Source organism: Onychomys torridus, chromosome X, assembly GCF_903995425.1.
Source record: "Onychomys torridus chromosome X, mOncTor1.1, whole genome shotgun sequence".
Lineage (NCBI taxonomy): Eukaryota > Metazoa > Chordata > Mammalia > Rodentia > Cricetidae > Onychomys > Onychomys torridus.
This window is the reverse complement of record NC_050466.1, coordinates 55534114-55606202: the sequence shown is the minus strand read 5'-3', so window position 1 is coordinate 55606202 and position 72089 is coordinate 55534114. Positions and strand designations below refer to the sequence as shown.

The 72089-nt window shown below is 41.0% G+C and overlaps 1 protein-coding gene across 2 annotated transcripts; it reads right to left on the bottom strand.

The window, feature by feature from the left end:
• Nucleotides 1-35609: 35609 nt before the first annotated feature.
• Msl3 (MSL complex subunit 3) lies at nt 35610-54459 on the bottom strand. Of its 2 annotated transcripts, XM_036174348.1 has the most exons (13): nt 53916-54459; nt 52396-52478; nt 51920-52015; nt 51510-51610; nt 50570-50661; nt 49927-50052; nt 47267-47427; nt 45563-45721; nt 43473-43735; nt 41851-41960; nt 39241-39340; nt 38488-38572; nt 35610-36461 (listed from the first exon to the last, which is right to left on the bottom strand). In XM_036174348.1, exons 1-13 carry the CDS (start codon nt 54015-54017, stop codon nt 36362-36364), a joined length of 1578 nt encoding a protein of 525 aa, XP_036030241.1. In that variant the 5' UTR covers nt 54018-54459; the 3' UTR covers nt 35610-36361. The 2 variants fall into 2 exon arrangements, with proteins under 2 accessions (XP_036030241.1, XP_036030242.1); XM_036174349.1 differs by lacking the exons at nt 51510-51610; nt 51920-52015; nt 52396-52478; nt 53916-54459 and adding an exon at nt 50885-51496.
• Between the last annotated feature and the right edge of the window lie 17630 nt (nt 54460-72089).

Here is a 72089-nt window from a genome sequence, read left to right as displayed (position 1 = left end):
AGACAAATGGATACCACTTTCCCATCCTCCACTCCCCACCAGGCTCTGGAGACCTAATTCATTCCTTCATTCCTGCAAGGCAAGAACTTAACAACTGTGCTATTTCCACAGCCACGACTATGACTACTTACTTTCTATTGAAGAGGTAGAATATAACAATAGGAAACTGAGATTTCAAACTACGTTGCTGTGGGCTGACATAGCATGGAGCATACCCAGAGGTAAGGTGCCATGAGTGAAGTGAACAGCATCCTTGACAGTCCACCTATGTATTTCAGGAATTCACACTCATGGGAATTTCACAGGCTCCACACTTCAGGCTTTTCCTCCTGTGTTGTTTCCTGAAAGCTGACTTACAGTAGGTTACTGTGGGACTTTATACATGGTTCACCTCTAAAAGTATTGCTACCTCTGTGGCTCCCTTGCAGCCAACCCTAGCAAGCCTTCCTTGGGGGCATGCAGAGGTTCTTTATTCTCAAATCTTCAGTCCCTTCTCTAGAATGAGGGCATAAGATCATGAACTGGGAAAGGAGGACAATGTGAGAACATTCAAATAGGTGTTTGTTTGACAGGATCTCACTATGTCACCCTGGCTGGCCTTAAACTCACAGTCATCAGCCTGCCTCAGCCTCTCCCAAGTGCTAAGCTTACAGGTATATGCTACAACTTTCAGCTTCCAGAAACCATTGTTAAAATGGTTCCTCCAGTTTGCCTTGACTCAGATTTCCAGTCTTACATATATTTGAACCTTGTTTTACCTACCTCTAAGAAAAAGTCCTAAGTGTTTGAACTTACCTTTGGCCTGGACCACACGATTACCAGCATCCTTTTTCCACATTACTGCTTCCATCCCTCAGTGCAAGTACTGAGCTGGCACCCAACAAGGCCAGCCCATCTTTCTCCTCTCACTCTCGGTAGTACCGAGAATAAAATTCAGGGCCTCACACATGCCAGGCAAGCATGCCTTCGCTGAGGTACATTCCAGCTGACCTAGGCTTCTAACACCACCATTCACTGACTAAGGGTATGAGTGCTCCTGGTAGAGACTGAGAAATGATACTAAGTAGTATCACAGTGATAAGAAAGGTAAATATTTAAAGAACTCAGAGGTTAACATGTCCACATTACCTCAAGTTCATAAAGCGATTGTTTGGACTTTATAAACATAGATGACAATTTCTTACCTTACAACAAATTTGGGCAGACAGGTCATAATGGAATTTTGATGCATTAAAATTGTATTTGTTCATCTTGGTATTTTGAAGTATAAGCATGAATGAAGATTTCTGTGAAATGCTATAACTGCACATAAACACACATGCTGAGACTTATGGGATACTAACAGATTTTTGTAAATGAAAGCATAAATCAGGAAAATGGCAAGCTTTTCAATTACCTGAGGAAAAATGTTTTCTTTCAGATACATATATTTTTTACTCTGAACTAACATATTTTCTAAAAATAAAGAAGCCTTGAGGGCTAGGAATGTGGCTTAGAGTTCTTGCCTAGTATGTACAAAGTGCTAGGTTCCATCCCAGTACTGCATAAAATCTGGTCATAGTAGTGCACATTTATAATCTTAGAACTCAGAAGTGCAGTAGGAGGATTAGGAGTCTAAAGTAACCTTCAGCTATATGGGAAATTCAAGGCCAGCTTTCAATCCATGAGACCCTGCTTCAAAATGGAAATAAAGTAAAATAAAATAAAGAGGTCGTAGTCCAGTCTCCTACTTATCTGAGTATAAGAACCATTTTTTCTTTTTCTTTTTATTCATTTTACATACCAACCACAGATTCCCCCTCTCATCCTTCTTCTCGCTCCCTCCACCCCCACCTTCCCCCCCACCCCGACCCAGTCCTCATCTCCTCTTCCAACAGCTAAGCCTTGTACATTAAGTTGCAGTAGGACCAAGCTCTTCCCCACTTCATCGGGGGTGAACAAGTTTTCCAACCATAGGTAATGGGTTTCAGAAACACTGCTCATTCACCAGGGATAGATCCTGATCACACTGCCAGGGGTCCCTCAAACCTAAGGGGAGTCAAGATCATGATGTGGAAATCTACAGAGACAACTGAACCAAGCTCAAAGGAATTCAAGAACTGTAAACCGACAGCTGTAGAACCTGCATGGGACCAGACTAGACCCTCTGCATAAGAACTGATTTTAGTGTGTAGCCAAACACAAGTAGCACAGCTTTTGTAGACTAAAACACTTCTCTCTCTCTCTCTCTCTCTCTCTCTCTCTCTCTCTCTCTCTCTCTCTCTCTCTCTCTATCTCGCAGAATGCATCACACTTGCAAATTCTGTGTCAAAGAGAAACTGAGGCACTCAATTCTTTTGTCCCAAACTGAAACTCAACAGACTAAAGTTCAGTTTAGAAGACTGCAACTCTAATCTATTATATTTCACCCTATCCCTGAGCTGTTCGAATGGACGATGTGGCTAATCAATTATTGCAGCTGAGGTGAAATAGCGCGCAGCTTGTAGTCTGTGAAGCTTAAAAGAAAATCCGTTTACAAAAATTCAGAGATACATCAAAATGACAAGGGGAATAATAGTTCCTTCATTTTCAATTAACACCAGGCAGAATATTAGAAAGCTGTAACATCCTTATTCCCTTTTTCCTGGCTTCTTCTGGTGTCTTCCAACTTGACAATAAACATATCTTGGAAGCAAAATTGATGGGATGTTTACAAAACAGATGTTTTCAAGTGATGCTAATAATATATTTTGAGCCAGGATCTACCTTTCCCAAGGGTTATAAATTACAAGTGACAGAATACAAGATACACATTAAAATCCAGGCCACAGAGCACACAAAAATCATGGGAGACAGTATCTAGTCAGTACTTTGATACCTAGTATATGATATAAAGTTTTCAAATTTCTTATGGAGAATTAGAATTCTCCCTTACTTTGTCAAATTATGTATTATCTGTTTAAAAGATGATAAGAAAAATGTAATATTTCACTCTACCCAGAATCAACTGGGGAAGAAGCAAGCTTGTTTAGGATGTTATCTTCTTATGAATGAATAAATGCTAGAAAAATATATTATAAACTTGCATATATATATATATATATATATATATATGTATGTATTCATTCATACTCCCACATATACGCCCATGTGCTTTTTCCATGTTAAAGCTAGTGCTGGCATTACAGGTAAGTGCCACCATACCCAGTTATTACATCCTCTGTGTGTGTATTTGCTTGTATATACACTTGTTCAATTGTGGGTACAAACACATGCTTGCCAGTGTGCACATTTGGAGTTCAGAGGACAATATTTGGGTCAGTTCTTACCATTTCACCTGGTATGAGACAGGATCTCTTTGTTCCTGCTTGTGCCAGGCAAGCTGGCCCTCTAGCTTCTGGAGATTCTCCTGTCTCAGCTTCCCATTCCTGTAGGGAAGCATGGGAAGACAGATGTTTGTGCTACTATTTCAGACTTTTGTATGGCTTCTGGGGATTTGGACTCAGGTTGTTAAACTTGTACAGCAAGCTCTTTTCCCAATGAGCCAACTCCCCAGCCCTTACCATTATAAATACTTCTTTGTTGTTTTGTTTTGCACTGATAAGCTTTTATTTTTTTTATTATTTTTAAAGATTGATTGATTGATTGATTATGCATACAAAGTTCTGCCTTCATGTATCCCTGCAGGCCAGAAGAGGGAGCCAGATCTCATTACAGAAGGTTGTGAGCCACCATGTGGTTGCTGGGAATTGAATTCAGGACCTCTGGATGAACAGCCAGTGTTCTTAATTTCTGAGCCATCTCTCCAGCCTTTTTTTTTTTTTCCTACTTTTGATTTTTTGTTGTTGTTGTTTTTTTGTTTGTTTTGGTTTTTCGAGACAGAGTTTCTCTGTGCAGCTTTGTGCCTTTCCTGGAACTCACTTGGTAGCCCAGGCTAGTGGAAACACATTGTCCTAGCTGTTTTGATTACATTTTTATGTTGGTATCTACACATCTGGGTTTGAGAAAATTGTAATTCTAGATGCTGATATCTGGTCATATCTCTGTTTGGTTTATGTTCTCTTCCTTGATTTCTGTTTCCCCTCTCATTCTTAGAAGAGTGTGGTGGCTGTGATGCCTGATAGAAAATTCTTATGGGATCCTGATAGGTGTGGGCACTGGGCGTTTCAGGTAAAATGTGTTTCTGAGAATTGGGAGCTGACACTTATGAATGGAGACAGGTTAGGAGTGGTTTCTCTGAGGGAATCCACAGGAAGAAGGAAAGCGTGGTGTTTCACCAGGATCAGTCAGCTAAGTGCCCTGAAAATGGGAGCTGAGAGTGAGGAGGAGCCACAGCAGGTGTTCTTCTACAGAGCTGGGGATGGAACTAGGGGATTGGATTTGGAGATATGGAGGGAGAGGTGAAGATCTGCAGTTAGCCTTTCTGCTTGCTGGCTGGAGTAGCCTTCGGAAGTTGGGGGTTGGAATAAAGCAATGAATGGGAGGAAGGAAAATTAGGAGGTAAAGATCTGTATGATTCACTGGAGATGGTGCAAGAAAAGAAGGGGAGGCCAGAGCAGGTGATCTGCTACAGAGATGGGGATGATACTGAGGGATGGATTTGGAGGAATGGAGAGATGAAGATCTGCCTGGCCGGAGTGGCCTGTGGCTTCCCAGGGAGTGCCTGCTAGTCCCTGGAATTGGAGCCTGGGATATAGCAACGAGTGGGGGAATTAGGAGGGTAAAATCTGTGTGATCAACTAGACTAGTGATAGGCACAAAGGGTGGGATAGCCGGCAGCATATGGCTTAGTGGCTTACTGAACAGCTGGAGATGAGACTCAGGCATTGGATTTGGAGGAGGAGAGGGAGAGGTGCAGATCTGTAATCAGTCTACCTGCTTCCATGGCTGGGGTGGCTTGCAATTTTCCACAGAATTATAAATACTTCTTAATTTCTAAAAGATATTTTAGGTTTGACAAGATTGCTCAGTGAATAAAGGCATTTTCTCCCAAGCCTGACAACCTGAGTTTAATCCCTGGAACCTATATAAAGGTAGAAAGAAAGAACCACCTCCTTTACACATGAGCAGTGGCATGAACATATACCTCCATTCTCTTCATAATATAAGTAAACAATTGTAAAAAGAAACTTTGAAAAAAGTGATTTTTAAAATTTTGAAATTTCTTCCATGAAGAAATAAATATGTAAAGTGATGAATGTGTGTGTTTTTAACATTGTGTGTGTGTGTGTACCATATCATGTATGTGGAGGTCAGAAGACAATTTGTGGGTGTTGGTTCTCTCCTTTTCAGTGAGGGAACCTAATCTGAAGCTGCCCATAGGTACATTGCCTCCTTTTTTGAGACAGAGTGGCATGTAGAGTCTGACATCCTTGGATTATTGGTTGGTTGCTGTAGTGGTTTGAAAAGGAATAGCCCCCATAAACTCATGATTGATACTTGACCCATAGGGAGTGGAGCTGTTAGGACATGTGGCTTTGTAGGAGTAGATGGGGCTTTGTTGGAGGAAGTGTGTCAATGGAGGTGGGTCTCAGAAGCTCAAGCCAGTTCACTTCCTGCTGATCTGGATGTAGAACTCTCAGCTCCTTCTCCAGCACATCTGCCTACACTCTGTTATGCTTCTTGCCATGATGATAATGGACTAAACCTCTGAACTGTAAGCCAGCCTCAATTAAATGTTCTCCTTTATAAGTGCTGCCATAGTTGTGGTGTCTCTTCACTTCAATAAAATCTTAACTAAGACAGTTGTATTTCTGGGCAGCTCTTCAAACATCCAGAACCCAATTCCAAACTATGTGTGGCAGTTTGAATAGGAATGACCCCTATAGGCTCATAAATTTGAATGTTTGCTCATTAAGAAGTGGACTACTTGAGAAGAATTAGGAGGTGTGGCCTTGTTGGGGTAGGTGTGGCCTTAGTGAGGAAGTGTGTCACTGGGGATGTGCTTTGGGGTTTCAGATGCTCCATCCAGGCCCAGCCTCTCTCTTCCCGTTGCCTGCTGATCTAGATATAGAACTCTCACTTACCTCTCCAGCACCATGTCTGCCTGTGTGCTGCTATGTCACCACCACTCTGGAGTAAATTCCAGGTACAATGGCTCTTCTATATTTTCTGCTACACCAAGCATTTGAAAACATGAGCCTATGCAGGCCATTTTCATTCAAACTACTACACAGTCAATCATGGTGGGGAGGTCAAGGCAGCAGGAGCTTGAAGCAGCTGGTCGTATCTCTTCCACAATTAGGAAATGGACATGAATGCATGTTGCTGCTTGGCTAGCTTCTCTGCAGTCCAAAATTCTGTGCCCATAATTAAGTGGGGTCTTCACACATCAATTAATGTAACCAAGATAATCCCTCTAGACATACCCAGAGACTCATCTCCTAGATGATTCCAAAGCTCATCAAGTTGACACCTGAGATTAACTATCACAGGTATTATGTAAAATGAACATGAGACTACCCAAAGTGTAGCCCCTCAAGAAAAATACATGTCCTTGCCAATTTGGGACAGAACCAATCACTGTTTCCTTTAGCAATAGAATTTATGAGACACTGATTTTAAAAAAAATCTAATCTCTAGCACCAATTTATCATCCTAAAAGTTGTTATCATCTCCATTTAGAAGACAACAGACTCCATACAAAAGATTATTTCTTAGAAACTGTCTTGTTATATCCTTACAAGGTTCCTTTCCCTTCAGGATTTCCAGGGAAAGCTCTTCTTGGGAGAAATGATAAATCAAGTTAAATAAAATATGGCCTGAAAAGGGATTTACACTTCCACTTACGAGAATGGATAGCAGCAGTAGATGAATCAAAGTCATGTTATTTAATTCATGTGCCTAACAAGCATGGTTATCTGGCTTCTCAATCTGTGGGGAATAAAAGACATGAAATTGGGGAGGGATGGGGAGAGAAGGTTCAGAATAGACTGCAAGGCTGGTATCAGTGAGTGGACAAAAATGAATGTTTGCCTGCCTGAGAGGAGGAAAAACGGAGTCCTAAGAGCATCCTAAGTAGATATTTAAAAATGGTCAAAGGACTGTGAATTCTTACTAGACCAGACAAAGACTACAGAGTTTTGTTTGTTTTATAAACAGTACCAGGTGGACAGTTAGCACCTTACAAATGTCTGTTGAATAGTTGTTGAATGGACCAAAAACACAGAGTCATGGCAGGGAGTAACGTTAAATGGTCACAAAGACATCACTGGTGGCAGCAGAAAAGTATTATTCATTTTTATAATGCAATTTAGCAAAGTGTTTCAGGCCTTAAAAATGGGCCAGTGAGGTGACTCAGTGGGTAAAGGCACCTGCCACAAAGCTTGAGGATCTGAACTGGATCCATGGACCTACATGGTAGAAGGAGAGGACTGACTGCTGCATGTTGTTCTCTGACTTCCAAACATGTTCAGTGGCATTGAAGCACACACACACACACACACACACACACACACACACACACACACACACACACACAAAGGAAAACAAATTTAAAGCCCATAACTTACTGCACATAGTGAATCATGCTTGTAATCTCAGCCTTCCAGAGGATGAGACAAGAGGATTGCTACAAATTCAAGGCCAGCCTGACCTACAGCCTATAATTTGAACTTAGAGGTTTCTAAGAATTTGGTTTTAAAAAAATAATTTGTAATTTTAAGATATTAAAATTTGCTAAATATATTTTTTAATCAATTGAATGTTAACAGTAAAACTGAAAACACATCAAATTTCTAACAAAGCACAATGGCTTATTAGGCTCAGGGGTATACTATACAACCAGGAATATTCATTGTGTGTACATGTTTATACATACATAAAACATGTACACAGTATGAACATAAATCAACCTAAAATAAGTACTATTTCCCATATGAAATTATTCTATGCTATATGTTATAACTGTAGTATGTAGATGATAATATATATCTATATATACTATATTATAATCACATAGTTGCTGAGACTAGGGACATGGCTTAGTTGGTAGAGTACTTGTGTTCAGCACACACAAAGCTTTGAGTTTGGTCAGCACCACTAAACCAACTTGGAGGTGCAGCCCTATACTCTCAACACTTGGAGGGCATTGAGGCCTTAGGATCAGAGGTTCAAAGTCATCCTCTGCTACATATTGAGTTGGAGGATAGTTTGGAAATGAAAATTTGTAAATTTATCTTTATAGAGATATTCCAGAAAAAGGATGCTCAAAGGCACATGTTAGAATAATAGTGGATCAGTACCTTCAGTAGGTAATAAATCACCCTAAAACACAGAAAGGTCCAATGACACCGTTTGTGTGAGTAAGAAATTTGGCAGAGGTTGGGCTCAAGATCTTTCTAGAAACACATTGAATACAGCAGCTGGAGCTGCAGCCACATGAAAACTTGATATACACCTTATGATATGAATGCTGGCTAGACTCAGAGGGACCAAAGAGAGAGGAGGGAAGTGGCCACACTGTCTTTTATGATCTGACCTCACATACATGTGACATAGTTCTTTCATGATATTTTGTTTGTTTTTATGCTTTGTTTTGCTTTTTTTTTCGAGACAAGGTTTCTTTTGTGTGTGTGCTGAAATGTGATATTTTATTTGTATGTTAATAAATAAAGTTGCCTGGAGATCAGAGGTCAAATCCAGCCATAAACAGAAGTCAAGCAGTGGTAGCACATGCTCTTAATCCGATCACATGGCAGGCAGAGTCTCTGTGTGGTCAAGGACAAAGCCAAGTGTGGTGACTCGAACCTTTAATCCCAGTACCAACCATAGACACCTGGAGGACAGGCAGTGATGAGGAAGTGAAGTGGCTGGACTAAGAGCCAATGAGAAGGCAGAACAGCAAGGCAATAAAGACGCAGGTTAGACAGGAAGAGGCTCTCTTGGGAAGTTATGGAGTTGTGGTAGGCTAAGGTTAGGTGGCAGGTATTGCTCTGATCTCTATGGCTTGCACCCCTGTATTTGGCTCTGTGTTTCTTTTTTTGTTTTGTTTTGTTTTGTTTTGGTTTGGTTTGGTTTGGTTTGGTTTTTTTTCTGTGTCTTATTATTATTATTATGTGTTTTAATTTTATACATCAGCCACGGTTTCTCCTGTCCTCCCCCCTCCCCACTCCCACCCCCATCTTCCCCCTAGCCCCTCCCCTCCAATCCCATGTCCTCCAGGACCAAGACACCCCTGGGGACTCATTTAAACCTGGTGGATTCAGTACAGGCAGGTCCCATCCCCTCCTTCCAGGCTGAGCATGTGTCCCTGTGTAAGCCCAAGGTTCCAAACAGCCAGCTCATGCACTAAGGACAGGTCCCAGTCCCACAGCCTGGATGCCTCCCAAACAGTTCAAGCTATTCAATTGTCTCACTTATCCAGAGGGCCTGATCCAGCTGGGGCTCCACAGCCGTTGGTTCATAATTCATGTGCTTCCATTCGATTGGCTATTTGTCCCTGTGCTTTTCTCAATCTTGGATTCAACAATTCACGCTCTTGCAGTCCCTCCTCCTCCTGGACAGTTGATAAATGAAGACCACACGAGAACAGGAATAGGCAGTGGACAGGGTTTCTTTAGGTAGCCTGGAGATGTCCTGGACCTCGCTCTATAGACCAGGCTAACCTCAAACTCAGAAATCTTCCTGACTCTGCCTCCTGAGTGTTTAGAATTAAGGGTGTGTCTCTAGAAAATGTAAACATTGCCTCCAATATCTGACAGAGTATCTATGCATACAGATCAGTAAGGTCCCTCAGTCAATCACCAGGGGTATATTCTATTTAGAAGAAGTTTGAAGTTCAGATAACTTGATTCTTAGGGCCACCAGTTTGCCAACAACACAACTGCATTGCTGGAATCTGGGGAACCTCTATATTGAGCAGCTAGTCACAAGGGGTAAGAAAGAAGACTCATAGGTGTTTAGACGAAAGAGAACACAGCATTACCGCCCACATCCCTGGCTCTTTGGAGTTTTGCAGCAGAACACAGTTACTGCCAGGGCCTGTTCCTCATGGGTGTGTAAGTGGATGAGAACGAGATCTCTGCACTAAGGGAGGGGAGAGTAAACTGGTCAAGGATTAAGCAAATAGAGAGGGACTTGGTTATTGGAAATATGTCAGGTTTTCTTTAAAAAAGAAAATGTAAAATCTGTCTGAGAGACAGGAGGGTAAAACCTATTGTTCAAAAGAGACTAAATGATAAATTGACATTATCTTAATCCCAATCTGCAAAAGTCAATCGTGAAAGTGGTTACTAAGCAGATGGTTATACACATGGAGTCAATGTTCCCTTTATGGTCAAATGCTATCCTGTTGCTCAAAGAGACCATTAGTTAATACATTTCTTGAGTAACAGTCATTCACATTGTTTCCATAATTTGGCTATTGTCACGAATGTTTCCGTGAGCACTTATAAACAGATTTGGGGATGGATATGTTTTTCACTCTCTTGGATATATACTTGCCCTGGAATGAAATTTCTGATAGATGGTGACTCTAGGCAGAAAGTTTTCAGGAACCATGCTTAGGTCATTACATTCATCTATTTACAAATTGAATACAGATGTTCCTCCATACTGCAGGGTTATGTGCTGAAAGAGTTAATGTAAGCAGAAAATAAACTTAAGAATTGCGTTCACAGCCATCTGTTCTTTTATTCTAATGCTGCCTCTCTCTCTAACCAAGGGAGAGAAGTGGGTGGAGAGAGTAAAAAATGTAGCTATGCCATGGTTATGCAAAGCTGACTATCTGAAAATTTACAGGTGGTAAAGCACTCAGGAAACAATTGGCTGAACTTCTGATCAGCAAACTCTTCTTTCAGCATCTGGTGATTGGTGTGAGAATTTGCTCAGGATTTCAAAACAGATCTGCACTTCCAGAGAGCCACTATTGGTGCTTTGCAGGAGGCAAGTGAGGTCTATTGGATGGGTCTATTTGAAGATACCAATTCTGTGTACTGTCCATGGCAAAGGGGTAATGATGATGCTTAACGATATCCAGCCAGTGGGCTGCTTACATAGAGAAACAGGCTTAAGAATCTACTATGAGGGGAAGCATTTAATTTTCCAAAAATTTCTCCTTTTTCTCCTATTATCAATAGTTGTGAATGTTTTGGCCCCTTCCCACAGGGTCAAAAGGTACATAAGTATATGATTGGTATAGGAAAAAAATGGGACAGAAACCATGTATTGGCACTTTTAAAATTTTCTCTCTTTTGGTTTTTTGTTTTGCTTGTTTGTTTCTCATTATGTAGCTCTGGTTGTCTTGGAACTTGCTATGCAGACCAGACTGCTCTCAAACTTACAGAGATCTACTTGCCTCTGTCTCCCAAAGGCTTGGATTAAAGGCATGTGTCATCATGCCTTACAGCAGTGGTTCTCAACCTTCCTAATGCTGCAACTCTTTAATACAGTTTCTCACATTGTGGTGACCCCCAACCATAAAATTATTTTCATTGCTACTTCTTAACTGTAATTTTTGCTAGTGTTAGGAATCATAATGTAAATATCTGTGTTTTCTTAGGTGACCCCTGTGAATCACAACCCAAAGGCGGAAAACCACTGCCCTATAGGTCTTCCATTTTTCACTTTTTTGTGAATCTTTAATATAAATTCAGGATATAAAGTATTAAATGTAAGTCAAAATGTTTTTAGTAGATAGATTTCAACAGTTCAATTTTACTGCAATTGCAAATAAACATGTCAAATTTTTCTGGACAATGCCAGCATTTGGACTTTTTAAAAAATAAGTAAATTTCTTATTGACCACAACTGAATGATGTTTGCAGCATTTTTACCATACTATACTGGATTCTATCCATTCACTATATTTTCCTGTTGTCGTACATGCAAATACATGTTTTCAATGTTGTCTGTCTTCTCCTGTAATTTGCTATTAAAATACATTAAACTATAAAAAAAGAAAAAGAAACACATTTAGTACATATCTTAGTTTAGCAGCCCAACCTACCATAGAGTCAGCAATTTGCCCCAGGGTCATGTGGTCTAGTGGGTACTGTGTTGTCTGGCATCATGAGGGAGGACTGCATAGCACAGGGCTGTGGTGATATTGTGCTCTAACAAATAAAGCTTGCCTGGGGATCAGAGGAAAAAGCCAGCCACTATATTAAATATAGAGCTCAGGCAGTGGTAGCACACTCCTTGCATTTGGGAGTCAAAGATTCATCCAGATCTCTGAGGGTTCAAGACCATACTAGGAACAGAGCTAGGTGTGGTGGCACATGCCTTTAATCCCTGTACTAGTTAACCACAGACAGACAGACAGGTAGTGATAGAGCTGAGTGTAAAGAGGAAGTGATATGACTGGGTGGAGAGAGTAAGTAAGATGGCAGGGCACAGAAAGTTATATAGGCATGAGAATACAGGAAGTAGCTCTTGCTTGGGCTGGGAATTTCCTAGTGGTGAGAACTTGTAGCTTGGCTTGTTCTGTTCCTCTGATCTCTTGGCTTTCACCCCAATATCTGGCACCAGGTTATTTATCAATACGACCATGTAGCAATTCTTGTTACACAGGCCCAGAAAGAAATCCAAATTTAATCCCTAAGGATAGCTTCCAGTGAATAGGTATCACTTTGGCACCATGGTGAAGTAAAAAATCCAAAGTTAAACCATTGTAGCATCAAGACACTCTGTATTTACCAAACACTGACAATATTTTGCTTTAAGTAACTCTCCATTTATATTTACTTTCTATTTTTGCCAATGTTTAACTTTATGCCACAAAGTCAACATTTGATCTCATGCCCTTTGCTTATGTCAGGTTAACATCATAGGTGCCATTACCTAATACTTTAGCTATGCATCTTTTCTGTTCAAGCGTTTGAGAAGGCTTCTGTTTATAAAGGGAGTTTTACATAAGATGCCATTTGGAATTTACTTCAAAATGTGAGTGGGATGAGCAGTGAATAAAAGTATAGATAAAGATGAAATAAAATTGGCTGAGTCAATAACACAAATTAATCATTAAATATAAGTTATCAATATCCTACTGGGCTAACCTGTACATACATTTAGCAGTTCTCATGAAAAAAGGTTTTGCATCTAAAATTTTTATTTATATATTTATTTCTTTAATTTTTAGACAGTTTCATGTAACCCACAATCACTGACTTTGAACACAAGATGTAGGCAAGGATGTCCTTGAACTGCTGATGTTCCTGCCTCCATCTCCCAAATCCTGGGTTTATGGGCACACCTGGGATAAGAGGTGCTAAGGAAAGAACCCAGGGCTTCTATATCCAAAGCTTAAAAAGTTTCAAAATAAATGCTTTTATATTACTTGTATAGAATCAAGTCAAATTTCAAAGAGAAAAACCACTGATCTTTTTATTTTTCATTTAAGAAAAAAATCATCATGACATTTTTTTCTGTTACAAAACATGAAATCCCTTTTATTGGGTTGATGTGTTCTCTCTTCTTTCTTTCTCCTGGAGATACTTGAATACATACTCCTTTGGCTATTTCACATTGTGGCTTTAGAGTCCATTTAGCGAGGATTACCATTTCCCATCGATGTGGGTTATCAGGTTTTATGAAAAGGGGAAAGGGTAGAGAAGTGGAGAGGGGAAGGGGTACTGAGACATATGTCTGTCAGGCAAAATGTTATGGACACAAACAGCCTGGAGGTGTAGCCCTGGGATTGGGGTGGCTGAAGTAAAGTTTCAGGCTCTCCTGGGGAAAGTCATCAGAGCTGTTCTCTTTAAGACTTTTTGGAGAAGTGGCCTAGTTAATGTAGGCCTGGTAAAGGTAGGAGAGCAGGACATAAGTAACTTATACATTGGGACAGAAGTCACCCTGTCTCTGGGTGACAAAAAGATGGGACAGCAGTCAGGCTACCTCCCACTCCTGGACTGCAGCAGAGCTAGGTGTGTTCTTACCCTACTTGCAAACCTCTCTGTGTAACGTCTGATTACCCAGAGGGCCTGGGTGCTCTTGTGCTTATTACAGACTCATATAACACTGCTGGAGTTAAATCACTTAATAATGCAATTTGGAACAGACTACAACTTGACAAATTGACTACAGAGCAGGCACCTATGAAAAATGATGCTGCAGTCACAGGGACTTGGCATGGATTATTTGTCAACCTGGCCATCATAAAGTCTATCAGGAGCAACAAAAGGGCTTTGAAAGCATGTCCCCAAGTTGACTGGGAGCCAAATCATGATGCTAGCAAGCCCCCAGCAAAGTATTGCAACTACCACTAATTACTACAAATCATCTGTGGATCACTGTCTTAAATCATGCCATAGCCCAAGGTGACAAAAAATATATGCTCAGAGGCTCTTTGATTAATCTAAGTGAAATACACAACACAGTCTTCAAAACTGAAAATGCAGTTTGAATACATCATTCTTGGTGCATGGCCTGTGAGCAAAGTCAATTTTGCAGTACATCACATGAAAGATGTTAAAGTTAGCCCTCTGTCTAATACAGAAAATCTGAGAAACAGAAAGCTATCCTCAGGGGGAAAAGTGTCCTTCTTAACACTATCATTTCCAATGAGATATTTATGATAAAAAAAAAAAGCAATCTAGAAGGTCTACTGGAAGGATGCATTTTCAAAAATTTTACTGTGAAGTGATCAAGGTTAGGATATACATGATTTGATGAAGGCAAGTAGGTTGAAAAGTGAATGGCATGTTTTAGGCTATTCACTTTCTAACTGACAAGACCTGGATCTTTCAGAGCAGGCAATTTACCCAGTAATCTAGCAAATCGAAATGAAATAACTGTCATTTTAAATCTTCAACAAACTCATTATTGGCACTTTGAAGTCACTCTGTGTGCTTTAGAAACCATAAGTAAAAGGGGTTTCAGTCTCACAGCCCATCCATGGCTGCCTTCTCTAGCTTGGCTTGCCAATATCAACCAGCATAATTAATGTCATGATTTGACTTTCAGCAAAACACAAACTTTTAAAAGATGGCAGAGGGGCTAGGACTGTAGCTCAGGTGGTAGAGTGCTGGCCTAACACACAAAGCCTTCAGTTCAGTCTTCAGTACCACATAAACTGGGTATGGTAGTGAATGCCTGGAATCCCAGCATTAGGAAGTAGAGGCATGTAGATCTGGAGTTCAAGGTCATGCTCTACTACACAGTGAATTTAATTCTATCATGAACTACAAGAGTTCCTATCTCCACTCCCCCAAAAAAGGAAAGAAAAAGAAAAAACCTGTGGTGGACCAGCCAACTACATTTCTTTACCCCTGGGACTCTTGAGGAATGAGGGATAAGAGACCTAGTTAAAAATAAAGAGGGGAGAGAAACAGACAGAAACACAGGATAGCCTCCAGTGGGCCTGGATCCTTATCCACTGGCCCAGAACTTTATTCCAAAAGTCTAGTTACAGTCAAGTGTAGACCATTACAGACATCTGGTACTCAGGCCCGTGGTCCAATCAACCTTTTATGCAGTCCTGCTGGGCACAGCCACTAGGAAACCTAGTCAGATGTGGTAGTGCCCACCTGTAATACAAGCACTCAACAGGTAGTGACAGGAGGATCAGAAACCAAAGTTAATCTTTGGCTATATAGCAAAGTTTGATCCAGCCTGGGATATGTAAGACACTGTCTCAATGAACAACCAAAACCAAAATAACTTTTTAAAAAATACAATGAGATGATGAAACCTAGACCAGAATGAGAATCCAAGGAGATAGTTCTGGAAGGAAGCTTAAACATGAAACCAAGGGCCTGGGGAGATATATCAGCAGTTTAAGTAAGGGCTGTACGAGCAAAATGACTGCACTTTCATTTTTTTTTTCAGAACCCAGGTAAATGGCAGTAAATGATGGGTAGCTATGGTATTTCCTTGTCTGAGAAGGCAGAGAGCCAGAGCAAGGTGGCTTAGGAAGATGTCTTAGTTACATTTTTATTGCTGTGAAGAGACACCGTGACCATAAGGCAACTTATAAAAGAAAGCATTCCATTTGGATACTTTTTTTTACAGTTTCAGAGGATGAGTCCTTGACCATCATGGCAGGTAGCATGGCAGCAGGCAGGCATGGGTCTAGAGCAGTAGCTGAGTACTTACATCCTGATCCATAAGTTGGAGGCAGAAGGGGTGGGGAGAGGCTAGACCTCAGTGACACATCTCTTCCAACAAGGCCACATGTTCTAATCCTTCCCAAAAAGTTCTACCAACTAGGGTCCAGACATTCAAATATATGAGCCTATGGGGGCCATTCTTATTCAAACTACCACAGAAAAGTAGCAATATTGGCAGGCTCTGGGCTTGCTTAAGAAACCCTGCCTCAAAAGTATAAGGTGGAGAAATGATCAAGGAAGATTCTGGACACTCACTCCCACACATATATATGAACACCCTCCCACACATGTATGCCAACATAGATGCTAGCGCGCACACACACACACACACACACACACACACACACACACACACACATATATACACACATAGCACACACAAACACATGAAAGAAGGAAAACACTTAGAACAACCTAGCACATGGTAACTTCATACTATAAAACTGTTGTTGAAACATAAAAGTCTGCAAGTACTTGTGAAATGTTTCTGCAAGGAAGCATAAAAAAGAAAATGGTGACTTCTGGGCAACCAACCTCTGTGATGAGTTCTGGAAGGCCGATCCCAGACAGCTGAAGAGGCGGAGCCAACCTTCAAGTGGCATGTTCCATTTTCACAAAATGAAAATACTGAAGATTTGCCTACTTCAAAGGATCTAAGGAGAGGGCAAAATTCACTTTCAACAGTTGTTAGAATTAGATTCTATTTATTTTTCTTTTCATTTCAAGCCAGTTCCTGGAGAGTTTCACATCAGGCCCAGGAGTTGAGAGAACTTTGTGAGACAGCAGAACGAGGAGCCTAGACAACCATTGCTATTGAACAAAGCAGAAATTTCCTATCTTCAGTTCACAGTTGTTTACTTGAGGCCATGAACACTCAGTGCTATTTAATTCTAGCATGAGCTTTGTGGACCCGGATCCACAAGGGAAGTGAACTGAATCCCTTCACACATATGAAACAAACACTTTGTAGAACTGTGCTCCTAGGAGACAGAGGCTAGGGACCTGAAGTCCCTCCCTCTGTAGGCTGGAGGTGACAGCCTGGCCCAGAGGGCAGGCTGAAAATACAAAGACATTACTACCAAAGGCAGAATTTTCACATTAGTTCTGACACACTGTGAGTGTCTGTCATTTAACACCTAAGAAGAATGAAGCAGCAAGTTGAAAGAGAATTTCTATTCTGGTGTCTCATTTGCAAGGGAAAAAAATGATCTCATACAATGCTAAGGTTTCAGAGATGAAATACGAGACATTAAGAGTTCAAAAAAGTACAGAGGTCAAAAAAAAATCAATAACTACCAAAAAGTGGTCAAGAAGGGCTTGAAATTGTGTCTTTCCCTTTGATTCATTATTCAGAACTCAAGAAAGCAAATATTTGGAGTCAGGGGAACATAAAGCTAGTAAATGCATTTTGCAAATAGCAACCACCTCACTGTCTGCCTTTGCTTCCCAAATAGGATTTCACATTATTAACTATCCTTTCTCCCAGGACATTAAGTGATTTCACAAGCTCTAAAAGGCAATGGTAGACAAACAAAAAGGCAGACAGAGTGCTGGCTGCCTCACACTGTGAGTATGGCATGATGATGGCACAAAAAAATAACAAACACAAGCTCATTATATGTTCATTATCATCTTAACCTTGGTTTTGCATAGCTTATGGTAGTATTATTATAATCTGGAATCTCTGTCCTACATAATGAATTTTCAATCCACTTAGAATGCAGCAAAAGCACTATTTTTCTAGACCAGATGTCAGCAAAACACAGAGGACAAACCTTGCCTGACACCTACTGTTGCAAATAAAGCTTTATCTATCTATCTGTCTATCTATCTATCTATCTATCTATCTATCTACTTATTTATTTATTTAGAGACAGCATCTCACACAGCTCAGGATATCTTTGCATATGCTATGTAACTGAAGATGGTCTTGAACTTTTGATTTTCCTGCCTTCAATTCCCAGGTGTTTGGAACCCAGAGATTGGAGCATGCTGGGTAAGGACTTTGCCACCTGAGCTCCAGCTTCAGTGAAGCGTCATTATTCTATCTGGTTGTTTCTCTACTGTTCACAACTGCTCTCATACTATGGCAGAGGTTGGCTAGTTGGGGCAGGGACTGTGTGGCTCACGGGGCCTGAAATACTATCCAGCTCTTTACAGAAGACAATTGCTGACATAGTCAACGTTTTATTATTTATCCCACTTCTGTGGCACACAATGGACATATGTAAAATTTCAGTATCTGTGGCTTTGTTTCTGTGAATGAGATTATTTTGGGAGTAGATTTTAAAAAATCCAATATAGTGATTTACGTTCCCATCCCTTAAATCTAGGGTGGCCCTATGGCTTGCTTTGGCATGAGACAGTACTAGAAGAGGCCTGAAAACTTCTACTCCTTCTCTTGGAGCCTCAAATCATCCTGTGGAAAGGTTGTTACCTCCTGCTAGAGAGAAGCCTCACCAGGCCTGGATAGTCCAAGTCTGATGCCAGTCTTTGATGAAGTCATCTTGGAAGTCACAGCTCCACATGAGCTCCCAGCTAGCATGCAGCCACAGAAGCATCCAGAGCTAACACCATATGTGGTAGAACTCCCTGTGCAACAGACAGAGTGAGGAGAATAAATCACTGCTGTCTTAAATCACCAAGTTTGTCATTGCATAGCCATAAAAGAACTCACCTTAAGGTTTTTATGTCCCTTTTAATATTGCTCAACTTTAAAAAAGCTATTTAAAGATAGTCCTAGGACAAGACAGCTCTATCATCTTTATAACATAAAAGCAAGAAACATCACCATATTTGGATGTCAGTGTGAGCTGCTGGATGAAAGGTGCATCTCCTAAATGAGATATAAACTGTGGAGAATCATCTCAGAAAGGGCCAAATCAATTGGCAACAATAAGATGCACAATACAAACTGTGTTGGAGGAAAGTCTCTTAGTGATAATGGGTGTTCACATTTCTTCTTTGAAGAAAGCATTTTCCCTTTAATCAATTTGTCTTATTATACAGCAAACCAACCAGGAAATGACTCTGTGGAAATCAAAAATGGCTGGCTTATTATTGAGTACCTAGCTAAAAGGATCTCCAAAGATATTTGCACACCAATGTTTATTGCAGTGTGTCTCATAATAATGATAGCCAAGAAACAAACCAACCTAAATATCAACTGGCAAGTGAATGGAAAACAAAATGGCCACACATAGAATATTATTCAACCTTTAAAAAGGAAAATGCTATAGCACATATGACTCTTAAGGACATTGTGCAAAGAGAAATAATCAAAACACAAAAAAACAAACACTGTATAATTCCACTTATGTGAGGTCTATAGAATAGTCAGATTGATAGAGATAAAAGGCAACAGTGGTTGCCCAATGCTGGCAAGAACAGAAAATGAAATGTTTTGTTTCTGTGAACAAACTTTCAGATGTGCTAAAGGAAAAAGTTCTAGCAATTTGCTATATACACTTAACTAAACACTTGAAAATGCCAAATGGATAGGCTAGTTAGATAGTTCAGTAGGTAAAGACACTTGCAGGGATGGCAGCCTGACAATCTCAGTTTGATTCCTGTAACTCACACATGGTGGAAAGAGAGACCCACTGCCATCACAAAGTTGTCTGATCTCTGATCTTCATACATGCCTTATGGTATGTACCTTCCCAGTCCCACATACTCATGGTAATTTTTTAAATTAGACACTTAATGTGAAGCCAGGCATGATGATACAGGCCCATAATTCACCTGGGAGGGAGAGTCAAGGTGATCAGAAGTTCAAGATTATTTTCCAATATGTAGTGCATTCAAGGTCAGTGTGAGATACTTAAGACTCTATCTCATAAAACCAAGAAAAGAGGTAGGGGGATGGAGAGGTGTTTCAGTCTTTAAGAGTACTTATTGTTCTTTCAGAGGACCTGAGTTTGCTTCTCAGCACCTGCATGGGAGCTCACAACATGCATTTATTCTAGTTCCAGAGAACCCAACCAGCATGCAGGCAAAACATTTGTACATATAAAGTAAAATAAATAAATATACCTAAAAATAAAAAAATAGAAAAAGTTGAGCTGGTGAATGTAATATATTTTTATAGTAACTGATAAAAACAATTTTAAATTGCTTTTTAAATAGGAAACTCTAAGGAAAAGTACCAGATTCTGGAGACCAGCTATAGCCATGAGATAATTCATGACTTTTACTGTTTTATTTGTGCTTTAACATGTCTGCCTTTTAGCTTGCCTTTATTTTTTGAATCGAAATGCTAGTTGCCTATGATTTTAAAAGAAAGGGAGAATGGTTTGTTAAAACTATAATAATTATCTTTGCATTTCTAGAAAAATGTCTCAGTCTCAGTAGGATGAAGGGAATAATTAAAGCATAAAGATAAATGTTAGAAAACAGAAAAGTGTAGCATTATTTGTAAACCCAAGACTAAACTTCTTGGAGGAAAAAAAAGACATAACAAAAGGCTGGGGCTGATGGCACATGCCCAAAACCTGTACTCCCAGAGGTTGGGAAGTAAAGGATTTGAGAAATCTCATAATCTTCAAAGGAAGTGGAAAAATCATAAATCTTCAAAAAGGGTGGAGGGTCTGGATTTCAAAATTGATCTAGTTCAAACTTTTAGGTTCTGAATGATCCCATGCCAACCGTTTAGAAGTTTGGAAATAAAAACGTGAAAAGTTTTTGCAGTTCATTTTAGAAAGCTTAAAAAGAAATATAATTTCTAGAGGTGCTGTCTGGCTGATGATTCTGGCACAACCTGTATTGAGTTAGTATTTAAGAAGAGGCATTTCCCGAGTTAATTTTCAGAATCAGTAAAGACAATGGGTAGTTAATAAACATGAATTTATGAAGGAGGGCTGAATGAAAAACGTGTGCAGAAAGCAATTTGGCTTTAAAGATTGTTCTTCGAGTTAAACCTGTTGGAGAGGACATGCAGGTGAGCTGCAGGACCAAGGGTTGAAGAGAGAGACTCAAGTCCAAGGCTCACATTGAGGTAGGAGCACTTAAGTGTTGCTTCTGTTTCGTGCCCAAGCTCCAAGCTCTAAGGAGACACTTCCGAAAGTGTTCAAAATTGTCATCTGCAACTCCTAGAGACCGCCAGCTGGAAAGCAAGCCAATCAGGATGCGTCCGGGCCTCCTGTCCCGCCTTCCCTCTTTACCGCCATCTACTGGCGGGACATAGCTGAAAGCAGAGAGGGGCAAAGAGAAAAGGGAGTTTGAAGAGAGCTGTTCTGGGTTAGAGAAGTAGCTCAGCCGTTAAAGGATAGGCTAACAACCAAAAAGATAAGACTGCTGTTCCCAGAAAAGCCAGAATACTGCAGAAAGCTGTAGATTGTGAGCTCCCTGATCATCGCTGAAAGAATGGCAACACCTGAAACCTCTATAAAATTCCCTTCAAGAGGGCCTGTGAGATGGCACTGCCGAGAATAAGGTACCTTCTGTCAAGCCAGTGAAAGGAGAGAAGCGATTCCAGAAAGATGTCCTTTGCCCTCCTCACACCTGCAGTGGTGTGTTCGTACACACAATAAATAAACGCACATTTTTGAATTAAAAAATATTCCTCAAGTGCACAAAATATATCAGCTGTTTAAGATTTAGAGTCTTGATTCCCCAAAATCAAGAGCTAAGAAATTACCATGAGATTTTCCTTCCAGAGTGACTTCTGGAAGCAGAGAAGATCTGCTTTATTAATATCACTTTATTTATTATTATTATGATGATGATGATGATTATATTTTTGTTGTTGTTAGGGTGTGTTGAGCTAAGGTCTTACCATGTAACTCAGTCTGGACTGGAATTCCTTATGTAGGCTAGGATGGCCTATCCATTTGCCCCTGCCTCCCTAATGATAGGATTAAAGGAATACCTCATCATGCCAGGCCTTGTTTTTTGTTTTGTTTTGTTTTATTTTTAAACAATTATATTTCTTTTTCAAATTTGTGAAGATACTCAATACCCCTTCCCACCTTCTTCTCTTACCACCCTCTCTACCTTCCCATCTCTCCCTATCCAACTTTGAGATTACTTCTTTTAAAAAAGAAATGACTTCCCCATGGTTCAGTTTGTGTTCTTAGGCTCACTATGATTTTTGTCTAAGGACAATGTGTAGTTTTTCAATAGCTTGATTTCTCTCTCTTTTCTGTACAAAATACAGGCTGGAGTATTCTGCAAACCAGCAAAGACAGTTATAACAATTTAAAACTAGCCAGATGGTGGTGGCACACACCTTTAATTCCAGCACTTGGGAGGCCAAGGCAGATGGAACTTTGTGAGTTTGAGGCCAGTCTGGGCTACAAAGCGAGTTCCAGGATAGCTAGGGCTGTTACACAGAGAAGCCCTGTCTCTCAAAAAAAAAAAAAAAAAAAAAAAAAAAAGAATTGAGAACTAAGAGGATCTGTAAAGTGAAAAAGCCAAGGGCAGCTCTCAGATATGGTTACAAATTGAAAGCAAAAAGGTGATGTTGACATCTGCTATGGTCGGTCCTTCTAAGCTCAACCTAAAGGGCAGAGACTACATGCATTTGTTGAAAGGAATATTTATTATGAGGGCAGGATTCTTGCATGCTAATTCACTTTTGACAAGGGGTGTACAAAATTTAAGAGCATTTAGCTACTCATTGCTCAAGCCACAAAAGAAATTTGTTCATTTATAAGAGGGAAATTTGTTTTTTAGTTTTTTTTTTAACAAAATATACCATGGTATGTTTTTATACAATATCTCGGCACAGTAGAAAACAGGCTTCTTGCTGGTGGTGCTGTTGATGGTTATTTTGAGATTATTATTTTCTTTTACGTGTATGAATGTTCTGCCTGTATGTATGTGGTATGTGCAGAAGACAGAAGAGGGCTTCAGAGCCCCTGGGACTGGAGTTACAGATAGTTGTGAGCCACCATGTGGGTGCTAGGAACTAAACCTGGGTTCTCTACAAGAGAAGGGAGTGATCTTAACTGTAGAGCCACCTTTCTAGACCCTACAGTACAGGTTTTTTAAATCTGACCTTCCCACTCAGGAATCCAGGGGCAGGAGTGGGGTGGGGTGGGGTGGAGAACTTGTTTGCCTCACTGAACAGCAAGTCAGATCACTCATAAATGATCCAATGTGGTGTTTGCCCTCCTCAGCACAATATTGACAGTATTCCTTGGATGACAGTTCAACTGCAAACCAGTTAGTGAGCAAGCAGCAGCCCATTGCTTCTAACCTGCCTGTTATCACTGTAAAGCTACCACTGTTACAGTTTTTTGTTGTTGCTATTTCTAATTTCAATATGAACATCAAAACAGGAACATTGAATTGTTCATAAAACACTTGAGAGTAAGATGGAAAAGATGAAGAAACTAGGGAAATGTTTCAAAGAAATGTCAAGTTTTCAAGTACTTGTTTTTCTTTCAGCTTGCTGCTTATAAATAGGTCTCACCTACCCAAGGGAGGCCTGACCCTGTATGAGGAGGGGATGAATGTGGGATGGGGGTAGGTGGTGGTGGGAAGCAGAAGAAGGGGACGGAGTGGGAACAGGTATTGGCATGTGGAAGGAAAGAAAATAAAATTTAAATAAAAAATTATAATAAATAAACAAATAAAATAAACCTCACAGGAAACATCAGCCTTAAGTGTAATACCCAGGAGTTCCTAAAGCCAGGCCTTTGATGAAGAAACTCTAGAAAGTGCAAAAGGTATTTGTTTAACCATTCCAGTTTCTGAGTGTGTGACCTGGAAACAGATTGACATTTGAATACAAAGGACTCTGTGAAAGTGCTGTTCAGTACAGCTGAATTAGTGGGAAAGAAGGGGAAAGGAATTAGTATAGGGTATTGTATCCAGATCATAGGTTATCTTATAACAGCTGGCAGGATAATTAAATCATGTTTGTGTACATATAACACATGCATGTATACATACAGAGGAATGTCTGTAGAAATACATATCTACATGTATGTCAAAAGTATGATTACAAGTTAGAGTAACTCATTTTATGTTCACAATCTGAGCTCACATTACTGCAGACTGAGGCTAATGTTGATTCTGGGAGAAGGGCAGGGGGGGATGAACTAAGGATGAAAGAGAACATTAGCTCAATACAAAAGCTTTTTTATTTCAAACAGTGAGTGGAAACAAATATTACAGAATAGTAACAGCCCATCTAGTGGTACAAATACGTTTTCTGTTCTTGTCCCTTGCTATTAAGGTCTAAATAGGAAAGGTCACCCGAAGGCTCTTGTGTTCACTGCTTGGCCCATAGTTAGTTCGGGAGGTAGCAGGGCCTACCTGGAGGAAGTAGGTCTCTAGGGACCTGCCTTCTAAGATTGTGTTAGCTTCTTGGTCTCTTCTCTCTATTACCTGTCTCCAGTGAGACAAACAGCCTCTCCTGCTGGTTCCCACCACTGTGGTGTGATATGATCTACTCTTCCATACACTCTGTGCCAGGATGGACCACACGTTGTGAAATCTTGAACTAAAATAAATATTTACTGCCTTTAAGTTTTACATCAGGCATTCTGTCATAGTTATGAGAGAAGCTAGTATATAGTTTTCTGGAAATTAATTAATTAAAAAAACTCTTACTTCCCCTCCCCACTAGACCTCATGCTAACTACAAAAATACCAAGGTGTGTTTCTGCCTGTACCTGCTTCCTCTCTTATTATCTGAGCAATAGCAATAGGTAGCATATGTTCCTAGAGTGGCTGGTAGATTCTGAATATGCCAAAATTTCAGCCATTTTGGCCAAAGCAATGAAGTCTGAGCTGTATCATAGATGAGGTATAAAACATAAGCAGCCCAAAGGCACAATGTGAATTTAGCGACTGATGTTTGAGTAATCACTCCAAATCCCAGTGGCTTAAAACAGTATGAATTTATTATTGACCTATAGTATACAGTCACTTGAAGAGTTCTGCTGCTAAACTGGGCTAGCCTCAGCTGATTGTGGCTAGCTCATGTATGGAACTAGCCTTGAAGGCAGGCTAAACTAAAATGTTGGCCAGTTAGCTGATTATTGGCTAAGGTGGTGCAAACAGCCAAGCCAGTTGTTTTTTGTCACGTGGCAGATTATCCTGGACTTGCTCATATCGCGGCAAGATTCCAAGGGAGGTGATGGAAGTGAGCCCCTTCTGTCGCATTTGCTTGGCCACAGCAATTCACAAAGCAGACAGATGTAAGGAAAATAGATACTCCTCCTTTATTAGACTTCAAAGTCACAAAGTCTAGGGAAGAAAGTGAGTGTGGTGGGAATAGTGCCAGTATAAAGTTTTAGAAGAGCTTTGTTGTTCATCTACAATACCATGACTTTCTATAGGTTTCAATAAAGTGTTTCGATATATAACAGGTAATATCTATATTCAAAAAACTTTACTAGACATTTTCTCCAAAAGTGTTTACATTATTTATTTTTATAAGGCATTTTATTTATTTTAAGTACTTTTTAATGCTTTATTTAATTTTTTATGTGCATTGGTGTTTTGCCTGCATGTATGTCTGTGTGAGGAGGGTGTTAGATCCCCTGGAGCTGGAGTTACAGTTGTGAGCTGCCACATGGGAGCTGGGAATTGAACTTGGGTCCTCTGGAAGAGCAGTCAATGTGCTTAACAGCATGTTAAGCCATCTTTACTGTCCCGATTTTATTTCATAAAGAGGGTCTCATGTATACTAGGATGGCTTCAAATCACTATATAGCCAAGGATGACCCTGAATTCCTTATTCTTCTGCCTGGGGTTACAGGTGTACATTGCCACACCTGGCTTCAGATTGTTTTATATAATGACCAAACCACATATAAACAAACTTTGTCCCATGAGAAAGCTGTATTTTTATACAGCTCACAAATTATCTCACTCCAAATTATTTTCTGGATACTAATGGACAACTATTAGAAGCTAGTGACCTGAAATTACCTCTGAAGTCCCCTTTGGAACAGTGAAGACTGAGCTGTAAATACAGTCTGTAGACAGGTATAATTTACCCTGCACCAAAGCATATTTCCACAAAGACTTATTAAACAATCCATGGAACGTTGTAAATCTAAGTGGGGAGAGTACAAATCAATGGGAAAACACACTGGAACATTTTCCTGCCTGTGATTTTTGCAACCTTCTGGAGGAGTGGAGATAGATGCTGTAAAGAAATCCCTAAGATGAACTGGCTTGCATTATTCTTAACAATTCATTTTATCTCGGATGTCACTAACCTTTATCTGCATTAAATTTTCTTTTTTTTGCTTATATTACAGTATCAGCTTACATCAGCAGAAGATTGTAGAAGCCAAAGAAGTATGCACAACACACATTTGTTCATGGAAGAATTGGAGAAAGACACAGTGCTCGCCTTTCTGACCTTCAGATGCCATGTGAACTGTGAGAAGAGAACCCTAGCCTTCCTTAGAGAGTGACGTATGGAGAAAACGCACCAGCTGCTGGAGAAGTGGGTTTTCATGGTGTATTTTGCACAAATTTGGTGCAGAGCAAAAATATCAGTCTTACACTTAAGAAATATATAACCTACACCTGACAATATGCACTGGCTGGGGAGATGGTTCAGTGAGTGGTTGAGTACTTGCTACACAAGCATGAGGACCTGCGTTCCAATCTCCTGAACTCACATGAAAGCTGTGTGTAGTGGTATGTCTGTAATCCCAGTGCTCCTATGAAGGTAGGAGATGAAGACAAGATCAGCCCTGAAAGTTCTCTGGCCAGCTAGCTAGCCTAGTGTATGTAGCCATACACCAAACACAATAAAAGGCAAAGACTGTGACACCTAGGGATGTCCCCTCACCTAAACATGTGCATCATAGAAAATGCATGCCTGTCCCACTTCTCTCTCTCTCTCTCTCTCTCTCTCTCTCTCTCTCTCTCTCTCTCTCTCTCACACACACACACACACACACACACACACACACACACACAGAGAGAGAGAGAGAGAGAGAGAGAGAGAGAGAGAGAGAGAGAGAGAGAAACGCTACAAACAAAAACAGAACCAAAATGACTCCATAGAATATTCCCAAGAGCAACACAATAGTCAGCACTATCTGTACCAGGCTTTTTCTTTCTTGGTTTTTTTTTTTTGGGGGGGGGCGCCAACAACCAGCTCCCATGACACAGAGACTTATTATTAGTTGTGAATGCCTGGCCTTAGCTTAGCTCTTTTCTGGCTGGCTCTTATAACTTAACCTGTTTCTCTTCATCTACATTTTGCCTCAGGGCTTATTGCCTGTCTTACTTCTGTAGATCTTACTTTCATTGCTTCTCTGTCTGTGTGTCTGGCATCTTCCTGGCTTCTTGCCCTGGGCACAATCCCTCTTTCTCTCCTCTCATTCTTCTTCCTTTTTTTTGAGCCTAGATTTCTCCTCCTATTTGTTTGTTATGCTTGCTAGCTCCACCTATCCTTTCTGTGCCTAGCATTGGCTATCCAGCTCATTATTAGATCAATCAAGTGACTTACGCAGGGAAGGTGAAACAGATGTACACATCCTTACATCATTAAACACATGCAGCATAAATAAAAGTAATACACCTTTACACAGTTAAAGTAATAGTCCTCAGCATAAACAAATGTAACACACCTTTGCCTAGTTAAAATAATATTCCACAACTATCAGATTCCAGAAATTATTCTAAAGAACCTGTATACCTCTTACTGTTTCCTCCTTTCCCATCCACTAACAACCACTAACTCACTTGTTCTAAATGTTTCATATAACTGGAATTGCACAATATAGCGTGTTTCGTTTTGTTGGATTTTGGATGAGTGGAAGAAGCAGGAGCCTGATGTCACCAGTTCTTCACCTATCCTTGTTCTTTCCTCATCCATCTGGGATCAAGTTTCAACCTAGTAACCCCCTACCACAGAAGCTTGGCACAAATCAAGAGTGCTGAGCTAGAGGCAGACATTGGCAGAAGTAAAGGTGTGTCTCCTGAGGAAGCTGATCCAGCACAAATGCTCAGCCTCCCTTTCCAGCCTGTTCTTTTCCTGAAGCAGTTCCCATTGCACTTCCCCTCCTCTTCAAAAATCTCTGCCATCCTATTTAGCCATAGCTCCCTATATACTTGTCCAAGCTATATACTTTGTAGATATCAGTTAACAAAAGGAGACATCCATGGGGTTGGAGAGACGGCTCGGCAGTTAAAAACACTTGCACTCTTGATCTGGGTTTGATTTCCAGCTCTGAAATGGTAGCTCACAACCAACTGTAACTTCAGTTCCAGGGGAATTTGACAGCCTCTCCTGGCTTCCTCAGGCACCAGGCACAAATGTGGCACACATATATGTATACAGGTAAAAACACACACATCCAGTAAAATGAATAAATCTAAATTTTAAAATAAATAGAAGTGTCAAGACAGGGGAGATGCTTCAGTGAAAACAGCACTTACCTCACAAGTGTGAAAGCAAGAATTTCAGATCTCCAGAAGCCATATAAAGCAGACATAGTAGCCTGTGTCTACAGTCCTAGTACCGGGAGATGAGAAGCAGAGACAGGAGACTTGCTGGAAGTTAGCCTAGCATATGGAGCATCAAATAAGAGCTCTGTCTCAAGGGGCTAGGCATAGACCAACACTAGAGGTCGTCTTTTGACTACCACATGCACCATGCATGGCATGTGGGCACCTGTACCCTTACGCATGAACACACACATACACACAACTTAAAAAATATGAATATGGGCCTGCTGAAGACCACATCCCACCCCATAGTTCTCAAAGTCCTCAGAGTTCTTCAAGGAGAGACTCATACTGCCTACATTGCTAACCCAGGAAAAGATCAAACTTTGAAGTACAGCATCAACTGAATTCCTATGACTTTCCAAGCATGAGAAAACTAAGAAACTATAAGGTAAACTGCAGTAAGCTGGAAACTGCATACTGACATCTCATGGAAGATACACCTCTGTATTTTCTTTTTCCTGATGCATACAGTAAATAACATTTCCCTGTTTTCATGCTGCTTTGTGATCAGCTCCTGCTTGATGGAAATGAAGTAGAGACTAATTTAAAGGAAATTCCACAGCATCAAACCCAGAAGTGCTGTAGAAGCTCAGCTCTGGAGAGTTTTTGTGGAGGATTATAGAACCTGACTGTCATGCAGGCTCCTGTCACCCTTGGCTCTGTAGCATGGAATAAAGCACTCCTACCATTGCCCTACACTGGAAGGCCGCTATGATTGGCAGGTTTTCAAGCTAATGATTTGGAAGGTGACCAATGGCCCAGAATGACTCTGGAAGACAGTGGGCAAGCCTAAAGTGCTGAGATAGCTCCTCACTCTTGACCCACAGCTTAAGAATGAAGTTTAAGTCCAAAGTTGCTGACATCGTCATTATTATTTTTGGTGCCAGAGATTGAGCTCAGGTCCTCAAGCTTGCTAGGCAAGTGCTCTATCACAGAGATGAAGCCACAGCCCCACCTCCTCGATTTATAATCAAAGAACGCAAACTTCCATACTGTAGCCAAATGAGTCTTAGAAAAAACAGACCTAATTAGTCACTCTCTGGGGCTGTTGAAGGATAATGTGGACTCTAACCAAAATACTGCGATGGGAGTGAAGAGAAGGAGAATATGGTGACATCTGAACAAAAATCAGAATGTAAAAAGAGCATATGACATGTAGGTATCTGGAGCAAGAACACTCATGCTAAGAGGACAGCCAAGACTGTGTCCCTGAAGCAGAAGCATGCATGCCTTTCCTGGAGGAAGAGCATGGTGGGCCATGTGGCTGGAGCATAGTAAAGTCAGAGGCAACGGATCAGCCAGCAAGTCTCAACTTATGAATGAATGGTGCTGCTCTGTATAACTATAACCACTTTGAAGTATTATTCTGGCCTTAGAAATGGTGTCTATTCACATTATACATTAATTGGCATTTGTTGGTAACTGTTACATTCAGCAAAACTAATAAAAATGATAAAAAATACTTTAATAAAAATGCAAGATTCCACTACTAGACCCATTTAGATGGATCATGTTGGTTGGTGATGGACAGAAATCAGGAGCCTTGGGGCTGGAGATATGACTCAGTCAGCAGGGTGTTTGTCTAGCAAGCACAATGTTCTGGGATTGACCCCTAGAACCATATAAACCAGGCATGGTGGTACATGCCTACAGTCCAAGCACTCAGGAGGTGGAAGCAGCAGGATCAGAAGTTCAAGGTCATCCTCATGTACATAGCAAGTTTGAGGCCATTTTGAGCTACAGGAGACTGTGACTCAAAAACAAATAAAAAATCCCAGAACTACAGAGATATCAGCTGTTTTGAAATATTTCCTAACAGTGACTTGAGTTCCACCTGCTGGACTTGAGTCATTTATTTCCCCAAATTCTTAAATGTACCTATAACAACCCTGTTTATTGAGCATTTATGTCACAGTTCTTACTAAACCACATGTAACAAAGGATTTGGATGCAGAGATATTCTGGTACTTTCTAGGAAGGTAAATATTAATAAAATTCTTGAATATGTGGGTTGGTGAGATAGAGGGGTAAAGACATTACTAATCCTGATGACCTAAATTCAATGCCTGGAGTCCACATGGTGGAAAGAGAACAGACTCCTAAAAGTTGTCCTGTGACCCCATGGGTGTGTGTGCGCGTGTACGCATGCACGCACGCGCGCGCGCACACACACACACACACACACACACACATACACATGCACTCATGCACATACACAATATAAATAGGTATAAAATATTAAAAATAAAATATTCTCTCTTCTCAGGCACAAATAAATGTAAAGTATTTTAAAAAGAAAACCTCAGGAGTGTGGTTAAATCCTAGACAAATTTAATTTATTTCTTTTGCAATGAGCCCTCCAATTTTAGAACTGGAAAAAGGATATTTTGCTTTTTAACTGTGCAAACAATAAAGCCTAAACTTAAAAAGGGGGCCTATTTCTTTAAGAGCAGAATGAAGCAAATGGCCAAGCAGATGGCAGTTTCAAACAGTAAGAACCCTGGAGGACACAGAGGACACGTGGGAAGGATGGAGAAGGAGAAATTGAAAAGCCTGCAAATTGACTGAATTTATCCTTCAGCCTCCCCACTACCCTCTGACTGATAGGACTTGACTATTGTGTTTTCTCAAGTTGAAACAATTGAGGAACCATAATTTTAGCATCAAGACAGATCTCAGTGTGAATTTTACTTTGTCTCCTAACTAATGTATTTCCTTGATTATGTAAAATATATCTTCCTCATGCAGCTGTCCTGAGAGGGAAAAAATAGCATGCAGAAAGAATGTGTGCAAAGCCTTCTACATCTGAATCTCATTCCCAGTCTCGTTTGATAGCCTACATCCCTTCCTCTCCCACAGCATTTGACAACTACCCTGTTCAAGATGGGGGCTGAGGACCAGCAGTGTCAGCAGTCTTAGCACTCCTTAGAAGTTCAGACTCTAGGGCACCGCCACCTTACTTGCCGAGTCTGAACTTATATTGTAACACAACCACAAAGTGTGAGCACCTTTGCTGTAAGATTCCTGGGGTAGACTGCTTTCCCCCTCCTTCATTTCTTCCTCTCTTTTCCTTTCTTTCCCAAGTGTGTGCACATTTGTGCATGTGTGTATGGAAGCCGAATGTTGAGTCAGGTGCCTTCCTGGATCGCTCTCTATCTTACGTTTTGAAGCACTGAGCCCCTTGCTTACCAGTTGGCTAAACTGGCTGGTCAGAGAGTTCTAGTGCCTACTTGCCATATGGGTACAGACACCTGCCTCTCACTACAACTACACTCAGCTTTCACAGGAGTGTTCAGTGACCTGAACTGACATCATCATATTTATGCAGCAGAAACTTTATTGGCTGAGCCATTTCCCCATTCACCTCCTCTTCATATCTCCCCTCCCCTCCCTTCTCTTTCTTCTACTCATCATTTTCCTCACCTTGTGAATGAAAGATGTAATCAGTGGGTTTTCCACATGTGATGTAAGTGAGTCACATGTGCAATCTGAATAAAATTATCTAGGACAACCTCCCAGATGATGCCCTGTCACTGTTCTGAGGGAATGAGAATGGGTAGGCAACATATCCAAGATCTTGCTGGTATTTCGCTGAAAGAAGCTGGCTGCACACACATGCACGCTGGGCAAACATCCCACCACCGACTGAAACCCGCCACCGTCTGAAACCTGCTACCGACTGAACTATCGCCCAAGCCCTCTTCTTACTTTTAAAAGAATTGTTAAATACTCTTAACTTGCATAGCCTGTTTCCCCTTGCCCTCACATTGCCTACCCTCCTCTTTTGAGACAGAATTTTATGTAGCCCAGGCTGTCTTTGAATTCACTCTATAGCTGAAGATAACCATGAATTCCTGATCCTCCAATCCTCCATTCTTCACCTCCAGGGTGCTTAGATTACACTTTAAAAAAAAATTAAATTTTGTAATTTGACAATTGCATACATGAGTATAATATAGTCTAATTACCCTCTACCATATACCTTTTCTTATCCACTTCCCATCCCTGTCACACCAAAGACACACACACACACACACACACACACACACACACACACACACACACACCACTTTCTTTCCCAGATTCATGATCTTTGAGTTTGTTTGGGGGCCCATTTATTCAGGGGCCATCTGTGTGACAACTGGATCAGGACTTTCCACTGGAAACTGGTGCAGTCAAAAGTGGGTATACAACTGAAGCCACTGACTTCTTCCTCCCTGGATCTACCGGTAGCAAATGGTTCAGCAGTGAAGGCATTAGGCCAGCACCACACGAACCAAATAAAGAGAAGTTCTATTATATTAGGCCTCTCCCACTCATGACTGTAACAAAAGACCTGACAAAAGCAGTTTAAGGAAGGAAGAGTTTATTTTGGCTTACAGTTTGAAGAGATACAGTCCATCACGGTGGGGGAAGTCAGGGCAGCAAGGCTCACAGTCAGGAAGCAGAGATGAATTTTAGTATTCCACTCTGTCCTTTTATTCAATCTGAGACCCCCAACTCATGGGATGGTGCCACCCACATTTAGGGCGGGTCTTCCCTCTTCAGTTAAACTTCTTTGGAAGCACCTTCGTAGAGTCATCCACAGTTGTGTTTCCAGGGTGATTCTTAATCCAACCAAGTTGACAATCAAGATTAACCATCACTAATCTATCCCTGGCCAACCTGACACCTGAACACATCACTACATCATATCATTCCACCTCTGGCCCCTAAATTCTCATTTTCATCTCATATTCCAAAATGCATTTAGTCCTTCTCTAAAACTGCCCATAGTCTTTAACAGTCTCAGCAGTGTTAAACAGTCCAAAGTCTTATCTGAGACTCAAGGCAATCTCTTACTTATAAACTTCTATAAAACCAACAACTTACAAAGGCAAAGAATAAACATCCCCATCCCCAAAGGGAAGAATGGGAAGTATGATAAGGAAAGATGAGACCAAAGAAAAGACCAACACCTAGCAGAGCAAACACCAAATCCTGCAGCTCTATGTCCAGCATCTGGAGCTCATGATGGAATCATCTGGGTTTCAAAGGGCTTTGGTAGTCCCAGCTCTCCAGCTTGGCCATTTGCAGCACACACAGCTTCTGTCTTGGGCTGGCTCCACTCCAGTCTTGCAGCTTCCCTCAGGTGAGGAGCCACAGTTCTGGCACCTCCAACATCCTGGGGGCCACAATGAAGCTTGGACTTCATTTTCACATCTTCACATAATGGCTTCTCAGGGCTCACTTACAGAGATTCCAACCCAACTACACATTGCCTGGTCTCGGTGCTTTCTGGAACTCAAGTGCATGTTTCCATGACCCCTTCAGTCTTGCATCTTTCACACCTGTATGCCGGTACCATGTGGGTGACATTGCAAAGTTCTGCTGTGACCTGGCCTCCATAGACTACAGATATATTGGCTTTTGTTTGTAGACCATGGGGAAAGGCTTCCCTGAGTAACAGCTTTCCAGAAGTAGAAAACCCCTTCAGCAATAGTCTTAGTTTAGGATTTCTCCTTTCAAATGAATTCATATTTTCACAAAATGGAGTGTTTATTGGATGGGGACTTGCTTTCAGAATACCTTCCCTAATGTCTAATGCAGAGCACATGATTTCTCTTTAATGCTGCTAATATCTTTTAACAATTCCAGCTGCTTTCTCTGCATCTATCTTGCCTGTCCCTTTAAACTCATTCTGTTCCCCACCAAGCTGATACATCTGTCTTCTTTTGCCTCATTTGCACTTTCCCTCACTGGAGCCCTGGATGACAGCAGTAGCCAGTAAACAAGACACAGCCCGAATGCTAACCTATCCTCAGATTCCTTCCACCAAGCAAAGGAGTTCATTACTATAGAATCTAGCTGCATTCAAGTTCCCAAAACATGGCACCGATGACATGGACTGATACCAGATTCTTTGCCAAATTATCACGCAAATAGCCTGTAGCTCAATTCTCAACAGGGTCTCTTTTCCTCTCCAAAACCCCATGAACCAGACCTCCACTGTCCACGCTTTTCTTGGCATTTGAGTTTTCAAAAACAGCACCAGAATAGCACATTAAATTCTGCTTAAAGCACTCTAAGACTTCTCTGGCTCAAAGTTCCAAATGCTTAGCTTTAAACCCATTCAAAATGCCTATGACCCACATAGTCAGGCTTAACACAACAGCACCACTTCTCAGTTCCAATGTTCTGTATCAGCTATGTTTGTGCTTACTGCAACAAAGTACCTGAGAAAAACATTGACTTTGACTCCCAATTTGATGGTCCAGTCCATTACGGCAAAGAAGACACAGCAGCAGGAACATGAAGTCACTGGTAATACATATGTATTACACATGGAGTCAGGAAGTAGAAAGAAATGAATGCTGGGATATCACTTACTTTCTCCTTTTCACTGCATCGGGAAGCCCAGTCCATTGCATGGTGCTGGTTGTATTCAAGATGGGGCTTTTCTCTTCAGTTAAAACTTTTCTGAAATGGTATCATAGACACACCCGGAAATGTGTTTCCACAGTAATTCTAAGTCCATCATATTGAAAATTAAGATTAAAAAATCGTATCTACCAAGACCTTGAAGGCTGCTTCAATCAGTCCCTACAAACCTGAATCTGTTAGCAACTAATTGCAGAAAGGAAGATGTCTACACTCAGGCGATCTAGAGGTAGTGAATCTTAGTCAGTGATGCACAAGGCACTTTAATGGAACCATTTCTAGTTAAAAGTCCTTGAGGCTCTTGTTCTTCATGAACAATGGCCTTTCGAAATTAAAGTCAACTGAGCTGAGCCATAAGAGAAGACAAGTGCTATGTTTAATGCTTTTGTGACATCGGTATCCTTTCTAGTCATTTAGACCTCTCTAAACCACTGAGGGGAAAGGTATGCAAAAGAGTAAAATGAAGATTAAAAGGATGACTGCAGAGCATGTCAGCTGGTAAACTTGGAGAAGGACAAATCTGTGGTGGGCCCATCAGGGCCCACAAAACAGCCACAAGTTGGCACCCAGTCACAGTGACTTCTCATAACCACCAATAGGCATGATGCCAAGAGAGGCCAAAGCAAAAAGGGGAAGGACAAAAGGGTACAAAGGGAAACAGAAGTTGTGAGCAAAGGTTACCCCACTATTGCCCTGCAATAAAAAGAACGGGGAAGGCCAGAGCAAAGCTTCTCTTGCTTCTTTCAAACAAAACTGGCAAAGCTTTATTTAGATCACCCAAAATAACATTTTATAGAAAAGGAACTATAACATTACATAGCAGAGTATGGCTGTAAAATCTCAAACAAGACAGGCAATGCTTTATTTAGAGCAAGAAAAATAATGTTTCTGAGATAGGGAACTGCTACAAGCGAGGCACAGCTGCAAGTTCTCCTTGGCCATCAGTATCAATTCCCTCTAAAATACTTGGAGTATACTTGGTGGCTTCCAAGCACAAGCTAAGATCTGTTGAACAGAAAACAGTTTTCAAAACCATTTTGTTTAACATTAACAAATAATCGAACAATGTGCTCCTTGCAAACAACCAACTGCAATGGCTACCAGAACAATGTTGAACCTAAGTATACGTTCATGAACGTTTCCCTATGAACACAGCTATGGCTGTTTTTATCCTGCTAGCACACACAGCTTGTGCAGCAGTGTTACTTTGGAATACGTTCAGGCACCCAGGAAGTAATCATTACATTAAAAAAATCATTCATTCATTCATTCATTAAATCGACCCCCAATAGGCATGGACCACCATGCTGAACTCAGAAAGTAATTCTTAACAGAAATAACAGTATGTGAGCAACTCAAACAACAGAGCCTGCCTCTGTCAGGGAAACCCCGGTGTAGATCCACCATCTCATTAACACTTCACCTGGAACCTAAAATATAAAGCCACATAGTGCAGCTATTTTTTCAGAACCAGGAAAACTTTAATAAATTGCCCTGGGGTTCTTGGTGCTGTAGTGTGCCTCACAGGCAGCAACATAAGCTGACTCCGGGAAGAAGTCATCATGGTATTCTGCTAAAAACCTAGAGAAAACAAAAGAAAGGCACTAATGAGCAGCACACAAAGAACTGAACACCCTGAAGCTAAATATTAGCTTTCAACCGGCTTTCACAGTCCAACTTGTTTGTGTACTGGGAAGAAAACATGCTTCTAGTCTTGATTCTATTTGATTACTTCCACAGCACCCACTGAGCTAGTTTCTGTCAATCACTATGCATCTGAATCTCTTCATCATCAGGGTTACAGAACAGAAAACAGAACCTGAATTTGATTAGGTGGCAGTCTGATTACATACATGCATCTGTGAAAAATAACCTCAATAAGTATTTCCTGTTCTTCAAAATCTAAAAATAATACATGGCAAGTGCAAAAAACGTCACTTAAAAAATTCACAGAGCTTATACAAACTAAGTTACACCAAAACTGAACAAAACCACCAATACCAGCACTTTTGATACTAATCTGCCATACCAAGAGGTTAGTTGTTAAGTCTGGATGACAGTACCACAACATGCCAAAAGACTGGTATGTCTGCAGATGGCTGGTAGAAAGTGGCAAGTCACTTATGAATCTGCAACTCACTGATGATGGGATTCCCAGTGAGAGTCATGCATGGTGGTTGAAGCCTATAATCTCAACACTTGGAACTACCTTGTGATACCCCATCTCAAAAAACAAATCAGCAATAAAACAAACAAACCCACAAGATAGAAAACAAAACACGTTCCAAGTGAATTTGGACATGTGGAAGGCTGCTGTGAGTTCTACCATGAAGGACTTACCCTGCTATCTCTGACCTGTCCAGATTCCTAAAACAGTTACACCTCTCCAAATAAGAAACCATTGTCAAAAATTACTTGACAGCCAAGTGCTTTTTTTTTCTGTTTGTACCTTCCTGAAGGTCATTGTTTACTTTGTTGATTAGAATTGCTGCCATTGTCTACTTTTTTAAAAAGACTACTTTTATTTACTCTTTGACAATTTCATGCAACAGACCTTGATCATATCAAACCCCAATCTCCCCTCCCATACCTTGGATACATTTTTAAAACCTTTTCCTTTATATGAGGAATACTTAGAAATCCACAGGCTTCTCTCTACTAACTTGTGGTCTCAGCACTATTTGCTTTCAGTGCACAAAGTTTTATGTTAAACAGAATTGTGGGTTTGTCTGAAGGGGCATTTGGGGAAAAGAGAGTATTTTTAAAACTTGTTTTCAGTAAAATGTTGGAAAGTCTAATTATTTTCAAGGGCATGTTATTCAAAAATCCCTGTAAGAAAATACCTTTTCAAACTTTAAGACTAATTTCTCTGGGTAGAGTACTCTCTACTCTTGAATATCCTAGATCAGTCAGAATGGGGCCCAGTAGAAAGAAAATGGCTCCTTTTAAGGTCTAGTAGCTAGGCTGAGCTGGGTGAGGCAAGGTGAAGACCAGCCTTGAAGGACAAGGTGAGGGCGTAGCTAACAGACATCTAGATGGAACAGAGGGACTAACCAGACAGTGGAATAATATGGGCATCAGATCCACAGGTCAAATATTCTATTAGATAAGAAAATGACTAGCTATATCGGGTGAAGAAATCAACACCTTTCTCTGAATTAATAAATATCAGCACATACTTGGAGTCATCTGTTATACTTCTAGGCTAATATTCAAGTTAACTTAGGCACACCCAACAAAAACGGCCACTGGCTATGGTACTCCTAAAGAAAAAAAATGTAAAATTAATGTACATCTTAAGTACTTCTATGTCAGAAAATTCATTTTCTGCTTACAAGGCTAGATTCTTCTAGTGACATGAAAATGTACCTCAGTGTCCTTGACTCAGAAACTGGAGATATGAAGGCTAAAAGAAACATGAAACTAACAAGCAAACAAAGCAAAAAATCCCTTCCTACTTACCCTATCAGTCAGAACATACCACCACCACCACCACCACCACCCAATATGGAAAATACCACTGAGCTACTTTCTATGCGTGCTAAAGTTAAGCCTAGAAAAGTCATGTTTGCTGGCAGAGGTAGGTGTGACAAGATAATAAAAATACCTCAGAAAGAGATCAAAGTGCTTCAGTAAAGCCTTCAGATTCTTCTCAGAGAAGGACATCTTCCCAAGGATTTCTGGAAGTTTTACTGGATTAAAAACAAAAGCATATGTAGTCAGCAGAAGGTTACAATGGACAAGACTCACTGTGGGATCATCTGGGTTACTCTTTCCCCTTCAGGGACTGAAATTAACACCTACATAATCAAACAGTAAGTTACTGAACAAAGATAGAGTAGAATCAAGTACTACAAGCCCAACTTTTATGAAATTTAAAGTACACCCAATGCCTTTTCTTTGAAGAGGAAACCAGCTATCCACATTAGTGAGATTCTTCTAAGATATCCAAGGGTTAAAAAAAGAGCCAAGCAATATGAAGCTGCTAGGCTGAGAGCATCATGAGACCCCATTTCCCTTTCACAATTTATAGGATGTGAATGGTTGTTAGGAGGGAGAGACATTTTTGTCAGTGATGAAGCCAATGGTAAACTGCTCTTGCTTCCTTCCTCACCCATGTACCTATAAACAACTGTAATGAAATTTAATAGTTGGGGTACACACACACATACACACACCCACACACATACACACATCATGGAAGTAGAAGGATGAGTAGTAGGGACAAGAGAGGTAATGGCTATGATCACCATGCATTCTATACACATATGAAAATATCACAGTGAAAGCCACTATTGTAAATAATAGATGCTAATAAAATGAAAACTGGAAAGAAGACATAATGAACAAGGATTCTTACCAAATAATCGCAGTAAATGCTGTGCACCATAAATGTATGAAGGAGGAGGTGGCTGGTCTCCTGGCGGATAATTGTCAGGCACAAGTTTCCAAGACAGGACCTACCAAAAAAAAAAAAAAACCCAAAACAAACAACAACAAAAAACACCATGTGAATGCTTCCTTTACTCCAAATGGAGACATTTCTAGATACCTAAATATTATGACAGTAAATCATATGGAGAGAATGAAATCATATTGCTACCTAATGAACTCCAGCTTATAAAAATAAATGTGAGGAATGACTTAAAATTAGATAAAGAAGATATTGGAATTTAAACTTCTCAGATCTATTGTCATCTGGGGAGACATTCCATAATGGTGGGGAAGGCATACAGGCAGGGTCAGAAGACTAGCTGCTCATACTGTAGCAAGTTAGGAAGCAGAGAGTGAGCAGGGAACTAAAGGCTTGGCCCAGTGATCCACTTCCAGCAAGCTTCACTTCCTGAAGGTTCCACAGTCTTCCCAGACAGCATTACCAGCTGGGGACCCAGTGTTCAAACACACAAGCCTCTGGGGGACATTTCACATCCATGCCACCACAGTCACTGAGCCCCTTTTCCTTACACAGGAAACACTAGCAAGAGTATCAAGAGTCCTTGTCTCCTTGCTGTCTAAGTCATTATGGAAACTAACTTGAATCATCTCAGAGTGCCAACCTGATAACTGGTTTCTTTGCCTTTACCCTGATTTTCAGAACTATAGATGGACTTGGGGCTTCACTTAAAGTGAGAGCTGTCTTTCAGAACTCTCCAATGAGTTTCCCCAGTAGTCCCTTCGTCAATCAACAAACCAGCTTTCACTATACGGGGTGTCTAATCCATTAACACGGAAGAACCAATGTTGCAGGAAATCCTCTATGAGAAAAAGCAGAAGGGCGCCCACCCCCCAAACATTAGAAACGCTGGCACAGTTGACCTGAATAAAGAAACTAGACATTCACAAGTGCTGTAGGACTCCAGGATAAAGGCCCCAGCTTCACTTCAGCTCCTTGCAGCCTTCACACCAACCAAGCATCTAACCCAGTTCCCACAGCGGAAACTTAGAAGTGCTTCAGCAGATCACGGGGCACAGATAGGCATTTGTAATTAGTAATGAGAACCACCTGTGCATCTTAACAGCAAAGTTGTCATCCAGATCCTTCCCTAGTACCCCCAGCAGCTGGTAATAGGAGAAAGGGACAGAAAGGATCTAGATAAATAGTCCTGGTTAAAACCCACCATGGAAGAAGTCCTTGAGGTCCTATGGATTCTTGAGTCCCTAGAGCCTGCTGCTGAATGCCAGTTTACCACAAAGCATTCTGCTCTACTGTTAACCACTAGATGGCAGCACTGACCTGAGTGGAAATGGTCTTTACCGCACTGCTTTTTTTTTTTGAAGAGAAGTGGAGGGAGGGGAAACTGCCAGGTCAGGATATAATATATGCGCAAAGACTAAAAATTTTTTTTTTAAAAAAGAAGAAATACCATTTCCCTTAAACACAAAGCCTGTAGGGTCAAGGCTATTCTCAGGCATCCAAGATAATGGGCTTATAGTCTAGCCCAATGCTGGCATTCAGCATGCTTTCAAAGAGATGGCTATTAGGGTTACTATCCATGGAGGAAAATCAGATGTCAAAAATGAGTCAGCAACTACATCCTGCTGCTCACATCTCATCCAAGTGTTTGATGTTTATTGCTATATTGCCCCAAAACTGTTTATGCTTTTTGATGAGGGCTGGACTGCTCAACTAGGAGCCTTTTCCTGAGACCCTGATGTATGGAGTAGAAAGAGTTTCTCTTCTAAAACAAGGAATGGCTTCAGATCCTGAGAACCCAACTCTTCCCACCATGGGCATTATGGTTATCAGTCTCAAGGGCGCTGTGTACTCGGTCTGTAATGCTCTTGAGATATCCTGTACTCCCTTTGGGCAACACTGTTTGATTAGCTTCCCACTAACTTAGTCCGTTGTATGACAGTTTCGGCTTCTTAATGAGCTTATGTGGTATAACATACAGCCTTTGAAAGACCTTCCAACCCCAAACTTTCTTATTTTCTATATTCTATCCTCTTTATCTTCTGGATTTCCTGGTCCTCTCTCTTAGGACCCAGCACCTAAGAATGACCTACTGGTCTAAGTTACCTTTAAATTATTTAAAGCTAAAAGGATATTTTTAGCCCTTGCATATCATATACTGTTCATATTTCAGCATCCACAATAATGGTTTATTGGAACACAGAACATCTATCTCATTTACAAATTGCTTGCAGTTGATTAGTCTTAATAGGTATCACATGGCCCACAAACCCTAAACTATGTACTCTCAGACTCAAGAATAAAAGTATTGCTGTGTTATACAAAATGTAAATACAAGTCTTTCAACAGCTGAATGATCTTTAGGGTAAAAGGTCATTATACTTGTAAAGCAGCAGTTTCCTCAGATTTAAAACCAGGAACAGACTATTAAACTGAATTCTCTCTATCCTTTGGCAGCTATTCTTTTGTAAAGCAACATAATACTTCAAGAACTTAGGACTATAAGCAACCACAAAGGGTAAAAGAACCTTTGGAGTTGAATACCCAACACTCTACCTCATTTATTTCATTGGTTCTTCTCCCTTCAAAGCCAGCAAATACAGCACTTCCTTCCTTACTTGGAGTCAGAGGAATGGGGGAAGATGATCTGCTATGCACAGGCGTCTCTGCCAAAGAGAAAGTCACAATTATTTACCCATAAAGTCACAGAGTGACTCAACTAGACACTCATTAGGACCCGGATAACCACTAGACCACCAATCTAAATCAGTTCTCAAAAGCTACAAACCCTTAGCAATATGATCTTCATCTTATTAAAAAAAGTACCTGGAATATCATTTTTAGCATGCTACTGATACATGTTATCACATGAGTCAACCTTGAAAAGTAAGCTGAAAGGGGCCCATCACAGAGCCATGTATTGTGATTCCATTCATATGTAATATGCACAATAGGAAAATCCAGGGACAGAAAGAAGATTCATGGCTCTAAGGTGTGGGTGGGGTGACTGCTAATGGGTATGGGGTTTCTTGGGGAGAACTGACTGTGTTCTGGAACAGATTGGGATATGGTTGCACAACTCTGTTAATACATTAAAAGCCACTGGATTGGACACTTTAAATGGGAAAACAGTAAGGTAAGGCCACTAAATTAGTGACTTTAAAATGATTAACTTGGATGGGGGAGATGCGTCAGAGGTTACAAGCATTGGATCCTCTTCAATTGCCAGCACCCACAAGGCAGCTTATAATTCTCTCTAACTCTAGTTCCAGGTTAGATCCGACACCCTCTTTTGGCCTCTGAGGGCACCAGGCATCCCCATGGTACATGAACATAGATGCAAGCAAAACATCTATCCACAAAAATAAATCTTAAAAATATGGTTAACTTTATATATGATTTTACCTAAATAAATAATGCTAAGAACAAACTGGAGTAGGATGGAAGTTGGAGAAATATCACTTCATTTTATCATTATTTATTTATTTATTATTCATTTTTATTTCCTAGTTAAACCATCCCAGTTTTCAATCCATCAACTTATTAATCATGGACATAGATTTTACATTATTCAATTTACATAAAATGTTCCAAATAAACAACTCTGAAGTGCCAACTAGATTGGTAGTTTCCAGGGTAGGTAGAGAAGGGCAAATGAATTGTTGCTGATATATGTAGGATTTCTTTTGTTCTGTGATGAAAATATCTGAACTGATTTCGGGGATGGCTGCACCATTCTAACTATACTAAAAAAAAATCACTTTGAATAGTGTTTTTTTTACAGCATATGAATTATATCTCCAAAACTCTGCTAAACCAACCTCTGATGTGAACACTATTCAAACGATGTTTTACAGGTAAGTTTTAAAAACAGGAACAGAAATGTAACACTCTACTAGCACCATTCATCTTGAATATTCCAATAATTCCACCAGCAGAAGTAGCAGAGAGCGAGTGTGAAAGCAACCTGAAACACAGCCCAGTCCTGCTTCCCCAATCCTCAGAGCTACCCTAGCCAGTTGCTTCCCTATCTTCCTAAGGATGTTCTACTCTTCTTCAAAGGTTATAGTCACTTGGGTGAGGTCCCAGGAACAGCATGTACTTACTACCCACTTAGGGAGCCTAGAAACAAAGGAAAAGGTAGCTTTCCCCAGCCTGGGGACCTTAGAGCAACTCACTCTTTTCCAAGTGCAGAAACAGCTTCGGCATGTTGGCGGATGTGTCCTGCTGCCGGCGCTTGGGCTGAGGTGAGGAACTCCTCTCAGATAGCCTGTCACAGTTGGTGCTGTGGCGCGTGGACCGCCTCAGAGACTGCAGGGCTTCTGGGTCAGCTTTGCGCCTCTTGGGGGTGGCTGGTTCACCACTAGGTGGCTGACTCTCTGTGGACTGTGGTGTGGATGGGTTCAACAAAGGCGGGCTAGGAGACAGCTCCTCCTGGCTCCTGGGCAAGAAGAACAGAGTCACTGGCAGCCTCTAAAGTTTTCTGCAAGGCCTCCCAAAGGCAGATTCACAAACCAGCTTGGAGGGAGGAGCAAATACGTGTCCTCACATATACTCAACACACATTTTCCTTAAACAGTCCCTAAATAGATGAGGTCACTATAACTCTGCAAGGCATGCTGTTATTAGAGACTAGAATACCGCTTCTATATGTTTTAGAACAAGAGCTTTTGGGGGTGGGGGTTGGCCCTAGCCCAGAAAACAATTGCCAGTGTCTGGTGATATTATAGAGTTGTCACAAATGAGGGCAGGTATATTGTTATCTAGTAGATAGAGACCAGAGTTACTGCTAAGTGTCCTACATCACACAGGATGGGCCCCAGGACAGAGAAGAGTCTGGTCTAGGGAATAAGACAATTATGCAATGTCTTCAAAATGTAAAACTGCCAGGATGTGAAAATGGCACAAGAATTTCAAAGTCTACCCTGGACTCTGAGAATCATCAAGTGTGAAGTAGACCATTCATGACTTCAACACAGGTCCGCAGTGAGTTTTGCTGGCTCTTGCCTGAGGTGAACATGAGGAGAGAGACAGTAGAGAGGCAGGAATCATAAAAGAGAAAGAGACAGCAACAGAGACAGGAGAAGGCAGCCAATGCAGGGCACAGGAAATGAGAGTCTAGCAAGATAGCTGTAGATAAGAGCAGATGCTGAGTGGTTTAACATAGAGGGATGCTGCTTTAATGCTAGAAAACTCAGTCCTCTGGGCATGACACGATCACTGCCCTCTTAGAATTGGAGCAGTTGTGATAACCTCCTTGAGATGCTCATAACCACTAACATTCCCTTGTGAAAGGTGGTAGGGCTCAGAAGGCACACAGAGCCCTTCCCCTTTGTGAGGATACTTAAGAAGTTAATGGGAGAGGAAGGCTCTTCTTCAGTGGTGTAGTTACCTGTGAGTAGCACATGTTCCTCTAGCTAGCCCCAGTTAAACTCATTCACTCTCCAAGCTAGACTTGAAAAGAACTGGTTTTTACTCTCTTACACAACATTCAGGAAGAGAAGAGAGGGCATGGCAGAATGTCTTAGACAGATGAAGGGAAAAGACTTTAGGTGAGGATGGATCCATCCTCACCCCCACTGGTAGAACAGAGAACACAGCATGCTTAGGCACAGAAGGAAGAAAAGCAATAATGAAAGAAAAGTAGGGAACTATGCTATACTTAGGGCCAAAGGTTACTGGCCCCTTGCAAACAATATCATGAACTGCTACCCACCAGGGAGACAAACATTCATTCTAGACTACAGATGTAAAAACAAGAGGCTCTGAAAAAGCTGCCCCAAATCACATAACAGCAAGTGAGGGATGTCAGCTGCACTTTCACTTTCCACCCTTCCGGCCCATGTTACTTTTACCCTCTTCAGTCTTCTGAAAGATGGGACAGCTGCTCAGACGCGATTGATAAAGTTCTATCTGCTCAGGAATCTTTTGTCTGCCCTGGTCTTGCTATGTAGCCCTGACTAACCTGGAACTCCCTCTACAGACCATCTGTCTCCAAATTCATAGCAGTCCTTCTGCCTCAGCCTCTTGGCTACCCTGGAATGTTTACTTGGGAAAAATCTTTCACAACCATGAGGATGTGAGTGATGATCTAGCTTACCCATGAATGAAAAGGAAGTACCAGTGTACCAGGAAGAACATCCAATGTTTCCCTTCCTCCAAACATTCCAGCCCCCAGAGCAGCAGGTGAAATACTTCCAAAAAGACATTAGCCATGCCAATGCTGACACCTAAGGGGGAAGGTGCACTTCCACATCGTCTAACTCACCTATTAGTTGTGGTGGTACTTTCCTTAATAGGAAGGAAAAATTTAGACGATGTCACCTTTTTATATTGAGCTTGTTCATATGGGTAGAGCAAAACCAACGGGAGAGTATAATCAAAGGTTATTCGTAGGCCATCCACCATCTCCTTACAAAGGTCAACACTAGGAGGATTGAGAAAGAAAAGATTAGAGATCAGAGACTCAGTAAAGTCACAGGTATTTTCCAAACTTCACAATGAAGGTATACATTTTTAAGAGGGCAGACTTACCTTTATTCTTTATTTTTTCTATTTTTCTATTTTTCTATCTATCTATCTATTTATTTATTTATTTATTTATTTATTTATTTTCCAAACTTCACAATGAAGGTATACATTTTTAAGAGGGCAGACTTACCTCTATTCTTTTTTTTTTATTTTTATTTATTTATTTATTTGTTTGTTTGTTTGTTTGTTTATTTTGAGGCAGGGTTTCACCCTGTAGCCCTGGCAGGCATGGAACTCACTATGTAGATCGGGCTAGCCTCAAGCTCATAGAGCTCTACCTGCCTCTGCCTCCTGAGTGCTAGGATTAAAGTCATGTACCACTAAGCTGGGAACAGACTTTTAAAACCTTATATATTCACTAACATATAGAAAGAATGAACAATCTATAGATGCTAATAATAAAAAATAGGAAAATATAGGTCCTAATATAAAATGCAGGCAGTATGCTAATGACTTAAATGTATCCATATAACACAAATGAACAGGTTTAATATAACATGAGGCAGCCCAGCAGCCCAGTGCTCCTGGCTCCTGTTTCAACTGTAATACTCTACCTCCCTAACACTGGTCCTGCCAAGTCATGAGGGTATAGTAGGATTTGAGGAATTCTACTTGACTAGAATAAAGAATTGTTTGGGGCTGGGAAGGTGGCTCAGCAGGTAAAAATGTTTGCTGTACAAGCCTGACAACTTGAGTTTGTATCCCCAACATCTACTTAAAAGCTAGATACAGTAGTGTACAAATCTGTAATCCCAGAGTGCCTGTGGGGAGACAAAATACCGAGACAGGCAAATCTCTGGAAATTCAAAGACTAGCCAGAGTGGTGTCCCAGCAGTGAACACTACCAGAGACTGCCCTAAACAAGGCAGAAGGCGAGGACTTACACCAGAGGTTGCCTTCTGACCTTCAGATGTGTGCCATGGCACACATGCACTCAAACACACACATACATAAATTAATTTTAAAAAATGACCAGTCATAAGCAACCTTTGATCCATTCTCATTGCCCATTCTGCTTCCTCATATAGACAGTTCTTTGTCCAGAGTGGTATCCCTGAAAATCTTGGTCTTGGTGACAAGGTAATGTACAATACAATCAAGCCAGGTCTCATGTGGAATTATCAAACACTCCACAAAAATCACAATAGTTTCATATTACACTGACAACTGAATGAATAATCAGCCAATCAGCTACAAGATGAAATCAATAAAACAGAACAGAGAAAAGGATCCATTGTTCTAAACTATAATATACAGAGAAAAAGCTGAGGGTATAGATGAGTGTTAAGAGCATTTGCCTAGCATGCGTGAGGGTTAAGTTCAATCCTCGTAAAACACACATATACACACACACACAAAGCTAAACAAAACACCTAACAATAATAACAACAAAACCAAAACCAAAGACAGATTCCAAAGACTCGATACCCCAGTTACTCACTTCTTTTCTGCCGGGACATAGTGCACATTCATGTGTGCATGCATCATGGCATGATGGTGACGAGGCCTCTCATTGGCTGAAAAGGCTGCATTAATAGCAAAATGCTTCACATAGGATTCCAAAATTGTTATGATGTTCGTCTGGCATGGAAGTTTCACTAACTGTTAAGAAAAATATAATCATCTGATAATCAAATTCCATTACAATCAGACATATATTACAAGCAGGAATAGCTAAGGCTCTATCAGTTTAATGTTCTCAATTCTGCACAAGAACTTCTTAAATAAATATGTATTGAAGCTCTTTAATAATCTCTCCCTTCCACTGATCATGTTTTCATTCTACTATAGTCTTACTGTTTTGAATACACAGAATTAGTGATCCTCAGGCTTAGCATTCTATTAAAAATTTCAGGAAAACCTCTCAAAGGATAGCCAAGAAAGGTGCCCCATCCCAACCAATTAAATCTCAATCTATCAATCTTATTCTTGTATAATATTAGAGGGACCAGCCTTAATATTATATGTCCCAGGGGCTCAAGAGAGAGAAATACTAACAGTGAGGACTATAGTCCACTTGCTTTAATTCCTCTGGCATAACACCCTATATACACAGCTTCAGTTCTGTTCTCATGCCTAGCTCCTTTCTTGCCTGATTTCTCTCTACATTTATCTACTGCTCCCTCTAAGTTCTATCTTAATTCTCTCGTCTTAATTCTGCCTCATCTAGGTCCTTTTCACCTTGTTCTTACCCAGCTAGTACTTCCCCATCTGACTCTTCTTCATCTTCCATCTCATTCCTCTAGTATTCTCTTCTAGCCAGTTCTTCTCCATCTCAGTTTGTTCCTCTCAAGTTCTTATCCATCTAGTTCTTCCATTCTTTTTTCTTCTCTGTCCCCTCGTGCCCTGGAAGTCCCAGTGTGTGTGTGTGTGTGTGTGTGTGTGTGTGTGTGTGTGTGTGGTGTGTATATACACACACAGGGACTATATATATATATATATGTGTGTGTGTGTGTGTGTGTGTGTGTGTGTGTGTGTGTATAATACTGCTTGTGTGTGTGTGTGTGTGTGTGTGTGTGTGTGTGTGTGTGTAAACACACACACGCACATACTTATAAGCAGTAATCCCTTGGCAGTGCAAAGCCAGGCTTCCAGGGTCAAATGGAGGGGTGATAAGAATCACATAGAGGCAGTAATTGTTAATTATCATTTGCAAAACAAAAGGGAAGTGACAATGGGGAAATGAATTAACTAAAGGCTAAATTCGGGTATATCTAAGAAGAGGGATCTTATGTGCTCACTATAGTCTGAAACGTGATTGGTAGAAAATGTTAAGACTCTATAAGTTGCTAGGTCAATGAGAAAAAATAAAACTGTCTCCTTTTTTCCTGTGGCTCCTACCTGTCCAAGCTATCTGCCGTTTTTCTGCAGGGTAGGGGGAAGTGTGCTTGATCACTAGGCAACCTGTATACAGCTAGATGCCTCTGGTGATTGTTAGAGGGAGATTTGGAGCTAGAGGTAAGATCTGGGAAAGGAGGAAGTTAAGCTTAATTGGCACATCTGACTGGCCTTCTCAAACAGGTAGCTGGATGCTTAAGCCTGTTCTTAGAGAGTACAGAGATATCTCTGATAAGGTACTTTCCTCCCTCTGAGGATGGACCTGGCCTGATGCTGCCAATGATGATAATTAAGGGAGGCTTGAACTGGGGTTTGGGGTGAGCATAGCTGTCAGTACAGAAGGTTATCTAAATATTCCTAGAAGTGGTTGGGTAAGAAGGTGTTAAAGATCTATAAAGTTAGTAAGGCTGTAAAAAAGGAGAGTCCGAGCTAAATTTTGTAAAGCTATTACTTAATGTCCACCTGACCTAGGCGGTGTCTCCTTGTAGAATTTACCTTAAATCAGGAGACTTGCATGTGGGCTGTTATTACTGCTAGTCCTTAAAAATGGCTAAGGGAGATATCTGATTCCAGAGGTAGCCTTTCCTGAGGCTGTTCTCCAAATTCCTGGAATGTGTATGTCCAGAGAGTGATCGGTCCACACTGTTAGCCCTTCTTAGGGAAAAGTCAATTGGGAAAACTATGAAGGCACACATGATTTTCATAACAGAATGCAGCTCATATATAACAAGCCAAATAACACCAAAAGCTCCTTAGAATTTGGCTTCCTCTGGAGGAATTCCTTGATCCCTCCAGGTAGTGACTTTGCCATAACCAGCTGAGTTCTTATGATATATTCCTGCAGCCCACATCATCTTACCACCTCTCTTTTTGAAACAGGGTGTGTTGTGTCACTCTGGCTATCTTGGAACTCTCTATTTAGAACAGGTTAGCCTTGAACTTACAGAGATCCGCCTGCCTCTGCCTTCCAAGTGCTGGGATTAAAGGAGTGTACCATCATTCCCAGTTTAAATCCCAATCTTAGTTGAAGCCCAGGTATCAGAATTCTGGAAAGCTCCTTGAAGGACTCAAATGGACAGCATAAGGTATACAAGTCTTAAGTTATCCAAGAACCCAGCACCATTGGTAGTCAATTTTAGAAGTGAATGAAGTACAAAATTGGAAAGGAAACTACCATCCCTCCACGCTGCCTAGTGTTTGACACTGTGACCACAAAATGCAGCCAAGTAGAAGCACCCTGAACAATTCATTCCTCCAGCATACCCGTTTCCTCCTGTTGATATAGTAACAGTCATCTTCAAGCTGCTTCTTGAGAACTTCAGGGATATCTATGGTTATTGTTCTTTCATCCATGTCCTTTCTTGAGCGCAGTGACAATACTTTTTTTTTCTGCAATATAACAATTCCATTTTTAATTAATGAGAACAATGGGAATGGCTACTACATAAGAGTCTGCTTTGCAAGCAAGCTAGTTTATTCACAATAGTCACATCATGCCACATATCCTCTATTAAAACACAAAGACATAAAGACAATATGCCAAGTGGTCAAGTGTTTTTCACAGCACTATCTGCATTGCAAAATCACTTTTGTTTCTTCCTCATTTATAATTACCATTGGGGTTTATGTCCAATTTGGAGGAAAGCAGAAGCCAATCTCTGTTATGCACCATTAAAAATTAATCATTATAAGATATAGTTCACAATTTTACTTAAAAAACATAATTTGTGGAAATGTCTGTGGTTATAGAGTAAATGATGCTCACACAGGGACTATAAACAAAGGCTGTCTTTTCTTTAAATGCCACAGAAAATTCATACTATTGGTCTGAAAGGTGTATCTTTTGAAAATCTTGCCACTACCATATACACCAAAGACAAAGTTTCAACAATAAAAACTTTAGTACCGCTTTAGTCTTTACTTTAATACGACGCTGACGATGTTCTTTTACTTCTTCATTCTTTTCTCCACAGCTTTCATGACAGGTACTGCTTATTGCTATGTAAAACAAAAATATCAGGCAAACACACATTATATACTTTGACAATCCTTACATTTACAATTTTTTAGGTGGTGCATGCACTTGACTAAGAAGAATGGTCTGCAGTTCTGCATACATTTTAAATCCTAAACACAAATACTGTACCTTTCGGAAAAGAAACTTATTTTGATAAACATAACTCCAATTTCAATGGATACAAAAATCACACGAGCTAATGACCTGAAAGTGTTTCACCAGCTAGGATCCTATGGTTCACTGTTGGATTCATAAGTGGTGGCAAGGCCCTGGAGGTATCAAGAAGAAAATGGACTGTGAGAAAGGATCTGTGCGGGCTTGCTGGCTGAGATGAAGGTGGTCACTGGGAAGACTCCCACTGAGTCTTATACTGCCATGCTGACTGGTCCTATTGACTGCTACTGTAATTGTCTAAAATAAACCGAGTGCATGTTACAAAGATGCTCCTTCCCTTATGATGGAGTTATACCTAAAATGATGAAAACACAGGTAGTCTACCGAATATCATCGCCAACAAACTCTAAATGTACTCAGAACACTTACAGTATCTGACAGTTGGGCAAACTCATTGAAACAAAGCTTACCTGATGGTAGTATTAAATATCTCATGTATTTTATTGCATATTGTACTGAAATTGGAACAAGAAAATAGTATATTTTCATACCATCATAAAGTCAACAAAATCTTAAACTGGAGAACATTTGTACATTATGAGTTTGCACTATTCCCCTGTCTATAATTTCAGTGACTCTTTCTCACAATCTTGGAGGGCTAAAAAGATTACATGAAAATGGTTTTAGTTAAGGAAAAGAAAGTCAAGGTACTCACAGTTTTCGTCATTTTGGGTTTTTTCTTTAATTGACACACTTTTTAAGACAGAGTCGACACCGGGCAACCTACAGCGCCTCTTCTTTCTTCCTGTACCTCTCCTGAAAACGATAAAAACAACTAAAATAAAATTTCAGACTGGTATAGGAGTTGGACTCCACAGAGGACATGATAAATAATAATTCTTAAATCAAACTTTAAAAATGCAATGGTAATCCTCACTACCAAATGAACAACAATCATTCTGGAAAACATCTATGATTCTATACAATACTACAGAAACTTTTAATTTACTTTAAATATATAAGATTAATGAAATCTTTCATTTTATTGCTTTTTTATCATAAAAATCCAAAACAGTAAAAAAAACACACTGAATAATACTTCCATCAAAGTTTTTGTTTCCTTACAGGCGAGCTACTGCTTTTTTGGCCAATTTACGCTGTAACCTCCGATTTTCATCAGTATCACGAAGCACATGATCCTCGGCTGCCCATCTATCCCAACTAGTTGAGAAAAGGAAGAGGATGTAAGTCAGTATTTTGAAACAAATGAAATTAATTCTGAAAAGCATCGTGAAGAAGTGCCCCAGAATTGCTGACATTTTAGAAAGCTAAATAAAGACTTCAAAATCACCAAGAGGGCATCAAGAAAGCACAAAGGAAACTCAGTTACAGTTACCAGGATTTCCAATGATTACTCACAGGTAATCCAAACATACATAACAGACTTTAAAGTAATTATGCCTCAGAATACGAAAGCTTTACGAACAAAGCAGAAGCAGGAAATTAAACTTTTCTACAAGTGTTTCTAGAACGTAAAGCTACAAAATTAGTATGCTACAAAGCCGATTAATATTTAGTCTGATTGTAACAAGTTCACCCACCTTCTGTTCCAACCATTAAAATGTATCAAATATTCTGGAATCTTTCTGCCCTTTTCGTCTTTCCCGACAATAACATCGACGATCTGAAACCAGGAAATACTGCTCACGCGTGGCACAACAATCCAAAAATTATGTTAGGTCAAAAAAACTAGATCACAGTCCTTTTTTAAAGGAAAAGAAAGAACTCATTCCCTTTTTAGATTCATTCCCTTTTTAGAGAGCAGGTTTGTAACATTCTTCAACATATTTTTTTCTTTGCCTGAGTGGTTGTCTCAAAATAGGAAACATCCGTCCAACCAACCCACGATTGGTCTCTTGAGTTTGAGACCGGTGTGAAGCTTCTGAAGCCATTGGTCGGTAGATTTGTCATTAGCCAGGGCCCAGACTAGAAAGAGCAGCCCTGAGACCTCTGGGAGTTGTAGTCACCCTGGCCTTGCCTTGTCCAGTGTCCAGCCAAGCTAGCCAGAGACTTCCACAACTCTCTCCCATCCCCTTAATAGCCCTGCATCCCCCCAGGGGACATCTGGTACAATTAAACCGGCATATCCCCCCCTCCCCTTAGCGATGCAGCAACCTAGAGGAATGGCCAAGGGATTTAAACAGTGATAAGAGTTGCAGGAGAGACCAAAGGTACATAACCCAGCCCAGATCTTGGGGTGGCCCACAGGACAGCACCACTTAAACATCGCTAAAGACGCACCTGGGGCTGTTCCGAGTTGTCTCCGCCACCAAGGACTTCGCCTTGGTGGCTGGAAACACTGACGCTCGCCCCGACCCCCAGCGCGCTGATTTTCACCCTCTTGGGGGCTTCGGAGCACTTAGGTGCCCACTCAAGCCCACCACTTAGAAACTGAAAACTGCAAGATATAGCTCAGCCCCGGCTGACTGAGCTGGATATAGGTCACACTGGATTCTTTCCTAGCTCTGTCGGTCCCCTACAAACCCTTCAGAAATTGCAAATGTCAAAGCGCCTGAGCAACCCCGGGCCCCTCCCTCCCCCCAGGGTGACGGTTAAATGCCTCTGATCCTAAACTCGTCTCGAGTCCGGGACCATTATGTCACCAGCTGACAGCTGCCAACAACTGAGGCCAGGGTTGAGGGGTTGAGGATGTGGGTGGATCAGTTGGTCAGGTGTCCTCGAGGGAGCCCACGCGGCGCTGAACCGCATCGGCGGACAAGGAGAGACTTATCGCAAAAGCAGAGGCCTCAGGCGACAGTCCTCCTACATCAGGCGCCCGAATTGGCGCTCAGCGATCAAAGCGCCTTCCAGGCCTAGCAACCGCGTAAGCGACGCGACACGACCGGAAGCGGAAGCAGAAACGGAAGCGTCGTGGGTCCTTCCTAGTTAGGGCAGTTGAGCGCGTAACGCGTCTCGCCAGCGTCCCCTGCCGTCACGGGCCGCTCTGGGCAGGCCGAGGCGCACCCTGTTGGCTGTCCAGGGCTCGGAGCCACTTGTCCTCCGCTGGCCCCCTCCCCGGGGCCCAGACCCGCGCCTCCTCCCTGTCCCCCCGCGGCGGCACCTTGGCATCGTACAGCACTCGCGCCTTGGTGGGGTCAGGCTCGAAGCACAGCACTTTCTCCCCAGAGTGGAATTGAAATTTCATGCCCTCGCTCGCGCTCATTTGCTCATCGTGGCGGAGGGCGAGGCTCCGGGGCGGGCGGAGCGCGCGCGGTGGGGGAGGACGGCCGGGGAGGCGGCGCTCCGCCACCGGGGGGGCCCGGGAGTGGCGGAGGCTATGACCGCCCCGCCCTCGGCCCCTCCTCCGGCCACCCCGCGCCACCGCGGGGACCTCGGCCCTGGCGATGGAAGAGCGCGTTCCCGCCAGGGCTTGTCCCCGCCTGCCCCCTCTGGGGCTCCGTGAAGGGTGCGGGCGGGGAGCAAGACCCCCCGACCGAGGTCTTCCTGCATAACGTCTCCTCTCGTCCCCATGGGCTAGGGTCCCCGAGGCTTCCAGGCTGCGCCCACGTGTGCGCGGGGTGGTGACCCCTGTCGCGCGCTCTCCGGCAGGAGCGTAGGGGTCTCTTAGGGAGATGGCTGCTCTGGGGTAGTCACCAGGCGCCGGGGAGGCTGGATGGCGTCTGCCCCCTAGAGCCTCCTGGCCGCGCGCACGCGTCAGCCACCTCGGCAGAGCTGTGCGCCGATGTGTGTGGCCACGCGAGAAGGACGCGGTGTTGGAGCTGGCCGGAGTCAGGCAGTGGCCTTGGGCGAGGGGAGGAGACATTCCGGGCAATGAATAGAACATTCTGTCATCGTTCCGAAAGGACCGGCAGGTAGCAGCAGGCCTGAAGGCCCCAAGTGAGCAGTGGGCAGCTAGGCAGATGGGTCTTTAAAGGGTCCTTAACATTTTATGTGTCAGATTCCAGCACTCTTGAATTGCTCCCTCACGGTCTGTCTTCAGTGGCTCAAAACCTCCTGAAGAGTGGAAGCACTATTGAGGCCTCTGTTAACAGGATACCTGCACAGAAGGGGTGCTCGGTAAATACTCTCTGAATGAATGACCAGGGGATAGGAGACTTGCAGCATAGACCTTCAGCAACAGGGAGGGCGGTGCTGGCTGGTTTCTTGAGTAGTTACTGAATTAAGACCTGCCTGCAGAGCAGAGCAGAGCACAGTGAGGTTAATCCCTGCAGTTTTAGTGAACTGCCTGGTTTCCCCCTGTACTCTGTTCTTGCTTCTAGAAATTTGCACGCGCGCGCGCGCACACACACACACACACACACACACACTCCTTTCCTCACCTGGTACAGAGCATACATTTTTCACATTTCCACATGGGCACTTCCAAGAGAGCCCCCGCCCCACTTCCAGGCTTCCCGAGAGGATTCATGTACCCCTCCAGTGTTCCCTCCCAGCACTCTTCTTACCTGTTTCTTGCATTTACTGCTTTGCTGTAGAATGGGTTGTTCATTTGCAAGATGCCCCCATTAAGATGGTAAGCTGCTTGAAGCTGGAGGTTGGGGGTGTCTCTTCCAGTTCTTCATTGTATACTCCTGGCACACAATGAATATTTAATGAATGAATGAACAGGTTGCAGATTTATGAAGTCGAATCCATAAAACTCAGTTGCCAATTGGATATGAAGGAGGGGAGGGAGGGAGGAATCTTGGGAGACCTCCAGGTTTTCTAGCATAAGGAGCTGGGTGAGTGATAGCTCCATTGGCCAGATAGGGGCTAGGAAGGAGGGACAGGTTTGAGGAAAACGGCCAAATGATGATTGTATCTAAGATAATATAGTCCATAAGCCAGAATAGAAACCCTGATTCTCCAGGGATGTGGGCAGTAGATGGTAGTGTTCTCTGCAAATGGCAGGGACAGCTCTGAAACACAGGTAATTGCTTGTCACATACCACAGCTGAAGTATTTGGGTTTTTCTTGTTCATGAACGGAAAGTGCCACTCCATGCTCTAACCTTTGGGGGGAAGTGAATTCTTTTGTTTCTCTTCATTTCCAACCTTATGTCATGGGTCACTCACTGTCTCTTTCTCTGCCCTCCTCTATAAAATCCAATAATGATATATCTGTGTATCACATATATGTCTTCTCTCTCTCTCTCTCTCTCTCTCTCTCTCTCTCTCTCTCTCTCTGTGTGTGTGTGTGTGTGTGTGTGTGTGTGTGTGTGTGTGTGTGTGTGTGTATGTATAATTCTGAGAATGGTAGCCCTTTTGCAGCCCTCTTTTGGGTTAGAATCCACAGGAGAGGTCTCCATCTTGGGTGAAAAAGATGAACTCAGTGAACTCTGTAATTCATTCTCTGTGAGTCCCAGTTCCATGATTGTTACTTTCTGGTGTGTGACCTTGGACAAGTAATAGTCTCTGTGAGATGGTTTTGTTATACTTAAGCAAAAGATAAGAGTGTTCTACTTTATAAGGAGTAAGCAAAGCAGCCAGTGTGGATGGCTTTATTTAGTACCTGCTATATAAATGCTTAACATTAGGAATTTCCTGTTAATTTACCTGGTCTCTCATTCATTCATGGAATAAATATTGAGCCTCCTGGGTGCTAGAAACATCTAGCTGAGTATATACATTACTCCTGGCTTCCAGGATGGCAGAGCACTAAGCAAGTAAGTTGGAGCCTTCTGCATACCACGATAAAGATAGTGTGGAAGAGAGGTGGCACACGTCCTTATTTTTACCTAGGAGGAGGGCACTGTCAGAAAAACCCTGGAAACTGAAATGTGTCAAAGTACTTCCACATGACAATCTAACCAGTTAGATCCCAGCCCCATTATTATCAAGCAGATTTTTGTTTTGTTTTGCTTTAATTTTGCTTTGTGATGGAGTCTTGCTGTGTGATCCAGGCTGGTCTGGAACTCTTGAACTCAAGAGTTCCTTTTGCCTCAGTTTCCCCAGTTGCTGTGGTTACAGACCTGGTTCTGCACTCTCAGCGTCAAAGCCTCGTTTTTTGTTTGTTTTTTTGTTTTGTTTTGTTTTGGTTTTGTTTTTGTTTTTTGTTTTTTGTTTTCTGATGTTTGCTCTTCCTCCAGCACAGAATGGACCTCCCACTAGGGTGCAGGCAGTGCTGAAACTTAATTAGGCTGATACAGCAGCATTAACTTCAGGGATACATTTGGAACAGCTGGGGAATATTGGAGACACACTGTTGCCAGGCATTGTAATTTTCTTTCCAAGGCTTCCAGGTGACGTCAAGACACAGGCAGGGCTGAGAAATACAGATCTAAACCAATCCCCCAATATTTCTTTCTCTTGCAGTGATTGGGTTAGGCATGACCATATGATCCACTCTTGGCCAATAGGAAGTTTTTGGAGAACCAGAACTAGTTAAAGAGAATATTTCTGGAAAAGGACCCCCCTATAGCCCAGGTGAAGAACTTTTACACAGTTTAAAGTAACCTTTTTCTCTCTAGGCACTGTTTAGTCTGCATAAGAACGTGGGTAAATGCTATAGTCATTTTGATAAGAGGGAGTTTATCACTATCACTGACTCTGAGTATGAGATAGCCCATTGGCTTGCTGTCCCATGTCATTAATGTGTTGTTAAGCTTCAACTCCCTGAATTAATCAACATGGTACTTAACTCCAGGCTTCTTGCTGTGTAGCGTAATAAATCCTGGTGCAGCTAAAAACATCCTGACCACATCTCATGTGCTGTTTTAAAGTGAACATTCTTTACATCAAGCATATCTGCGCTGCCAGTTACAGTAACGTGAGGCGGGCCTTCAATAATAAGCATGTGCATTTCTGTGATTATGCAGACAAAATTGATGGAGTAGAATAAAGAAGAAAACTAATGACCCATTTATGTTGTGCTTTCAGTGGGAATGTCTGTTTTATTCTGGAAACAAGCATCTATGGGGCCGAGCAAGCATCTAACTCAGATGGTAAAAATGCTTTTGTAGCCTATGGGAAACTCTGGTTTTTACCTCAGCATGGTGTAAATCGGGCATGGTGTGCTCACACAAGTAAACCCAGCATTTGGAAGGTGGAAGCAGGAAGATCGGGAGTTCAACATCATCCTTAGCTATATAGCAAGTTAGAAGTCAGTCTGGGCTACATGACATGGGCTCTGGGGGTAGGGGTAGGGCACCAAGAAAGGAACTCTAGGCAGATCCATTTATAAAACTAAGAACAATGGAAGAAACTTTCAAGTAGATGTTTTGGTCAGGGACAATATTAGGCAGAACTATACTCTAAAAAAATGTGTTCTGTACTTAATGAATATTCTGGTAAAGTTTTAGTGATCCTTTATAATAAAAGTTTCAGTGGTTTTTTTTTTTTTTTGCTTTTTATGGACACTTCTCAAGAGGTATGCTGGTTATTTTTTGTCAACTTCACACAAACTAGAATCACACAAGTAGAAGGAACAGCAATTGAGAACGAGACACCCTCACCCCCAGTACCCACCCTCCTCCACCCCACCCTGGTCTCATGTAGGCCAGGCTGACCTCTAACTTGCTATGTAGCCAGGGATGATTGCCTCCTTAGGGCTGGTCTGTGGATATATCTGTGGGGACATTTTCTTGATTAATAATTGATGGACACTCACTCTGGGCTGTGCCATCCATGGGCAAGTGGGCCTGGGCTGTATATGACAAGTAGCTGAGCAAGCCAGTAGATAGCATTCTTTCATGGGCTCTGCTTCAGTTTTTGCCCTGAGTTCCTGCCTTAGCTTCCCTAGATGGTAGACTATAACCTGTAAGCCAAACAAACACTTCTCTTCACAACTTGCTTTTGGTCATAGTGTTTATCTCAGCAAAAGGAACAGCAAATAGGGCAAAAGGCAGGACCAGGAATGTGTGGTCATGCACCTGGCCACGTTGGCTTTGGGAAGAACTGTGGAAGAATTTTGGAGCTTTGTGCTCAAAGGGGCCATCGAGTGCTCAGAACTTAATGATCTTGGAAGATAGGAATGTTGAGAGATGCATGGCGCAGACAATTGAAGGCTTAGCTTGGGAAGTTTCAAATGGAAGCGAAATCTCCATCCGGGCCATTTTTGTGATATTTTGGGTTAAGAATCTGTAGAAGTAAAATCTTTGCTTTGCTGGGACAACTGAAGCTGGTTAGCAGGGACTGAAAATCAGCTGTGATTAACAAGAGATCAGCCTCATGCAGCACTCACAGGGCCTGTCCAGGTTCAAGCCAGAGGAGGCCCCAGCACTGAGAAGAAGAAGTAAACACTGCTCCCACCCCTAACCAAAAAGCTATCTGCAATTGACACCCTCTTGCAAAGAAAAAATTAGTTTTCTCCAGTGGTGTCTAATTGCATATATTTAAGGGTAGCCCCCCCCCCATGCCCATCAGTTGAGGACCAATACTGAAAAAATTTGATGTTATTTCAGTAGATTTCTTTTTGTCTCATATTGCTTTGTTTAGGGATCTTTTTTTTTTGCCTTTGTGTTTTGCTTATATATTATGGTTTCCAGTGTGTGTGTGTGTGTGTGTGTGTGTGTGTGTGTGTTCTTCATTTTTGAAAAAAAAATTCTTGTTTCTTTTTTTTGTTTGTTTGTCTTCGTGTTTTCTAAAGGGAGTGAGAGAAATAGAGAAATAAGGTCTTGGAGTTGGGTTGGTGGGGAGGATCTGAGAGGAACTGGGGAAGAGGAAACTGTGATCAGAATTTATTGTATGCATTTTTTTTTTCAGTAAAAAAAGAAACCATTTTTGACTGGTACGGGGAGCAGGACTCACCGAGGCAAAATCTTCTGTAGTCAGCACACTGAAGCTGGGGTCCGAGGCAGCATCTCAAACCAGCGGCCAAACAGGGTAATGTGTAAGAGTCCCACATGGTGCTGGTTTTGATGGCATGCAGGCAGCTGAGGCTTGATGCTATGAGAGGCCAGGAAAGGCCATTGGAGAGAACATTAGAGAGGGAGCCTCAGTTAAGGAATTGCCTCCTTCAGCCTATCTTGATTACTAATTGTGCTGGTTGTTTTTCATTAACTTGACACAAAACTGGAGTCATTTGGGAAGAGGAACCCTCAACTGAGAAAAATGCCACAACCAGATTGACCTGTGAGTAAGCCCACAGGGTGTTTTCTTTATTGCTGTGGGAGAACCCCACACACTGTGGGGGGTGCCACTCTTGGGCTGGGGTCCTGGGTGCTATAAAAAAGCAGGCTGAGCAATCTGCAAAGGAGAAAGCCAGTAAGCAGCACTCCTCCATGGCCTCTGAACCAGGTTCCCACTTCCAGGTGCCTGCCTTGTTTTCCATCAGTGATGGACTGTGGTGTGGAGCTGTAAGCTAAAATATCCCATTTCCTCCCCAAGATGCTTTGGTCATGGTGTTTTATTACAGCAATAGAATACCTAACTGAGACAGGGATTGATGTAGGAAGGCCTACCTAACCCAGTATAGGCTGTACCGTCTATGGGCAGGTGGGTCTGCACTGTATGAGAAAGGGGGCTGTGTGAGAAAGGTAGCTGAAGCTGCATGTGGTGGTGCTTCGGAGGCAGAGGTGGGAGAATCTCTTGACAGTTTGAGGCCTGCCTGCACTACATAGTGAGATCCTGGCTCCAGTAAATAAATAAATAAATAATCTAATTGAAAATTTGGTTAAAAAATGCTTTTCTAGTGTGTCACTGTAGAAATTCATATGGAAACAGCAACAGAAACCACCCCATAATGTAAATGGTATAGTAATGACATCGGGGCTTTTGAGGATACAAGGCCTTCCTTGGTGCAGACACGTGGGAAAAGGCCCTTGTGCCTTAGTTTCTGGTATACCGGGAACAACTTAACTGCAACTTCAAGCATGTTTAACTGCAAAGGACGATTCTATCAGGAGACAAAGATACCAAGAGGCAGCTGCGGTATTCCTTGCTTACCTCATCTCGAACCCCTTGTCTGTCCTCTGTCAGTATTACACTCATTTTCATTAGATACAGAAACTAAGACTGATTTATCCCAAGTTGGTATGTGAGTTCAGGCTGACTATGACATTTCCAATCACTCCGCAAGACACAACCACACAGCTGTGCTGGGGAAGCAAGACTCCAGGGTCAAATAGCTGTCACTTTATAAATAGCAACAGTATTCACATGTGCAATGTCTGTCTTGGACTAGAAGCCAATCATAAGTCTGAAACAAATTCTCCCAGCACACCTACATTTGAAACCTTTCGAATTATGCTATAGAAAGATATGTATTAACCCTTGGGAAACTAACTTTTTAGTAACAACAAAAGCACACTAACAAAACTAAATTTGTGGCCGGGCGGTGGTGGCACACACCTTTAATCCCAGCACTCAGGAGGCAGAGCCAGGCGGATCTCTGTGAGTTCAAGGCAAGCCTGGTCTACAGAGTGAGTTCTAGGACAGGCGCAAAGCTACACAGAGAAACGCTGTCTTGAAAAACCAAAAAAAAACAAAAATAAAACCTAAATTTGTACCACCAAAGTTTTGCGAAACTACCTAGATCTAAAAGGAAATGCCAGCATGAAGTCCAGTGTCTCTAGATCCATGAATGGGAAGCTTTATATATAATCTTAACCAACTATTCTTTTTGTGGGCTGCTTGACATGTGTTTCTGTTTAAAGACCAAAAACATTAATGCAGATGCCACACTATGGTTGGTCCTGATGTGTTAAGAACTGGGACACATAAACATTCTCTTGCAACACTGTACTTAGTAAGGTCAGCTGGTGCTTTAGAAGGCAGGGCCAGTGATTATTTACATCCATTGCTAAGTCTGAGTAAAGTCAATTTTGTCCCTGGTGATAATTTTTTAAAAATTAACTTTAGGTCCTAAACCCCTATATTTACGTTGGGGGCCTACTCTGAGCTACCAAAGCAAGTGGCTCCAGGCCATGCTTTACATTGGTTATTTCTCTAGCTCTCCTTAAAGGCAGATTAGTTTGTTTGGAGACAGGGTTTCATATGTCCTAGGCTGGCCTCACTATGTAGCCAAAAATGACTTAGAACTCGTGATCCTCTTGCCTCCCCCACATCCCACCCCACCCCGCCCCACACCCACAGCCAGTGCTGGGATTACAGGTGTGTGCCACCATACCAAGCTTGAAGTTAGATCTTGTCTCCATTTAAAAGTAGGAAAGCTAAGTGTCAGAGCTATTAAGGGGTTTTCCCAAAGTGGCCCACAAGTACACATCAGAACAGTAAGGTGCTTTCCAAGCTACTCAAATTCCCTTCTTTCTCAGTTTACCCATGAGCATCCCAACAAGTTTTACCAGCTTTGAAAGAGGCTTATGAAACTCTAAAGAGGTTTCAAATAGCAGTGTCTTCGGATTGCTCTATAATCTGGGCCCTCTGCACCTGGGTCAAAATCTGAAATCATTTTATTAATGATTGAAATAATTGTGGCAATGTTCAAATACTAAAGGATGGGAGTTCTTGAAATTGTCTTGAGGCGATGTAAAGGGAACATTTCATGTGTTATTCACAGGCAGTTTGCTTCACCAAAGACTCACAGGATGTTTTTGAGTAAGATGACTGTATCCTTGAGTAATTTCCTACAAAATGACTCACCATAAAAAGAATGAAACAATTTTGAGTTGTCAGTGATCCTTGATTGGGGACCAAAACATACATGATCTGTAAACTGTGTTGTTAACCTTATTCTGAGAGTTGTTGATTACTTGATCATAAAAATGTTTCTATTCCAGTTAATACATCTTAAAAACATGATTTTTTTTTTATCATTTTAAAGCATACTTGAAACCTGTCTCTTGGGTCCCTGTAATGAACTTATTTTTTTAAGTTTCTGGAGGAGTGATAAAGAGAATCAAGCTATACTGAAGATTTATTATTGGCTTTTCTGTCTCCTAGGAATCACAGCTATTTGTATGCTGCTATTTCATTCCAATCTATAAATGGGTGTTTATAAAATGCCATGCTGCTGTTTTTAAAACTGAATCTCTTTTTTTTAAAAATTGAGTTATTTCTTTGATAGTTTAATACATGTATAAAGCATTCCTATTATTCTCTTCCCATTTTTCTCTTACCCCTCCTCATTCATCCCTTTCAACCCCACCCCACTCTATCAGTCACTGTACTAGACACATGACTTTTAGTTTTGTTTTGGTACCCATGTATTCTAACCAAGGACATCTGTATTACCTACTGGAGCAGGGGTGGAGGTGTGGAGGAGGGCACCATTATGTATACAAGTGAAGGCAATGATGCCCACTCCCTGAATCTGTCAGTAAGAAATAGTTCAACAGTGAGAGCCCCCTGATCATCCCCTCCTCCATCCACGCTTGGCTGTTGATGGGCCCATTGTTGTACAGATCCCCTGAAGTCATATGCAATTATTGGGAGTTTATGATTACATGTCCAGAAGATAGCATCCTGTAGCCCCTTTCCCTATTTTATGGCTCATATATTCTTTCTCCCCCTCTTCAGTAATGTTTCTTGAGCCTTGGAGGAGATGAAAACCAAACCTCTTGAAGCATTTTCCAAGTGATTTAATGATAATGAGACTTTTAACTCAGTCATTAAAGATGATTGACCTGGGTTACTCTTCATTATACATGGACAACATATAGTAAAATCTATACCAAAAATGGTAATAAAGAACTTAAAATGGGCCTGGAGAGATGACTTAGTAAGTAAAGCACTTATTCGACAAGCATGAGGACCTCAGTTTGGTTGGTCCCTAACACCCACTTTAAAAGCCATGCACAACACATTGGTAATAGCTGTAATTATAGCATGAAGTGTGGGGTGAGACAGAAGGATTCCTTAGGGCTCACTGGCCAAGTATCCTGACCTAATTAGTGATCTCTAGGTTTAGTAAGAGACCCTGTCTCAAAAAAATGAAGTGGACATAAGTAGAATGAGACACCCACAATTGACACCTGGCCTCCACATGAACACACACACACATACACCTACCAATGTACGAACTCACACACACGTGCACCTACAAGAACAGTTTTACACACACACACACACACACACACACACACACACACAGAGAGAGAGAGAGAGAGAGAGAGAGAGAGAGAGAGAGAGAGAGAGAAACAGAGATAGATTTCCATGGTCTTTTATTCAAAGATTAATAGGTTCCTCAAATTTGACATTTTTAAAACCTACAAATGTCCAGAGTGGTTCAGTGAGAGAATTCAGTCTCCATCCCAAGTATTGGATTCTAGTTATCACTGCTATGTGGATTAGATTGGATAGTGGAAATCACATGCCATCTGCTGTCTTAGTTTGATATTTCTTGTTGTGAATAAACAGCATGGCCAAGAACAACTTTGGGGAGGAAAGGTTTTATGTTAATTTATAGATAAAGGGAAATTGTGCTAGATAGTTTTTTTTGTCACACTTTACTCAGTGTGACACTGAATCTACTACCTGTTGCATTTTGACCAAGATGTATCCAACACCATATGTGCCTTATGTCACTGTGCTCTCCACTGTGACGATAATGGACTGAACCTCTGAAACTGTAAGTGAGATACCTCAATTAAATGTTTTCTGTTTAACTCTGTAAAGCTGTGTTACTTTGACTGTAAAACACCTTATTGGTCTAATAAAGAGCTGAATGGCCAGTTGCTAGGCAGGAGAAAGGATAGGAGGAGAAATCTAGGCTCAAGAAAAGAAGAAGAATGAGGAACAAGAAAGGGAGAAGGAGAGGAGGATGCCAGGGGCCAGCCACTCAGCCACCCAGCTAACCAGTCACACAGCCAGCCACAGAGTAAGAAGGAGAGAAAGATAAAATAAGAAATGTGAAAAGCTCAGAGGCAAAATGTAGTTAAAGAGAAATGGGATAATTTAAGTTAGAAAAGCTGTCCAGAAACAAGCCAAGCTAATGCCAGATATTCATAAATCTCTGTGTATTTATTTGGGAGCTGGGTGGCAGGCCCCCAAAGAGGAAAAAAAAAAACAACTACACAAACCCCTTCCTCCCCAAGTTGCTTTTGGTCATGGTGTTTTACCAGAGTAATAGAAACCCTAACTAAAAAGGAAGCCAAGGAGAAACTAAATTGGAGACCTAGGAGGGATGCTGCTTACTGGTTTGCTTCACCTGACTTGCTTAGCTACTTTCTTATCCAGCCTAGGCTAACATGCCTAGAGATTGTAAAGCCCACAGTGGGCTGCGTTCTCCTACACCAAGTAGCAATTAAGAAAATGTCTTATAGATATGGCCACAGTCCATATTAATAAAGGAAATTCCTCAGTTGAGATTCCCTCTTCCCAGATATGTTTACAATGTCAAGTTGAAAAAAAAAACAAACAAACAACAACAAAAACTAATCACATTTTCCTGACAAGACTTTCTATGTTCTTCATTCTGTTAGCAAATATTTCCTGGCCACAGGCTGGGCACAGTTCTAGCCCAAAGTAAAATCCTTCCTCTTTACCAAGGTGGTTGGGTAAAAACATAATCACCATGATGGAATGTGGAACCAAGTAGAATCAAACCCCATTCTTGGACCTAGGGAGAAAGCATCTCAGGTGGAAAAAGAGCAATCACTGTTCAGATGCCATATGCATCCCACAGTCTGAATAAATAAAATCAACCTTGTGAGTACTAGTTGATATGGCCACTTCTAATGTAAAGTGGTACAATAAACCAAATTGGGTGAGTGTGTGTGTGTGTGTGTGTGTGTGTGTGTGTGTGTGTGTGTGTGTATGTAAGTCTCCCTTGATGTTCTTTACCTTATTTTCTGGGACAGGGTCTCATTGAACCTGAGCTTGCCATTAGGCCAGGACGCCCCTAGGTTATGCCTGTCTCCAATCCCCTGCCACTGGGGTTACACACATATGTCACAACACTCAGCTTTTATGTGGGTATTGATCTGAATTCAGATCCCCATGCTTATGCATCAAGCACTTTGCCCACTGAACCATCTCCCCAGTCCTAGGCTAAGTTATTTTAGACATATTTTATTACATCAAGATTTGAAGTAAAGGGGATTCTTTCCAGCCAGTTCTGTCCCAAATTTAACTTTTCATTGTATTGGATTTTTGTTTAAAAGTGTCAATGAATAAAATAAATATTTATCTATGATGATGGTGCTAATACCATCCTGAGTTTTCAGGTCACTTTTAAAAGTGCTGTGTTGATCACGTGTTGGGAAGTCCATTTAGAGGCCAGAAAAGATTGTAAAAGACCACTTCTCAGACAGGATGCCTTATACAAGAGGCTAACATGTTCAAATAACTATATATATATATATTTTTTTTCTTTAATGCACACTTGGTGTCACTGCTTGGGAGGAAAATGGTGACTAGTGAATTTGATTTTCAATTACTGTGTATTTAAATATATAAAATATGCAATATGATTTTTATAGGTCAGGGCTATAGCTCAGTTGATAAAATGCTTGTCTAGAATGTCCAAAGCCCTGGGTTCCATCCATAGCACCACATAAACTAGGTATGGTGGCACATGTCTGTAATCTCAGCACTTGGGTGGTAGAGACAAGAGGGTTGAGACTTCAAGATAATCCTTGACTAAATAGAAATAAAGCTCTAGGTCAGCCTGGAAGACATGATGCTCCCTATATATGTGTGTATATATATGATCTGTGCATTTTTTATAGATATTTAAGAGGCATTGATTTTTCCCCTGGTTAAATTTGGAGAGGTTTTGAAGACAAGAGTAATTGGATATATGTAAACATGCAGCTGAAAAAGAAGTTGAACTTTGTTGATTTGCATTTTCAGTAATTGTGCTCTGTTTTCACTAATGCAAGAGGTGGACAGACAGGTTACACTAGTTCTTATTGATGGTGCTTCTCCCAGACTTCCCTGTTAACCATGCCATTGGGACCAGGCATCAAATTGACAACTCCTCATGACTTTGTCCACACTCCAGGCTTCTTTTGAGTGTCAGACTCCTATCTCTCTGCACAGTATGTCTGCCTTGTACCCAGAGAATACATAAAGTACCTAAATAAAGTAACCCATTGCCTTTCTTCCCAAATGTGCCACAACCTCCATGGCTGTCACTTTCAACCCCACTGTTAGGCCAGTCACTTTTGACTTTACTGCTAGGCCATGTATTCTCTTTCCTTTTGGGTGTGTATGTGTGAATGGGGTGTATAAGTTTATGCACAGTGGGTATTGTGCACCCATGTGAGCACTGCAGGGGCTGGGTCCTACTCTATCAATTTCTACTTTATTCTTTTGAGACAGGACCTTGTGTTGGGGTTATTTACAGGAACATGGCTAAAGGACTCCTAGCTGGCATATGAGTGATCCCAGAACAGCTACATTACTGATAAAAGTCCCACCCCAGCAAGGCTGATAACCTCCTAAAAGCTGCATAGGTGGGAAATACTTTTCTGTTAACCTCCCCCCTCATTATACTCTAGACCCTCTGGAGACCACATTCAGGTAGGACACATTTACAGCTGAGAGAAGATGCAGTCAAGAATGCCTGGAACCCAACTTAAGATCCAATAACCCTCCACAGCCTCCTCCTTCTTTGAGGGCACAGCTTGTGCATAATCACAGCTGATCTGATACTGATGGTAATTGTTGGGGCTGGAGAAATGGCTCAGAGTTTATGGCAAGATGTAGGGGACCCAGGTTCAGTTCGCAGTACCTACATGGTGGCTCATAACCATCTGTAATTCTAATTTCAGGTCATCTGACACCCTCTTCTGACCTCTGCAAGCATCAGACATGCAGATGGCATAAATACATACCATAAAGCACTCATATACAAAAATAAAATAAAAATTTTAAATGGTAGTAACTGTTAAGACCTACTCAGAGGGTAGAATTCTACAAATACATGTTAATTTTGGTATTAATAACATATCAATATATAGACTATAAGGATATGTTTGTAGCTCATCATGGTAGCCCATGACTTTAATCCTAGCACTAGAAGGCAAAGGCAAACAGATCTGAGTTCAAAGCTACAGAGTGAGTTCCAGAACAACCAGAGCAACACAGAGAAACCTTGTTTTGAAAAACAGAAAATAAAATAAAAAAATAAAAGAGAAGAATGTATTTATAGCTTAACTGATACCTAGGTAAAAGGAATTAACTATGGTTTTGTAACTGTCTCTTTTCCTCCATTGAAAGGTACCCAGTAGAACAGGAGCTACTTCTTTACATATTAGTGTCTTATGCCTAAAATGACTTTTCATAACATTGAATGTGTTCAGTAAATACTTGATGCAGTTTTTCTTGTTTACTTTTGGCCACTTATTTAGTAATATTTTTTACCTTTATCACGCTTTGCCCAATTACTTCCTAATTATTTATCCCACAACTAGGCATCACCTTTTGTGCATAGCATTCATAAATGTCAACCACTGCTCATATAGTGTACCCCATGTGTGTATTTGTCTGCCATGGTGCTCACTATGCTATATCCTGAGTGTGGTGTCACATGCCTGTAATGCCAGAATTTGGGAGATGGAGGCAGGAGGATCCTAAGTGCAAGGTCATCCTCAGTTACGTAGCAAGTTTAAGCCCAGCCTGGATTGCATAAAACCTGTCTAAATAATTGAATGGATGAATAAGTAAGTAAGTAAGTGAGTGAGTGAGTGAGTGAGTGAGTGAGTGAGTGAGTGAGTGAGTAAGTAAATAAGCAAGTAAGTAAATAAAGTAAAGTAAGTAAGAAGATGTGCTAAAATAAGGGCTGGAGTTAAATAGGAAAAGCATGGATAAAGACTTAGAAAGTTGGAACTAAGTCTGCTTTGGCTGAAATTTAGAGAACTGAATGATGTTCAGGACTTGCCTAATGTTTGACATGGCATTTTGATCACAGTTGACAAGTGAAAAATATACTTAGGGATGTCACATCTACTGGCCATGTTTCATAAATAGTTACTGACTTAAGCCCCTTACTTTACATTTAACATATCTTAGATCTTTTCACTGATATCAATATATTGAATGTGGTAACTTTATAGTTTCCTATACCAACCTTGCCTCCTTCCCCCTTTGTTTATATCCCCAAGGGAAAAATACAAATAATATTGGATTAATTTTATAAACAAAAAGTGATGAGATTCTGTATAATGACTGTTGTTTCTAACCAGATAGATTGGTGCTATCAAATTTCCCTTTTTAGGAAATCTTTCCAAAATTTTCATCCAACCCTGTTTACAAAACATTTTTTAGGATTCTACTTGGGACAAAACAGGCATTCTTAACTTGCTGTTTAAACTCTATCACTTCAACTAGATCTAAACATCAATTCCCTTTTATTAGCTTAACAACATTTTCAGGCAATGAAATAATGAAATGAGTACTGGTTATTTGTAGACAGACACTTAGAAACTCAGGACAGATGTCCCCAAAGGAACCTGAAAACTACAAAATATATATTCTAATTTCTAAATGCTTTCATAATCCTGGATAATAAGTCAGTTAGAATTATATATGTGTAGATATAAGTCTTCAACTTGAATAATAATTTAAAATTGAGATATACTGATTCAAATAATTCCAATTATATAGTTCTTCAAACTAAATACTAATTAAAAGTTTATCTTATATGTATATATATTCTATTTCCACATGTATAAAATTCTCAAAAATATTAAATTAAAAATTTACATTATTTATACAAATTTATATCAATATTTGCGTTATTTATACCAGATTTTTGAGTTCCAGAGGAAATGTGGCTGATGGATTATTCTGTGTTTTTAATTTTTCTAGCAGACATGAATATGGCCCTTCTCATTAATTCAGTGATAGACATTATGCTTGAATAAATGTAAAACACACAAAACTTTAGTCTTCTTAATGACACTTCCTTTAGCCTTGAGAGCATGTTAATCTGTGAGCTTTCATTTTCCTTATGTCATGCCTGTCACCTTCTAAACCATTGACATTAATCAACCATTAAAAGATGTAGAGACAATCTTCATTCTTAGTACTTTTATAATTTGCCAGTAAAAAGTCAGATCCTTCTGGGTAACTATTTTCTGGAAAGTAATACTAGCTGGTGCCTGCAGCTGAAGTTTTCCTGTGTTCCGGCCTGCTGGCAATTGGGACAAACCTCTCCTACTAGCATTCCCCAAGTAAACACACAGAGACGTATATCACTTTTAAACTGTATGACCATGGCAGGCTTCTTGCTATCTGTTCTTATATCTTAAATTAAAACGTTTTTATTAATCTATAAGTTGCCTTGTGGCTTGTGGCTTACAGGTACTTTTACATCTTGCTTCCTCTGTGTCTGGCTGGCAACTCCCGACTCAGCCTCCTATTCCCAGAATTCTCCTCTGTCCTCATCCCTCCTACACTATACTTCCTGCTTGGCCACTGACAAATCAGCGTTTTATTTATCAATCAATCAGAGCAACACATTCAACACGTAGAGCCATATCGCAGCAGGTGCCAGGTGACCAAATTTCATTGCAAAGCTATATAAAGACTTCATAACAGTTTATTAGGGCAATCCACCAATATGTAGGTGTCTCAAGACTAACTTGAGCTTTAAAAGCCACCTGAGTTGACTCAGGGCTAGCACTACAACCTTTTATTCAAGCAGTACAACTTTTCTCCTAAAGGAGATAGTGTTCTCTCCTCAGCCCAATAATCTCCTATCTTCCTTTGAGGGGTACAATATGAAATCCATTAAGCTCCTTTCCTTAATAACTCTGATGACCATAGTGCTAAACTAAGTGACACCAGAGTCTTCAATCTCTTTGTCACCCTCTCCTAGCATCTGCCCAGTTGAGGATTCTTTCCTTGCCAACAACTCTGCTCCCTTGTCTACTGCTCCCTCAGGTACTGCTACCCAAGGCTTTTTTCTGGGTTTCTTTTGTACACACCTCTTCCTTTACATGTTGATGGTCCCTAGGGGTTTTTCCCCCTTTCACCCTATATCAAAAGTTCTTTTAGATGTTCTCCATATGATTTTTTGTTGTTGTTGCTATAATATGCTCTATTGGTAAAAATTCCCAAAGTATAAAAGGTGTCAAATGAAAAGTTCCCTTTGCCTTCAACATTTAGTCACCTGACTTCTCTTTTGTGAGCATTGTCTGTTATGATTTTCTTATATATTGTTGCAGAGATGTCTATATACACACACCACATGCTGTATAAAACTATATGTGTATATTATCTTTTTACTGCTTAATAATGTGTCCTGTAATTTGTTCCATAGACATACATCTAGAGTTGTGTGCATGTGCATGGAGAGTATGCCTACATCTGGATATACCTTAATTTCAATACATAAAGTAGAAATTCATTTCATTTTCACCATAAAGAGCTTAGTAAAATTACATGAAATGAAGCAAATCAAAGAGATGAAGGAATAAAAATAATGAGATTGCTGATTTCTAAGTTGCATAACTATAGCTGTCATCCAGAGATCCAGAGGCTACCATTGCCATGGCTACAAGAGCCACTTATGTGTCATATCCACAAAGCTGGTAAGTAGATGCTGCATGATGGAAATCAATAGCCACACACTCACATCTACCTGTTTAACTTGGTATGCAGCCTGCAAAATGTCAAATTTCCCTGTCTTACATCATTCCCGGATGCTTTGCAGATGGATTTATTTTTCTTTGTAAGAGCAGCTAATTGATGGCAGAACTCACATAACGCAGACTGAAGCATGGAAAAGGATATTGATAGCTGATTAAACAATTCTGTCCACTCCTTTGCCTATTTAATATACTGAGTCATAAACATCCTTGAAAGGCACCAACATGGTCACACGTTATGAAATGTAATTAGACTTTTATACACATAGAAAAATCTTCTTCCCGTGATGAAATCAGATCCATCAATTGTATGATCCTTATCTGTTATTTTGTATATTATTATTTTTTCTGAGCCAGGGTCTTATGTAAACCAGGCTGGCCTTGAACTAGCCAAGGATAGCCTTAAACTTCTGATCTTCCTGCCTTCACCTCCTGAGTGCTGAGATTACAGGCATACATCAGAGTGCATTATTATTCTGGATTATTTTTGCTGCTCATTTAATCACAATTGTAATACTATATGCTCTATAATCCAAGGAGTACCTGTTAAAAATAACTCCTGTTTATACAATGTAGTATGAACTAGTTGTAGAAAGAAAGAAGAGGAATACTATTTATATATAAAGGCAGATCTATAAAATGATAAGGAATTTATATGTAGCTACTATATTCCCAATTTTAAAGCTAGTCATGAGGTTGTAGTCAGTGTTTACATTCTGTTTATACTATGTGGTGGGATAATATAAATAAATATGGTATTGAGATAATCACTGTCATTGAACCAGGTAAGTTAGATAAACCCAGTTCTCCATCCTAGTGCCAAATATTGCTCTCTGCAAGATTACATGCAGAAAATAA

Coding starts and splice junctions, on each gene's coding strand:
- Msl3 (XM_036174348.1), bottom strand. CDS start 54,017: ATGAGCGCGAGCGAGGGCATGAAATTTCAATTCCACTCTGGGGAGAAA. Junction 52,016..52,395: donor TTTAATGGTTGGAACAGAAG/GTGGGTGAACTT, acceptor TTTCTCAACTAG/TTGGGATAGATGGGCAGCCG. Junction 50,662..51,509: donor AACCCAAAATGACGAAAACT/GTGAGTACCTTG, acceptor TGTTTTACATAG/CAATAAGCAGTACCTGTCAT.